This window comes from Aplidium turbinatum, chromosome 1 (assembly GCF_918807975.1).
Source record: "Aplidium turbinatum chromosome 1, kaAplTurb1.1, whole genome shotgun sequence".
NCBI classification, from domain to species: domain Eukaryota; kingdom Metazoa; phylum Chordata; class Ascidiacea; order Aplousobranchia; family Polyclinidae; genus Aplidium; species Aplidium turbinatum.
This window is the reverse complement of record NC_137472.1, coordinates 13179950-13236643: the sequence shown is the minus strand read 5'-3', so window position 1 is coordinate 13236643 and position 56694 is coordinate 13179950. Positions and strand designations below refer to the sequence as shown.

Below are 56694 nucleotides of genomic sequence, written 5' to 3'. Positions count from 1 at the left end.
CATCAATCTCGGTAACCGGCCCTGCGTCAAGAGCCTCTACAAGTATGCAAAACTACCAGGAATAACCTATCAAGGCTTTGTCAATCCGACGATGAAGATTCAAAACCAACTAACGTTTCATTACCCTCCAGCCTTCACGGTTATTGTCCCCGGCTTTCGCTGCTTCAATTTTAATTCACCGACAATGCTTCAGACATATTGCCTTATATCAACTTAGGCTCTTTGCTTTCTTGATAGTGATCAAGTATTGCTGCATTAAAAATACAGTTCACATCATACTTTGACGTGGCGTGACTGCAACAAGACAACTAACTCTGGTTACCTTATAAAACAAAACACTGCAGGTTGCAAACAATATTTAATTTTCGGCAATATACAGAATATTGCAAATGACAGATGCAACAGAATAGACATCTGTATGTATAGCGAAGGTGTAACGATCCATTGTTGCGTCAAATAAGTTTCCCATTTAACTATAGTGAACTACTTTAACCTTATATTATTTCCTAAAGATTCTGCGATTTTCCATGCAACCTACACCCCTTTTCCTATTTACTTCGTGAGCAATTTGCATGGAAAATTGCAGAATATTAGGTTAAACTAGCTCACTATATTTAAAGAAAGGAAAACTTATTTGACGCAATAATGGATCGCTACAAAGGGACATATAGTTGTCAAGCCAGCTGCTCCTATTTTTTTGGCATGTTATTAATTGTCTTGCCGAGACACAGCTGCGTGCTTAGGCGCGGTGTCGAACCGACGTCAAGCGTCGAGCAAACGTTCTTACCACGTGGTCACGCAGCCGATGAAGAATGGAAAAGCGGAAATCGTCAGAACGGAAATGCTGACTAAGATATTTCTGCTTGCTTGGCATTGTCTATTGCAGACTTCAACAGCGCACGATTTCCAGAGTCTCAACAAGCTCACGCTTTGTATAAACAGAAACTAGAATGCTGAAAAACACTACAAGCGCATTCAGTGAATTATGCTGCCATGATAAATTTAGGGCAGCCAAGTGGCTAAGAGTGGCGAATTTATCGATGTCAAGAGTGCTGTAGGCTGCTGTCAACAGCTGATGCTGTGTGATGATGGTCATAGGTTAGGTTTAGCCAAAATATTTTAGCTTACATTTTTATACCTAAAAGAGATGGAAGAATATTGCGGGAGATCCGTTGTAAAGGGGCAAAAAACATACAGTAGTCACCATCTTGTTTGTCTAGCATACTGTTCTCCAATCTACGTAAGGTCCACTATATTGTATTTTTTTGTTTTTTCCACTGACAGTATATCACTACCCAGTGGCGTACGCAAGATTTTCTCATGGAAAGCATTCAAAATGCTTTTCGAATCGAAAACAAATCGAAAAACGTCCATTTGCTAATAATTATAACCAGTAGGTTATATTGTATAAGATTAGCCTACCATACTCAGCTTGCATTGACAATATTTTTTTTTTAGTTAGCAGCAGCGAATTAAGTTACTCATTCAGATAGATTTTGCATTGAAAACAAACAAGATGATTTCACACTCTTGACATCGTGTACTGTATAATGTTTTTGTGTACTGCATAATGTTTTTGTGTACTGCATAATGTTTTCATGTAGACGACGTAAATGACGTTAGTTAGCTTTCCCCAATGAACCAGGCGTATTGAGCGTACGTTCAGTAGCGTACGCAGGGTTTTGTTATGGTGAGAAGGGAGGCATTGGATAATAAATTGACATTGTTTGCTCAAGAGTAGCCCGATGCTACTCTGTGGTCTGACCAAGGTTTTAGGTACCGGTACACTGTTTGTTGGCAAAATATAAACTGTCACGGTCTTTGCGTATGTCATTGTATTTACGAATTGAACTCGGCCTATAATATTGGTCACAGCGGTAAACCATAATTTCTTCGTGGGAAAATTGTAACTTAAAGTTCCCGGATCCGTTCGTCTGCATATAATGACCGAAGAAACACACACTTGAACTTCTTTTCAAAAAGTGTATTTCTGTAAAAATTAGCCCACGGCTACCGAAAACGAGGGGGTGCAACGCGTACACCACTGAAAACTGTCACTACAGAACAGATTACTTGGATAAAAGACGGAACCTTTGTCCAGCTAGCAAGCACTAAGCCAACAGTTAAATGTGCGGCCAACTTTCAAACAATCATTTTACGAATGACCAGAATAGATAGCAATATCTCAAATTCACGTATGCAGTACTGTGACGCAATAATGAAAGACAATTATGAAGTCATTCCAACAGGTGTTTAAAGCTGATGTAATATTTCCTGTTTAAACAGGCCCAAACAGGTTTGACACAATTCTTATGAACGCTGGTGCAATTTTGGCTCATGTTTTAGGAATTTCCATGACGTAATATTCAGTAGACTTGAACGGTTTTTATATGACGTTTGATTTGGTGAAAATTGTCGGGAACAAATATATGTGAATATGAAAAGCATGGTAGTTGGCCTAAACAAATATATGTAAAAGCTATAATAGTTCGATTATGACAGGCAATCCAATTAGCCTAAATAAAGCGTAAATCGAACTTCTCTGTGAAAGTTTGTATATCGAATGCAATTATAACTGGGAGTGGGTAGGTGGATTGGGTCATGATTTTATAGCATTTATATTAGCCTATAGTAACATTGGTAAATGCTTTGACAGTGCAATTGAAAACATAATAAATGCCGTAACCTACTGCGTTAAATTGCTGAAGCATTTGTGAAAGGGAGTGTGGGGCATGACCTAATGGCACCTGCGTATGCTATTGTCACTACTATGCATTCGTGAAGTATACATTTGTAAGTTTAGAGAAGCATTAAAAGATTACAGAAAGTCGCCTATTTAAGCCCCATTCGGATTTTAAGTAAGTGTTAAAATTGTGTAAGTAAAAGAACGAAGCATTTTTCTTCCTTGTAAAGTAGCCAATGTTTGTTGAACGGATTTTGTCACACCAACTCATAACAATATCGGCTAACTTTATTGCATTGTGGAAGGCAATTCGGCAAAAAAAAAATTAAGCTCTGTTTTCTCAAAAACTCTTTTTTGTGACCTACTTGGTTAAATTCGAGTTACGTTTTCCAACGATGTTTTTTAAACAAAAATGATTAAATCAAGAAAAAACAGGCAAAATCAGTAGCCTATACCCTATAACAATGGTAAGAATTGCATAATGATTAAAGAATTTTTCTAAATTTATCAAAACAGCCATATTTCAGCTATAAGTTATAAATTAGGCATTATAGGCAGTATTTGGGAACACTGACTAAGCACCATTGTTAGACATATTCTTTCCAAAACAGCTGATAAACCAGTTTGGTAGACAATGCTGCCCCTTTCTGATAAAAAGAAACAACCTCGAAAACACTGTTCTGAGAAAATTGATGAAACGCGTTTATTTTTACTCAATACAAAAGCATTAAACTGAAAGAACAAACTTTGCTGAAAGAGAGGCTTCATTTGTGAGAGCTCTTTGTTTTGTAAACAAAAAAATTCCATGTTTAAATGTTCCAATTTCCAGAAAAACTCATTTTCGCTAAAGTGTGGGTTATTTCTTTTTGTCAGAAAGGGGCAGAATGGTACCACGATTAAAAACATCCATTAGAACTAACCACAGTAATAAATAAACGTACAAAATCAAGTAGGCTAAAAAACTGTTGTGAAAGTTATGAAATTTTACAAGAAGAGGACTCCCTGTAACTTGAGCTTAACCTTTCTAGCTGGAGATTTTGAAAGCCATTGATGCGTGAAAACAAAACACAACTCGCTCTTGTATTTAGCGTTGGTCAAACATTTACCTGTGGTTCCTGTTTTTATTACGTTTAGTCGTGAAATAAGTCTTTTTTGATCAGCTACAGTGATCTAGTACAGTGCAATTCAGGCTAGCAAATCAATGAGTTATTTGATCTACTGTAAATTGTAGCTGAAAATAGAAATATCATTAATCGTGCTAAGGGTAGACTAATATGGAAACAATAAAAGACATAAAACTGTTTTCATACCTTATAGCAGAACGTCATTTGGATTTTTAATGTAAAATACATTCAACCTTCAATGAAAAAAAATGCGTTTGATCAAATCATAGAAAACTAGCCTGGTTAAGGCTTTTTAACAGCTTTAGAATAATAAAAGCACATAGGTTGACTAGTGACTATTAATAATAATTTGCAGTTAAGCAATTATGTTTTTACTGATATAGGTTTTCACCACTTTACAACTTGTAGGCTACTGATTATCAAACTTAATGTCTCACAATAATATTTACAATTGCTGCCTAGCCAATTCAAAGCCAAGTCAGTTGTTTTGCATTCTCGCAGAAATACAACCTCCAACAACCGTTCAACCTTAGGCCCATCGTTGGGTGTCAGCTTCAAGTGCTGGTTTATTGAACTATAACATGTGCCTGGACTTGAAACGGATGGCTCTTTCTTCTTTTGGGCCTCCCAGAAAAGGCTTGCGCAGTGAAATGTCATACTTAGCGCAGAAATTTAAACTACAATGTGATGGAAATGGAAAAGAGATTAACCCAGCTGAAACGGCTCCAATCTTGAATGAAATGGGATTGTACTTTCAAGAGAAATCACCTGACAAACTTAGCTTGATACGAAGCGCGGCATTATTCAACTCAGCAATTGCAAGACAACCTAAAGAGCTGGAATATAAAATGAACCTTCAAAATCTTTGCAAGCTCGTTTTAGAAACATCTCATGCAAAGCATAAAGATGAAGATTTGCTAGATATTTCTGAGGAAGTCTTAATCAAGGTAAAGTCAATGAGGAGTCAAACATCAGAGAAACTTCAAGAGCTAAATGATTTTAAAGAGGCGACAATTAACGAAACTACAAGGAAGACCAGAAAAAATAGAATTGCAATGAAAGTAAAGAACCTGAATATTTTAGTGTCAGACATGTACAGCAACATAATGAGCTTTATATCTCACAAATGTGAGTTTGTGATGGGTGCATCTCCGTGTAAATACGCTGTTGTCGGAATGGGGTCTCTTGCTAGAAAAGAAATCACACCCTATTCTGATTTCGAAAACGCCATAGTCTTAGAAGAAGGAGTGCAGCTGAGGAAGGAATATAAGGATACTTTGGAATATTTCCGTTGGTTTGCTGTAATATTTCAAATAATTTTAGTAAATTTGAAAGAAACAATACTAAAATTTTTAACAATTCCTCATTTGAATGATGAACGCTTTCCAGAAGGCAATTGGTTTTATGATGATTTTACAAAATGTGGAATTTCACCAGATGGATTTGCTCCACATGCAAGTAAGAATCCTCTTGGAAGAACAGAGAAAACAAAGGAGAAAAATTGGACCACAGAACTCATAAGGTCCGTAAATGAAATGGTTTTATATTTGGAAAGTGAGGAAGATTTGAAAAATGGCTATCACCTTGCTGACATTTTGACTAAAACATGTTTCGTATCAGGTGATCAAAAAACTTACCAAGCTTTTCTGAAAGAAGTTAAAGCAACATTGAAGAGAAACAAACAAGTGACAGCAGACAACGTGATATCACAACTTGTTGATGACATGGGCAACTTTAACGTCATCATCCATGCACAGAATTTTCAAGCTGTTAGCACGTGTGATGTTAAACGTGTCCTCTACCGCAGTGCAACTTTGTACATAGCAGCTTTGGGTAGACTTCATTCAATCGACAAATTTTCCTGCTTTGAAGTGATTGATTGTCTTTATCAGAAAGGATTTATGAGCAAAGAAACCAAAGAAAAACTTTCTTTTGCAGTGGCAGTTGCTTGCTGGGCAAGACTTAAGGTCTATACGTTAACAGGAGGACAAGATGACATCATTGGTCAACAAGGGAGTTACGATGTTGAGGACAACATCATTACGAACACAATTGCTGAGATTGTTGGATACGAAAATGTTATTGACTATTTTGTAACTGCGTTTCAGCTTCAAACGTTAGTATCACGTGGAGCTAAATCAAGCAATTTTGATGCATTCTTCCAACTCGGCGGCACACAACTACGTTTAAGCGTTATGGGATATTTCAACATGCACGATAACTTTTTCAAGTTATGGGAAAGCATCAAGCAAAATGAACTAACTAACGCAACTGCAGAAGACCATGTCAAAATGAAGCTGTGTGTCGCAAATGCTCATTTCAAGCTTCATGAGTATGACAAGTGCTTAAAAATGCTTCAAAGCTTACGCAAGCAACCCACTAGCGACCGGTTGCTGAAAGTGGCCGTTTTAGTTGACATATCCTGGTGTCTGTATGACATGGAGCGTTACGAGTCTGTAATCAAGCACATTGAAGAAGTACTGAAAAAGATTGAAAATCTTGAAGCTGTTCTGCCTAACATGAGCCACAATATCAGCGACTTGTGTTACATTTACGGTAAAAGCAAATATGAACTTCAACAATATCAAGATGCACTTGCGGCACATAAAAGAGAAATGACTTGCTTGCTCAAAAGCGGTGATCAACATACCACCAAAACACTTCACGGAAACTTTTTAGCCATGTGCCATAACAACCTTGGCTTTTGTCTCGTTGCACTTGACAAACCAAACAAAGCAATTCATCACGCAAAGCAAGCTTTAGAATTGGCAAGAAAAACCAAAGTTCCAAATTCTGTTATCTGTGCTTCATATAAACTCTTGGGAAGCTCCTACTACATGAGTGAAAAATTAAAGAAAGCTCTGGAAAATTTTGAACTTGAATTAAATCTTCGTTTAAAATACCTTCCTGTTGAAGAACATGAATCAGACGAAGATTTGTTTCAAGTAAAACATAATGTTGATGCTTTAAAAGAAGCTTGTGAGATAGTAGAAGCTGGAGGGACAGTCATCCCGGAATCAATGCCTCGTTAAAATACAAACCAGTATTATATCAAATATAATTACTATACTCTCTAAAACTTCTACAGCCTGTTTCACCCTAAAAGGGGGATCATCAGAAGGTCCTTATTCAAACATAACTACAATATAATTATAATTTTATTCAAATTAGCATTATATAGCCTATACGTATTCAAACGCTTTTTTTCATGAAAACAAACCATGAAATGGCGATGATGACCAGTAGCTATGCACAACAATGATTGTGTTCTATGATAAAAATGTAATTTGATGTAATTGGTAAAAGTTGCTAAAGCAGACTATAATAAAGGTGCAGTTAAATTTTCGACGTTTGATTTTAATTAAAATTTACTGCACTGCAAACACTGTAGCTTTAAATTTTTGTGTACCGTTCAAATACAACCAGTCATGTGATTACTATCACATTGACTCAACGTCTGCAGACCTTGAATCAATGTTAAAAGCGATTGATTTGCTGGTTAGGATGATGGAGTATTCAATCTGTGTACTCTGTTGTTTTTACTACTAGTAGCCTAGAACATTTTTTGTAGCCTGTTGTGTAGCTGGTAGTGTATGCAAACAAAGCAATCAAACGGCGCAAAAATGTTTTGTAAAACGTTGCAATAGAAAATTATATTACTCGTTTTGCTTTCAAGGATAATTTTTGCGTATGACAAAACTTTATGTCTTCTCGTGCACTTAAAGTAGGCTACATGATATTTGCAGCACCACACTTGTTTTAGACAATGAGACATGACGGTCTCTACTGCATCTCATTGTGATGCGGAGGAGTAGATTTCCAATCAGACAATTTTTGGTTGCTCCATCTATTCTGTCAACAGAATAACCAGTCTCTGTCTACTTGATGGATCGACATGAATGTGGCTCCAAGACATTGTACTATCCTGTTGGTCATAAATCTTTTCCATATGACAAAGACCACTACGCATTAGCTCGGATGGTACAACGTCTCTTGCAAAGTATGATCATCTCATTGACCTTTGAAATTCGGTTTGATTTTGAAAATTTGGTTCGCGTCTTCGCCTCTAATTTGATTTCATTTCGATAAATGCCAGAGATTTCTATGTTTTTTGTGTAAAAACAAAGAGGGTAGTGGGAGCATCAATGAGGCCATATTCTAAAGCTAAACGATACAAAACTAAAGAATGTGCTGTCTCTAAATATCCTTAGTCATTGTACGCAAGAATACATGCTGCTACAAGTTGTCAATCTTTTTTTTCTTTTGTTTATTCCTTGCAAAATGTTAAAAGATGAATTAGTTTTCAGCAAATTTTTCATGGTTGAGAAGGAGCGATCATGGCTCATGGGTCCAGCCTCATGGGCGCCTCGACTGCCGGGAAACAAAACTTTTTCATATCCAGTTTTGAATTTTATTATGATTTTTTTTGCCTTTACTGAATTTGACATTACACCTTTGACAGAGAAAATTTAGTCTGGTTAAAAACCCTTCATATAGATCATACCACTTTTATTATTTCTTTTCCTTGCCTTCGTCAAACTAACAGCATTTAATTTATTGTTAAATACATGATATCCTCACTCTAACTGTTTTCAACTCTTCTTGTTCGTTGTTTTCTTTTAGCTAATCAATAAAATTTTCAAAGTTGTTGGAGTAAAATTTTTGCTTTTTAAAATTTGTTGAAATTCATCAATGGAAAAATCTTTTCACCAAAATGTGTATTCGTAATTTAAATTCGTCAGCGATGCAAACATTTTTGTCACATGACACCTTCTGTTTTATTGTTTTGTGTTGTTTGTTTACATAGTTCGTTTATTTCATAATGTTTTTTGTTCTATTGTTCATATTCATATTTTTCTTTACGAATATGGCCTACTAATCGTAAATACAATTAGCTAAATCGCTTGCTCAGTTCAACAGACCACAGTCGAAAAAGGGCCTTAGGCTTTTCTTCCAAGAGCAGTTTACTGTTCATAAACAAGAAAGAAATCATAGCCAAGGAGACGCCAATCCTCAATCGACGGCATGCCTGTGTTTTGTCAAAGACACTTAAAGTTGTTGAGCGGTGTCAAACCGGCGGCCTTTTGAACGTCGTACCAGGGCTCTCACCACTCGGCATTACAGTTAACTACACTACACAGCTAACCATGCTAGCTAATTTTAGATAAAAGAACGTATTTTAAAGACAAACTAAGGATATAAGTGAATGAGCTGAACGGTTTCTTTTATTCAGCACATGAGCCACAGAGTAGCGGAAAGGTGATCAACCAAAATATCAAATACGGTACTTCAAAGTTTCGTGGCACAAGCTACTTCCTTGCGGAAACAGCATATCTAACTTTAAGTTTTGTGACATGAGCTTTCGCTGACTCCAACTCCCTCTCTACCATCTTGTCTTAGTCAAGAGGAGCTTGGCTACGCCTCAATCGTTTCCGTGCCAGTGGGGAGTAACATCTTCCCCATCCCGCTAGCGTGGAGCTGAGGAAAGGGTTGTAGACCACATCATTAACAAGTTCACCATTTTTTTGTTTTTGAAGCGTAGCAGTAGGTTTGCGCGTTTTGGATGACAAAAACAAAGCTCGACTATAATACTCTATTGTAGTTTTCCAGTGTAGGCAGGAAAGCATTGGTACAAGGATGGTAAAAGGATAAATCTTCGCCCTTGAAGCTCAAACGACACTTTCCAGATAAAAAAAAAGTCTATAAAAAGTTGAACTAGACTAAACGAGAACGAGACGTGCATAAGACTGAAACAGAAAATTAAAAATTAGAGGTGTAAACAAATTAAATAGGCCGAAAGTAGAAATGTTTTATCTCCTTTCGATCTTTTTCTACTGTACAAGTGTAGGCTACATGCTTAGGCCTTCTATAGACTTGACTTGTTTTTCTTACGAAACAAAATGCTTGAAAAATACTGTCTTGGAAAGTTGGGGAAAATAGCTAATTTTTGAATCACAAGCAATTTGAAGATAATAAACAGCATTGAATAAATACCGTTAGGTAGAGATAGAGAACAAAAGTTTCATTGAAATTACTGAATGGCATTTAATGAAAAAAAGAGCAGATGAGAAGTTTGCTCAGAAAACGCTGCCTTGGTGTAAAGGTACTGTATATTTTATTTTATTTATTTCTCGTTAGGGGAAATGATAATCAATGTTTCCAGGATTAGTGGTAAGCTAAATAATTCACTGCAATTTTTTTTTTTTTTTTTTATTCTTAATATCATAACTTAAAGTATACTTATAACTTAGAATAAAAACATGATAGAGATGAAGTATATTTTTAAAAAAAAAATTTCTAAAACCTTATATAAGTTTAAAGTGGATTAAAACCTTCGTTTATTAGACATATTAAACTTATAGAAAATAATTAATTTGAAATAACGCGGATTCATAAACAATGTTAATGAAAGAGGGATAATAGCTTTTTTGATGCATTGGATTAACTTGTAGTATAAGCTCATTTGGTTTATAAGTTAGGTGTTAGTTATACATTGTATAGCAACAAATTTTCAGTTTGGTTTAAAACATTTACTGAAGTTTGTAACACTCACTTCCTCAATGGAAAGTTTGAGCAAAGAGGTCTATTCACAATAGTAGGCCAACTACAATCTTAGGCTAAATGTTTTCTGCTTGCAACATGTTGAACTTCATTCTTTTTAGAAATGAAGCAAGTTATGACAGTTTTTGTGCAAAAAGCATTGTTCATATTAGTTGTGGGATGGAAATTTTCTGAAGCTGAAAAAGAAATTGTTATAGGTAAGTGCTGTGCAATTAACAATGCAAACCATTCCTCTTTGTGATAAATAAAGTTTTAAACTTTTTTACAGCTTTCTAACCAAATTGAGATTTTTACGTAACATTTTCATGATTTAATTTTTATGCTAAAAGCATTCTTACCGATGTAGATTACCTGTTTGTGCTGTTGAACAACGAAAACTAAACCTTATAAATCAGGTTTTCAAGGCCAAATCTTCCGCTATCTATAACACGATTTCTTCCAGTAAAGTTACCGTATATTTTTTTAATCTATGGCTGCATTCATTTGAAGACGTTTTGCTTTTAATCTTTTAAGATTATGTATTAAAACTACGAAGTAATCTACATTCTCATTTTTCTCAACATTTTGTCGTTACAGCCTACAAACCTAAATAGCAATCTTCTTATGATTTATTTAAACAGTTTCAGTAACGAACAAACATAATCGAAAATTTTCTACAAACGGATGCAACAAATTTTTGAATCATAGAAAATTATTCGCGTGTTGCTTTCAGTTTAGCCCTTTTTTGAGAATCCAAGGGACAGAGAATTCTAGCGAGACACGCACACAAATGAACTTTCTGTTGCACCAAAAGTGGCGTTTTGATGCTTTATAATCCAATCCTCGCTGCTGACGTCCGTGCAAAATTTTGATTGTTGAAAGCGATTAAATAAAATTCAACTTCCAAAAACTATACGTAACTACCAACTGTTTGTTGGACAACTTGAAAAAACACTATCAACAAAACGTTGAGAGAAACAAAACAAAATGTTGATTTGTGGCACAGAACTTAAATCTGACGAGAAGGTTTTTCGTTGCTGGAAGCTGTGGTACAAATCGTAATGCAGCTTTAACCAATGAAAAACCTTTGTCTCGTCACATTCAAGACAACGTTGATTGGTATTAATATCATTAACATTAATAGTTAACATTAATAATAACATTAATAGTTAATATAAGTCTTTTAATGGATAAAACTGATTGGAAAAGTGCAGTCCAACAAAATCATGATCGTAAATAATGGCGCACTGCCTCCAACTCTTCAATACGAGGAAAGAACATGATGATGATATTTAGTCTTTTGATTCAAAGGTGGAATCTTCCCCATGACTGGAGGTTGGGCTGGCGGCCAAGCATGCTACCCTGCAGCTAAGATGGCCATTGATGACGTCAATAATAGGTCTGACATACTGCCAGGGCATAAATTGAAACTCATCTTCAAAGATAGCAAGGTGGAAACTAAAATAAACTTATAAACTTGTTTTTAGTATGTACTGTAATATCGTTCTCATTATACTAAGCTTTCGGCACTAATGAGAGTAGGGTTGTTGGGTATAAGTGAGCAGTGTATGTTAACAACCAGCTTAAGGAAAGAGTCTAACCAGGATTGCATGATTGGAAAGCCAGAGTCTTATCTACTGCGTTATCCCACCGCCTTGTATAATGAGAACCTTATCTTCTCATCCCACAAAGCTTCGATTCAAGTATGGGACTCACCACCACTGTACCACTGTAGTACGAACAGTAAAAACTGACATGAAAAGTTAACATGTTTTCTTGTCAGAGTAGTGATAAGACACGAACCTATTTAATTTGAAGTATGTGGAGTGTTCTGTGTGTAATACAGTGCATAATCATTTATTTAAATTCCTTATAGAAAAGCGTAAGCTTATTGTCAAGACTTGAATTATTATCTCGTCATTGTAGCAACAAAGCATTATTTGAAATGGCAAAAAATCAATAGTTTGCAAAAGCACAGAAGCAGAAAGATTTTCATTTAGTTTAAAATATACTGAATGGATTTGCATGCTTTAAGATGCTAATCACCGCAGGCAAAAGCTTTGAAAGCAAATAGAACGCTGTATGCCCTTGACAATATTGATTGTCTGTGCGCTGCTGCAGAGCCATGAATTATGCATAAGAAGTCTATCCAAAATCAATTGAAGTGATGTCTATAGGCAGTAAATTAACGTTAATGCAACGTCTTAACTTTAAACTAGTGCGACACAGGACTGGGAATTAAAAAGTTCTATGAGCTATGGACGGACAAAAAGATTTTCACTCTGATGACTGGATGCAGTAGCGTCTCTACTCCCATTGCTGAATCAGCTTATTTGTGGAATATCAATGTCATTGCATTCGGAGCAAGTTCTCCTGCTTTGTCTAATAGGTATATTCATGGCCGTTGATAGAACAAGTTGGACTCGGTACAAATAAAAAGTCCCCCCCAAAAAAAAAACAAAAAAAACAAGTGACCTCTTGAAACAACAATAAAACTCCAATCAATACGAAGTGTTGTCTGCGATCATTCAATCCCTGCAAAAATTTCGAACCATTAAAAAGATCTTGGGCCCGAGTCAAGAAGTACCCTAAAGACACCCATGTCGACACTACTGGGTATATTCATACCAGTTGGGTACAAACATTGCAAAACATGTTGCCATAATTTCTTTCATAACTTTTCCGGCTTATTAGATCATGTTCGATTTTGTCAAGATGGTATGGAGTTATATGATGGCATCATTAATAAGTTTTTTTTTATAAATAATGAAACTTTTTTCACAATAATCTGTATTCTTTATACATCATGCGTTTTTGTTTTTTTTATTATTTCGGGCCCAGGATTTTATTGGTACCGAGCCAAAATTATCCTCTCAGCGGCCCTGGTTTTATGTGTTTATGGTATAACACGATGAACCCCTCAAAAACTCTATTGTTTTCCTTATGGTATCATGAAGTAACCTGTTACTACACGATAGATAGCCTACTTCAAAAGTGGGAAGAACTAACTGGAAAAGGTGATCTGGTACTATGACACTTCCTCAAACCTTCCTCCTCAATAGCCTACTTATAATGTCTTGAAAGTTTTTGCACTCTAGTGGCATATCAATGGCGCTGTTTAACCCAAAAATTGATTAGACTTGACTTTAATCTATACTTTGCTTTGTTCCTCATGTAGAAATCGCTTCAAGACATTCTTTCGGACACACCCTTCTGCCAGTCTTCATAACCCGACGAGGATTAAGTTGTTTAAGAAGTTTGGATGGTCAAGAATTGCCATCATTAATCAAGACACAGAAGTGTTTTCATCTGTAAGAAAAAAATGAAAAACATCCATCTAGAAATCATCTTTTTCTTCAGTCATTAGAAAAATATAACTTTTTGTGAAGGTGCTATATCGCAGAATTACACTGCTGTTCGATATTCCCATAGTCTTTATAATTGAGCAATACAACATGTAGGGTATCTTTTTGCCTACATGAATAAACCATTTTATTTTGTATGGAATGTCTTTTGAATTGTTTAGACTCAATAATCTAGTAAAGTATGTAGGCTACAATAAATATTGTAATATTAAAACTGTTTAATAGTGTTAGGCGAAGAATTTTGCAAAACAGGTTTCAATTTAAACTACATAAACATCTAGATAAGAGTCTGAATAAGTACAGTATTATCTAAATTATTCAGACAAATGTTTAGACGTTTATTTTGTTACATTGGTTTTATTTACATTTTTTTATTTAAACTTCTTCTTAAGACTGCAAACGACTTAATGGAAATGCTGAACCAAGAAAACATGACAGTCTCTATTCATCAAAGCTTCCATGCTGATCCTAAAGTGCCGGTTCAAAATCTAAAGGTGAGCTCTAGTGATACTTTGCATCAACAATATAAAGTGAAATATTCATAGTTAAGTATGCTCATTCAGTGTAACATAAATATATTATTGAGACTACAAAATCAGTGTTAAATGTCAAGACTAAATAAAGCAAGAGAATTAAAACAAACATATTGCTTTTCTCTTTAAAACCTTAAAAGTTTATTTTACTTTTTAAGATCTTAGAAGGGTTCTTATTCAAATAGAATATATTTTAATACTTTATTGAGATAAGAACTTTCTGAAGATCTCAATAAAGGTGAAACGCGTTGTTAAGGTTTTTACAAATACACATATTACATGCTATAATACTATATTTAACATAATAATTATCATTACACTGATGTTATACTATTATTACTTTTAATATTTATGCTTTACACCACTATGATGAAGAGATAAGCATGGTATTGTGGTCTGTTGGGGATTAACTGCAGAGCAACTTTGTTTAACCACTTACAACTTGCATAAATAATTAAATATATTTCATACTGTTTGTTCCACTTACAAGCAGTGTTTCCATTGCTATTTTACCTAAAATTGTTTTCAGAAAGCAGACGCCCGAATTATTGTCGGACTTTTCTATGAGGGTCTTGCAAGGAAAGTGATGTGTAATGTGAGTATGCTGCATCGATGCAAGCGATGTTTTAGACTCATAATAGCCTACCGGAATTCTATAACCGACAAGTGGTTAAGATTACACATTTATCAGAAAAGGCTATCAATTCTATTGTTGTTATCAAGATTTCTTTTAAACATCAATCATACCTTTTAAAACAATAAAAAGTAAATGCATACAGTTTTATGGAACTATGGCGTATCTCAAAGTGATGGCTGTTCCTCGCCTTCGCGGAGGGTGGTCTTCGCAATAAAAAGGCTAACGATGAGTTCTTAAATGGCTAACGAGTCCAATTCCGGCTTTAAAAGTTTTGTCACATTTGGGACATTTAAAGATCGTTTGGTAGAATCTGTAATGGATCAATGTAAAATCTTAAGGACGTTTAAAATCTCGACGTAGCACAACTTTTTTCTGAAGCAAGGTTTCCAAGTTTATAGTTAAGCGCCATGAAGCTTTAAAGTTGCTTACAGCTTTAGCCTACAAGGTATTTTCAATGGCCTGCTTTTATTGATGTGAAAATCTTAGATTCATTTCAGCTTTTTATTTCAGGCTTATAAAGAAAAACTGTATGGGAGCAAATACGTCTGGTTCTTAATCGGGTGGTACAAGAATGATTGGTACAAAAACTTGGAAAAAGGTAACATTTGAAACCGGCAAACAGACGAGAATAATTCCAAATAAGCGGCCAATAATCTGCTTCATGTCTTTAAATAATTTTTTGAATCATAAATGCAACATCGTACAATACTGAGTGTTAACACTACAAAAAGTGTAGGCTATTCAGTGCCAAGCCGAAAGCGAAGCAGAGTAAATTAAAACAAATATGGTTGATGCTCTCCTAAAAACCTTCGCAGATTGTTTTACCCTTGATGGGATTTTCAGAAAACTTTTATTTAAATGCAACATTATATTTATATTTGAATAAAACCTTTTGAATACCCCGCCGCCGCCGCCGTGTAAAACAGACTATTAAGGTTTGCAGAATTCAACCGATACATTATGTTTGTTTATGCCCTCTCACGCACGTATATAGTGTGTATCAGCAGTACACGCAACAACATAACATTTTTCCTTATTAAATTTTGTTTTGCTTCAGACATCAGCTGTACAGAAGCAGAGATGTTAGAAGTCGTGCAAGGTCATTTCACCACTGAAATACTGATGCTTGACACGACCAATCAAGTCACTGTGTCAAATATGGTAGGCTGGCAAACAATATTTCTAAATTTTATGTGTTTTATTTTTTAATCTGTCTTGTTTACGTTTCAGTTTTGTTCAGTTTGATTTGGAAAGTTTAACATATGTTCAGTAAATTATCACAAATATTTCACTTTTTATCGAGAGTTAATCTATAATAGGTTACGTTTTATTAAATGTAAAAAATATAGCAGATATGCATCTGCACAAGCAAATATATAGGCTCAACTAACAATCATATTGAAGTAGTGTTCACCAAAAGTAAGAATAGCCTATCGTTTTATTCAAGTGAAAAAAATAAAAACTGAACTAAATCAATATTTAAATCATAATAAATTGTTTAAAAAAAATATATTTTAATTCAAAAGAAAATTCCGAAGTATGCAAATACTTTTGGAGTAGCCTATTCTGAAGTATACAAAACAATACACCTCCACGTTCCGTGACTTCACACCGAACACCGCTCCTCGTCCACCGGGGATGTCCCTCGCAAGGCTTGCGTGGGTCCGGCTTAACCACTTGCGAACTGGCGTCGGCCGCTTTCGTTCGGGCCAGCACAAGTGGGGCCTGGTTTCTTCATCAGAATGCGAGTGTAGTGCCACTAAACAGATTGCAGACCATGTCATCCACCACTGCCTAATCCACCGCCCCCCCACACCGTGCACATGGTCTGAGGGTCCTGGACGACGAGAATGTTGAGTGGCTGATGACTTCCTGCCCTCCAATCTAGCCTAGAAAGATCTGCTCATACGCCGACAATGAAATAATATTGTGTAAGTCTACTCTTTTGCTTGTTTTTGTTCTTTCAGAGATCAAGTGAGTTTATTTTGAGGCTGAACAAATTGTTGCCAAACAAACCTGAAAAGACTGGAGGTTATGGAGAGGCAGGTGTTGCCTACGATGCAGTATGGGCTATTGCTTTGGCGCTCAATAGCACCATCTTAAGGATGGAAAAATCTGAGTTAACAAGAGACAACCAAGAAATTGGAAATGTGAGATTTAGTCAAACATGTTTTAAATTTTACTTTTGATGAATAGCGTTTTCCACACAGACTGTTGTTAGTTTCCCAATATAACACAAAATAATACACTAGAGATGGTGAATTTTGCATGTTTTTCAGAAAATGTATCATTCTTTGAACCGTTCAAAGTTTAAAGGGATTTCTGGACCTGTCGTATTTGATTCGGATGGATCCAGGATGGCTTGGACAAAAACGGAACAATTTGAGAATAATTCGTACAAAAAGATTATGGAATATGATTATCGAAACAACAAAACCGTTTGGAGCTATATCCCGTAAAAATTTTCTAAAATTTCAACTTCAAACCATTGCACACAAAAATTCACTGTTTTCATATTAGACTTACCGTACTAACAATTTCATTAGAAATGGGACAGGCTATTTTTAAACTCAATTGTACTGTAGGCTACTTCTTTTTTGACCAACTACTGCTTTGTAATGTAGGCTACAGCTTTACAAGCTCTATGCCTCAGTTGTGTCATTGCCACAAAAATGCTTTTTGAGAAAGTGAAGTTTTAAAATAACTTCAATTTTAGATGGAAAAACTACCCACCACCGAAAGATCGTACAATAACCAAAATTGAACCATACAAGTTGTCACGGGAGCTGTTCATTGCTTTTAGTATTCTCACTTCTTGCTGTATTGGTTTCTGCCTTGCATGCTTAATCTTCAACATCCGTAAAAGAGAAAGAAGGTTTTCTTTTGGTTGTATGAAATGCATTACATGAAAAAAATCGATTTTATAGGACTTAGGTTATCTGATTGAGCTTCAAAACAATTGCAAGCATTTTCATTACCGCTTGCAACAATGTAACATTTCTCATTTGTCATGACCAAATTTGCAAGTCTAGTCTCCATCAATGAGAGCAAAATGCCTAGTTTATTGTTTTGCAAGCTTTTGTATCAAGAAAACTCTGATATTTTAAATTTGCTGTTGATCAATTCAGTTACTTTCAAAGTCACTTTTTCAATTCAATTCAATAGAGCCTACAGGAATTTGTAGCTTCTAGCTATGTCTTTTAAAAATTGATGTATAAGTTTTAAAGCTATAAAAATATACAATTAAAACCTAATAACCAGACAGCATTTAGCATAATAACATGAAAATAAACTAAAAATTACAAACGTTTTCAGCCATATTCTTGAAAAGGATCAACATGAGCATGGCTGAAAAAGTTTATAAGTTTTAGTTTATTTTCATGTTATTATGCTAAATGCTGTCTGGTTATTAGGTTTTATTTGTATATGGTTAAAAAAATCACATCTCTACCAAAAGTGTAGTAGGCCTATAAATTTTAATGCATAGTTTTTTAAAAGTGGAAACGAGAACAATGTATATTTTTTGTTTTAGTTTTATTGTTGGAAAAGCATCCGATCTAAACAGTTTAAGTTTGGTCGGAAACATTATTCTTCTTGTTTCTATCTTGCTTTTTGGGCCGGATATCAATGTCCTTGTCTGTGAGGTAATTATGTTTCGAATGCTTTTTGTAAATAAAACTGCAAGAAAATGAAACATCTTTTAACAGGGGTCAAACCTGCAACAATGCGAACTATTCCGTTACATATTTGTAATACAACCAAATTTATTTTTACTCGAGTCAGTTCAATCATAAGCAGCTAAAAATCCATTTCGATCAGCTAGCAGCTAGATCATCTTCAGTTAGGCTAAGCTGAAAGCAAACAGCACAAATAATAATCAAATGATGAAGGTGCGAAAGAATGAAAAAACTTCACTCTTTGTACGTTAAAAAAATGATGTAAATGACTATGACTAAAAAAGACCAAAAGTGACCAAAAGACCAAAAGTAAAGTAAAGAGTCACACGAAAAATATGGTATAAAATTGTACCATCATAGGCCACACCAGGAAACATCCACAATACGTAAAAGCATTAGTTGAATTGCAATTATGTGAAACAAAAACAAACAAAATAATAAAGTCCACGTATTAACTCGTAAGGCACACGTGTTCTTGCAAATATAGCAACGAAAATAATAATCTACATCAAATGATATTCATCATTAACTTATTTCGAAACAAAGTCTATTTTTATGCTCAATAGCTCTGTACGCGATCTGTATGCAATGTTCTTGTATTAAAACGTTTTTTTTAAATCACTAAAATGTTTCACAGATAATAAATTTGCTGCTTTCTTTGTCATATAGGTCTACAATTATTGATTGTAAGATCGCTGATGTTTCTGCAGGCACGAGCTGGTGTTTTGATGATCGGTTTCTCTCTGGCCTATTCTCCATTGTTTGCCAAGCTATGGACAGTCAACGCTTTGCATAAGAAAGCTCTCATAGAAGAGAAAGAAAAACTAAAAAGTAGCGAAAACAACGCAGACCATATCAAACACAACTGCACAGTTAAGGTAATATTCATGTTTCTCCATGGCTGCTATCGCATATTTAAAAATGCATACTTTTTCTTTCAAAATTTACTTCCTCAAGCAGTTGCTACGTTTAAAAACATTAAATCAAGGTAGGTCTATATCACAGAGCTTCAAATCGCCTACGTTTCATTATTTTCCAGGTTGCGATTGACAGTGGCACTGTTGCTGTCATGGCAATCGCCTTGACAATAGATGTAATTCTTCTGATCTCGTGGTCTTTGATTGACAGGTTGAAGCCTGAAAAGTTGCTTCTTCAAGAGGTGAACGTTTGTCTGTGTATGTGTAAACCAACCTACAGTAGCTTAAATGCCCTGAACAGCAGCGCAGCTGCTCCTATAGGCACGCATGCTGTAGTTAAATGTGCAGTGCCAGACCGATTTTGTATAGTCGAAATCAAACAAAACTAAACGCTTTTGTTTCAAACAACATTATTGCCTTCCCGTCCACTTAATCTAAATCTTCAACCACCAGGTGTAAGCCTGGATACGACAAACAAACAAACATCCTATATGCACCAAGTTGCGACCATCTATCCTATTTGCAAAACTTCAAAAAATAAGGAAACGAAAGACAAAAAGAAGAATAAAATTGTTGCAAATATAGTACTACAAAAAGAAAAATAATTTTAGCCTACATTTAATAACCAGGTATAACCTATTAAAGGCTTTTTCAGTTCGAGGATAAAGATCTAAAACCAAGCTAATCAACCATTTGAGAACACCAAAGCGTTGAAAGTAGGTTAACACTGCATTAAATAAATTTACGTTACATTCAATAGCCTATACTTTGACACAGAACAAAAAAGAAGATGAAGATGGTTTTATTGTTCCAGAGCTTCACAAGTGTGTGTCCGAGCACTTCATGGTGTGGGTTGGAGTAAGCTTCGTTTGCAAGGTGAACATGTCCGGTTTAACCCTATCTGTAGCGACACGGGCTTTATGTGGTTTAAATATTTCACTCTAGTAGTGAAATATTTCACAGAAGGAAATATGCTAGAAATGCTAAATTTTTTGACTTTCAGTTTTTATTCTTTACAAACTTTCTACACCTAAACTGGTCATTTTTCCACCTTCATGCCCTTCACAATAAGCATTTCGTCTCAGGTGGATAGATATTTTCGTGCAATGCTAGTTATATATAATTATGTTAATGTTAGTACAATATCAATGTTAGCGCAATCACTTTATAATGTACAAACGCCTAAAAATGCCTTATATTTATGAGCAAAAGTAATTTTTTGTTTACTTTAGCATTACTTTATGTTATAATTCAAAAATTTCAATTTTGAAGCTATTTTCAGAAAATTAGAATAAAAACCCACTTTCTGACGTTTTTTCATCTCAAACAATTTATTTGAATGAATTCTTTGGTAAAAATTTATTTTCTATACGCACAATACACATGGCTATTATCTTGTAAAATATTTGGGCTCTGTGATTTTCATAGCTCTCGTCATTAGCGATTAATTAGCACGGGGCTATGATAGCCCGTGACGTGCTTTCCTAGTACGAAAACAGCTCGTATTAAGATAGGGTTAACCGTTAAGCCGACTTGCCCTAAAAATAATACAAAAACAATGCTTGTTATGTAGCCTAAAGAAAAAAATCTACCTAGGGTAGAGAAATGTCTTACAGTATTGTATATTTTATTACTGTATTGAGGCTGCACAAATATAAAATCCATTTTTATATTTGCCTATTCTCAATCATTGCAAAACCCGTTTCGACACCCAGCTTAAGCTGGTCTCACTGCTATCCCCGGTGTAATAAATTGGGTGTGCATAGTTGGTGAAGGAAAGGCGGCGGGAAAGAAACCGGTTACCCTACCATCGTTAGTGCGAAAGGCTTAGTGTGATGAAAACCTTATCTTCTAATTTCCGTTAATACCGGTCAATACCGGTCCATACTCAGTACCTGAGTATGGACCACTATTAACTTATTCTTAATCATAGCAAATAATATAGCAAAGTGGAAAAAAATTAGGCTGTGTTTACCACGTTTTCAGATGAGTTCTTAGAAGATGAAATCGCTTTAGCTCGTTAATTGATTGATTTTAATCTTCGGATTTGGAAAGCTTCTTTGAGAGTTTAATCCTGGCAGTTTTTTCACACGTGTATAGACTTTGAACCACTGACGCAGGTCCGGTTACCGAGCCTGACACTTGACAAAGTGGAGTTGCCGATGGTTAAAGTGCTTTAATTTCTAGCTTGCCTACTTTACTGCAAATCTAATCTGTTTGTAGGCTGGCTCTTTAAGACATTGAAAATGGAACTTAGCCTACAGTTTCTACTGTTCTCAGTATGGTTTTTACAGTATAATAAATGTAAGCCCTCTGCAGTAGCCTCAATCAGACCCATGCAGTTGAGGCTTATACTTTTACAACAGCTTCGCATGTATGCCGATAGGCTAGCCAACGTATACCTAATTTACACTTTAACTTTAGATTTAACTCACAAGTTATACTTCAGACAATCCAATTACTTTTGGGAGCATTCTTGGCGTATGAAAGTAGGAGCAAAATACACAGCAACACCGATCACAAAACTGTTGCAATAGCCGTCTACAATATCACGGTAAGTGCAGCTATCCAAACTAACAAATTTGCCGCAACCCAAAAGTAATAAACAGTTTTTTCCCACACTTTAAACAAAACAAAAAATCATTATCGAAATTGAGCAATACCATTTCAGCAAGTTTGAAAGCTCTGCCATCCGATAAGTCTATGTGTTCTCATTTCAATGGTAAATACGATGACTTGCAGTAGGCCTAGAGTTGTCGTCCAGAGCGGCCTTCCATCTAAACAACAAGGAAGCAAAACGTGAGATCAACATTACCACCGATGACGAACGCCTGCCATACTGCGCCGAACCAACCTACCTCGGCGTAACCCTGGACAGGTCACTCACGTACCGACGACACCTGGAGTCACTGCGCAAAAAATTATCTGCGCGCGTTGCACTTTTGAGGCGGCTGGCGGGTTCCGGCTGGGGAGCTGACGCGAAGACCCTTCGCACAGCTACCTTGGCCCTCGTCCATTCTACCGCTGAGTACTGCGCACCAGTGTGGTGCCGCAGCTCTCACACCCGCCACATTGACACCGCCATCAACGACGCACTACGCACTGTGACTGGATGCCTGCGTCTCACTCCAACGGAATGCCTTCCCATCCTTGCAGGCATCCAACCTGCTGAGCTTGGCCGTAAAGGAGCCATGATTTCCTTTGCTCGTCGCGCACTGGACCCCGACCACCTCCTCCACAGTACATTCCAGCGCCTACATGAAGAACAGCAGCGACTGAAATCAAGACGCCCATTTGCGCCCGCCGCACGACAGCTTCTGAACAACGTTGAAGATCTTGGAATATGTGCGGCACACTGGACGAACTACACATAGAACACGGAGTGGCAAAACAACATCTCCCGACTCCGTGATTTCCTACCCGACGTCGATCCCCACCCTCCGGGAATGTCCCTCGCAAGACTTGCGTGGGTCCGGCTTAACCGCCTACGAACCGACGTCGGTCGCTTTCGTTCAGACATGTGCAGATGGGGCCTGGCTCCCTCACCGGGATGCGAGTGTGGTGCCACAGACCAGACAGTAGACCATGTCGTCCATGACTGCCCAATCCACCAACCACCACATGGAACGCTTGGACTGAAGGCCCTGGATGATGAGACTGTCGAGTGGCTGATGACCTCATGCCCAAACATATAGTCCGGAAGAAGACAGCTCATACGACGAAGAATCACATCATCAAAGACATGCAGACGTCTATTCTTTTGGGTGGACACAAGGTGGTGCAATAGTTGATAGCATGACCTACAGTCTGTTCTTCAGCCCAACATTTGCATGAAGAAGAAAACGCCGCTCCCTTTATTTGGTGCACGGTTGAGCGACAAACTGAAGGATATTGAAACGTAATTGTGGCTGTGTTAGTAGCAAAGTCAGCTTCCACCGTCATACAATACAGAAGATAGGCTATGCGGATATAGACACATGCACAATTGAGATAAAGCTAATTTTTCATCTTTTTAGACAGTGGGATTGTTCTGTGCACCAATTCCCCTTCTCCTTCGCAACGATCCCAACTTGTTCTTCGTATTTCTTGCGATCCCAATCATTATCTCAACTATGGCCAGCACTGCAATTATCTTTGTTCCAAAGGTAGGCAAAGGCAAATATCTAAACAAGTCTGAAGTGTAAAATACAACTTCGTTCACCATTGTAAAATGTCGCAAGTGTGACTAACGGATGTCGGAGCAAGCGCAAGTTTTAAAGTCTTTCATAAAACTTAATAAAAGTCCACATAGACCTACTGTAGAGTCCGTAGCGGAAGCGTTAATAGGAGGTTCCAAGGAGTACGTTTGGATACGGGAGGGATCATTTTAAGGGTTCGTAAACTTTCCAAGGAACTTGAAGAAGCCACCGCATATTCTTAGAATATATTGCGCTTTTGGATGGTTGGTTTGAGCCTTTATACTCAAAGTGACAAACTTTTAACAGATTTTTCCTGGTAGTTTTGCATACTTGGAGAGACTTTCGACGCAGGTTGATTACAGAAATTGGCAAAGTGAAGTTTCCGATTGTTAAAATGTTGTTGCCGGGAATTATTCGATCCACTAGGTGCCTCTGAATATAGAGTAGTCCTGAAATGCATTGCTCAATCGCACACCTCGAGTGCCGAACAAGCGCAGCTTGATCTTGAGTGGGGCGCCTAACTACCACCGTGTTTCTTAACAGTTTTTTGATTTGTGACGAGGATCTCATTGGTACCGGCTCAAATTATCTTTTTAACATTCCTGGCCCGTAATAGGCATTGGCCTATGCATTTTGACTTTGTGATTGGTTGTTGGTTTTGTTAATTAAGATTTCGTTAAACTCTAGGTTATTGGTGTTAGGCTAAGTCTACATCTTTGTAAAAACCCAAAGTAATAATTCTCAGCCAATTAAGGCTCTCTATCATGCTTCATCGCGTTGGCTTTTATGACAATAGCCAGTCGTGGTTATACTTATTCGTTTGGTCCAGGTTACAATAAATGAGTTACAATAAATCCAAACTACTTTTCTTTAAGTGGCAACTGAATAACCAAAATGCAACACCGGCTGAGCTGTTTCACAATTTTTTGGACAAGCGTTCCCTAAGAAGAGCTGCTGGTGACGAAAAAGGCCTCGAATACCAAAATCAAGTACTACGCAACAAAATTGCAGAAGTGAGCAGTGTTGTACGTTGACGCCGTCAATTTGACGGCGTCATTTGACGGCGTCAACTTTTTGTTGACGCTGAGGCTAGCGCCGTCAATTTATTTTTCAGTTGACGGAAGTGATAGCGCCGTCAACTATTTTGCCGATTTTAAGCGTCAAGCGCTATGCGTCATTTTTTATTTTCATGGAAAAAAAATGAAAAATCTCGTTTCACAATTAGAGTTTCACATATGGTTTCACAATGTATTCTGGCCAGCGCGACTCATCCGAATTACCGGCTTTTGCGTTGGTTGGAATGGCTCCCTGGAATACACGCGGAAGAAGTTCGCAAAATGGTGATCAGTCTAGGGCCATTTTTATTTTGACCTAAAAAAAAATTTTTTTGACTTTATTTTTATCAAATTTTGACTTTATTTTCACCTAACGAATTTGCTTATTTGTAAAGGTCACATTTCTTCCTTGAATTGATACTAGTTATCCAAACATAATATTTTGTCGATTTCAGACCCAAACGTAATATTTTGTCGAAAAGTCAAGGTTTTTATGGATTATAAAAAGTGCGTCGTGTTTTTCGGCGATAGAAAAATCTCCACAAATCTGTCTAACTTTTGCTGGAGACGATTTAGCTTGGCTATTCCTAAAATCCAAACTGTTGATTTTCGAAAAGACTACGTTTGTGAAGATGGAGCTTTTTATAAAAAATATTTAAATACGTAACAATGAATAAACAATGGGCAATTTGCGATAAAAGGTACTGCTGATCCGTCAACATTGTGACATATTTCCTGCTTTTATGGGTTAATATGGTTTATTTGTGTCGCAGTTCCTGATTTACAATGCTTCCACGAGGATTTTGACAAAAATTACTTTCAAGAAACACAAAAAGTTTGTCAAAAGCCATAATTTGACAAATTTTGACTTTATTGAAAATTTTGACTTTATTGTCAGTTTTGACTTTATTTTGACCTATAAACTTCTTAGAAACAGTCCCCTAGGTGCTAAAAATAACTTTATGCTTGGATTCGTGGATAGACGAGGTCCTTAAAAATTTTTGACTTTATTGACTTTTGCGGGCCCTAGTGATCACCCATGTATTGAGAACGAGAGATCAGAGACAGAAAGCGAAAAATCCATGATCGGCTTCGCGGAACGTTGAAGATACGTTATTTCAAGAGCTTTATGCCTCTGAAAAGAGCGATGTTGGTGCAGTGAACCTGGTTAAAAGATTTATACATGGTAAACTATCACAGCACGTTAGGAACAGTGATACCTTTCCGAGTAAACGTTTTCAATTTATTTTTGAAATACAACACACCAATACCAACCAGCGCTGCTGTGGAACGCATGTTTTCACTTGGAAAGGACAATAGCCTAGGCTATGCGTCCCAAACGCAGCAAATTGTCAGACAAACGTTTTGAAATGCTTGCTTTTTCTGTAAGGAAATAACTAATAGGCTAAGCAGCTAATTACAATACAGTCTCAAAATATAATATCTGCTCTTTATTTTTAGCTATTGTTAGCCTAAACTTGGTTGAAATATTTCCGTTTTATGAGACGCTGGCAAAAAATAGCGCTAGAAATTAGCGCTGACGCTGACGCGTCAATTTCTTTAAGAGCTTACGCAGTACTTTACGCCGTAAAGTTTTTAGGCAATTCGCGCTGACGCCGTCAATTTATTTCAATGACGCGTACAACACTGGAGGTGAGCAAATACAATCTAGGTTGAAGCTGTCTTTTGTCGACAGTAACAAAATTTAACCAAGTAATCTTTTTCTTACATTGAAGTAGCTAGGCTAAAATCTAGATAGTTATCACGCAACCTCTTGCATAAAACGCCCAACGGTAACCGCAGTCTCCCAGCGGTTGTTGAAATCAATTACCGGTTAGTACGAAAGAACGTAGAATAATTACCTAAATTTAAGTCTCTTATATTTCAAACGTCATTATGACTAATTAGGCAAATAGGTTTTGTTTGCTAATGTCATGTAGACTGTAATGCCAAAGTGCATGGTTTTTATTGTAGATGTGGCGCTATACAGCCTAAATGCTATTAATCATCATTAATGTTGTATTGAGTGCATATTGGCCAGTGTTGTATTATTATTTTATTATTGAAAGATCAATCTAGGATTGCTCTACGCAGTTTTCTAATTTATTTTTCAAATAAATCTTTTTGATATTTGTGTATTCTTTAGTAAAATGTATGATAGACAGTCTATAGCCAACTGTAGTTGTTTAATTGCTTTAAATGTTTTTCTTTTTCCAACTACGATTCACTTCCATAAGCATGAAACAACCTGAATATTAATTAGCCTACCAAACGTCAAAAAGTGGACTGATTCAATTATCCATCCATGTAGGCTCAGTAAAGTGAGAAAGCAGGTGCAATAAATTAAGAAATAATTATGTTTAAATAAGAACCTTCTAATGATTCCAAAGAAGGGTGAAACAGTTTGTTAATGTTTTTAGTAAACATAATTGTATTTAATGCATTTTTTATAGATAGACAACAAGATCAATGAACTACGACGTAGACACAAAAATAATGTTCAAGTGGGATCAACATCTGATGTCACAGGAGAAACATCCTTGATGACTTTGGAGAAGTCATAATCGATTGTATGACACGAAATAACATATGGACTACTTACTTTTATATTGAAGTTGTACCATAGCCTACATATTTTCAATTGAAGAAAAAAAACTCACAAATTAGCCTATTATTAGGCCTTTTTATTTTGTAAGGCTCTTTACAGGCATTGAATACTGTTCCGAATGACATTGCAATCTTATGGATTTCTGTTTAAATGTGGTGTGGTAGCTCAACTTAGCTTCGCCTTTCTACTATAATCTAACTGTTGAAAAGCACGTACGGTTAGCCTACAACTTACAGGCTGACAAAGTTGGTAACAGTTCGGAAAGATTTTGTATAATATCATTTCTATATTAAAGTGTTTTTCAAACTCACAACCCATAAAACACCCATTTACTCTGTCGATACCTCGACACCATCGAAGGTTCAAGGCATTGATAGTTTGACATATGGTAGCGGTAGAGTGAGCTCAATAATTAAGCGCTCGACTCAAGATCACGTGGTGCTGTTTCGGCTCTCGAGGTGTGCGCTTGAGCAACGCATCTCAGGACTACTATCCAGCGGCACCTATTACGGTAACCAGCCCCACGTCAAAGCCTCTACAAGTAGGCTATGCGAAACTATCAGTAGTAATCTCTCAGACGCTTTGTCAGTTCAAGGATAAAGATTCAAAAATTCAAAACCAACCAACGACACTAGGCTACTTTTTTTTGGTGAAAACGATTTTTCGGTAAACAATTTTTCTTCTGCCTATTTTTCGGTAAACAATTTCATACGAAACGAAATTAAGACAAATAATTTTCCGCAAAATACTTTCTAATGTGACACACAAAGCCATGAACATGTGGAAACAACGCAAGTGATTGATGTGATAAGATGTTGCGTATAAAAAGCACTTCTGTCAATTGTTCGCTGCTTTAGTGCAGAGCATGTCAAATACCCTCGAAGACGTTAAAGTTTCACGATGTGATACGACAATACCTACCTTACAAAATATAAAGCAAATTTTTGATGGAGAACTTAAGAAAACGAAAATAGCCAGGTAAAACGTTTTCATCTCTAGGCTACTATTCACAAGGCTACGTCTTGCGTATGATGTGGTAGCACTCTAGCCTACGTTGGGCTATTCCACCCAAATACTTCAGCCATAAGGTTGGAGATACTGTACTGTATGTAGAGACCCGAACTTTCACTACCGTACATTATTAAGGATGTTTTGGGCCCGGTACCAATAAGATCATTGCTCTCCAAATCAAGACATAAAAAACGCATTGTATCCAAGAATACGCTGTGGTTTCTTCATATTTCCGGGCACTAAAATTCCCCGGGTCCAACAGTACCTCCACTTGTAGTCCACCCCGATAGCTCAGTTAGTTAGGGCGTGACTTCGTGAACGAAGAAGCTTCAAGATCAAGCGACGGCGCTGATTCGACTCTCGGGGTGTGTGCAACGCATTCTAAGGACTACTCTCCATTCAGCGGAGCCTAATGGATGGAGTAACTCCCCAGCAACAAGACTTCAACAATCGGAAATTTCACTCTGTCAATCTTGGTAACCGGCCCTGCGTCAAGAGCCTCTACAAGTATGCGAAACTACCAAGAATAACCAACCAAGGCTTTGTCAGTCCGAGGATAAAGATTTAAAACCAAATCAACCAAACCCCCTGGACCCCCCTGTCAACGCGACTATAAGGTAAGATTACGTGGCGAAACCCAACGCTCGCTATTGTATGATAAGCATGGTAGGCTACTCATTAGGCTGGCGCAAAATCTCGAAAAAATTTTTTTTTTCTTTTAAACTTTTCGTCAGTTTGGAATAATGTTCCTTTTGGTAAATGTATCTCCTACACCAAATTTCACAAAAAAATATTAACGTTTGACCCTGGTTCACCTGGTTTGAATTTTTTCAAAATATCGAATTTTCGCTTATCCCTGAAACTGCTCACCCGCTATCTTCTAACGTACTCTAGCATCTTAATGGACACAATAAGAGGCAGTAACACAAACTTGTAGCAAGCAAAGTGGTTTAATTAGCAACTCCATGAATGCTGACACGTGTATTAGGCCTACTCTCAAAATGTCGAATTCTACCACATTTCAGACATGATTTTCTTTGTGCACCCTTCACCGTAGTAAATATTTACTGCTTTCAGTTTCTTGAATCATTTGACGATGTTTATCGATTTTCACAGGCCAACAAAACTTTTTTTATATAAAGGCAGTCATTTTAATGTCATTTTAAGGTATTTCGAGGCCCCTTATTCTGAAAATGCACTAAGTTTTCTCGAATTGGCTCTAGTTTTTGAGTTACACCAAAAATATTTTTTTCGTAATTTTTGAGATCCTTTGGATTTAACGTCGTGTCGTTTACTACATAGACAAAACTGGAAGTAACCCCAGGCACATTTCTGAGTTGTATTAACGCTATTTGGAACCAATCACGTTGATTACAACCCAAACAAACAGCTATTTAACGTTTACTGGCCTAGTAACAATCAAAATATGATGTGAAGTAAGCCTGAGGATACAAGATGTAGAATATAGGTCTATAACTTGCGTTTTGCATTAAAATATATTTGTTGACTTCAATAGTATCAGACTTACTAAGTGAGCTACAAAGTACAAACAAAATGCATACATTGTTTTGCTTAACAAACTAGACAAATAAGCAAAGCAAAGCTGTCGATGAACAAACGCAACTCTTTGTTATGATTGGCCTACTGAGCTACACCCCATCAAGGCATGAAGGCCATTTATATAATTACAGAATACAAAGTTATGTTATTCAATAAAGTAGCTGCTTAGAACTTTATCCTTGCTGCGGAAGAACATAATCTTGGCCTTGGAGTCAAGAATGCCATGTTGATCGAGATGAGGAGCCAAGATTCCAGCTACCACTCTTGATAGCTAAATCTTTAACTACTACAGTAGGTGGTAGAAATGGTTTTGAGAAAAAAAACTTGACCTTGCTCCAAAACACTACTGAAGGTATTGAGGTTACTCTCAGTCATGCCCGTTTTCCTATTGTTTCAAGCAAATCACCACTTAAGCTGACGGCGTCAATATTTTTTTGTATACGCGTACATCACTGCTTATTTGTGATGTCATAAAAGACTCAGCAAGGTAAAAATTACAGAAAACTGGTTCAGTGTGACCGTGCGGATTCAGAAAAAAAGTAAATAAAAATAGAGATGTAGGCTTATTAATTAAATATAATAAAATACAGACATACCCTATTTCTGTTCAAATAAATTTGTAATGTGTAATACTGTAAGTTATATACAATGCTGTATTACATGACAGCCCTATGAATGACTTTTGCTCATTGTGACGTGGCTTACCGTAACAAGATAAAAGCAAAACAGTGCAGAGCAATTGCATTGGAATTTTCTAGCTGCAGCAGGATTGGTAGCATAACATAGCCTACGCTAATGACTAGGGTCATTTTTATTTTGATCTAAAAAAGTTTTTTTTTTACTTTATTTTTATCAAATTTTGACTTTATCTTGACTTACGAAATTGCTTGTTTGTAGAGACCACAGTTCTTCCTTGAATTGATACCATAGTTACTCAAACATAATATTTTGTCAATTTCAGACCCAAACGTAATATTTTGCCGAAAGTCAAGGATTTTTATGGACAAATATAATCTCGACACATCTGTCTAACTTTTGCTAAATTTAGCTTGCTTAGGCATTTTTGTATTACACAATGTCAGAAGACTATTCCATGATTCCAGGCTAAAATCCAAACTGTTGATCTTCGAAAAAACCACGTTTGTGAAGAGGGAGTGTTTTATAAAAAATATTTAAATACGTAACAATGAATAAACTAGGGACAATTTGCGATAAAAGTTACTGCTGATCTAAGTGGGCATTGTGACATATTTTCTGCTTTTATGGGTTAATATGGTTTAATCATAGTTTAATCATAGATATCTTATATATAGATATGCAACTCAGCAACCGTGGAATTATCGTCACGCTCGACTGACTTTATGGACACAATCAACAATCAAGGTTGCCAGCTTGGCTAGCGTATCTATGGTAGGCTATTATTGTACGGTTTGGGCTTGGCGAGTGGTGGCTTTTGAGCTCCTTTGGAATATTTTGTTTGGCGTATATTTCAAGTTTTCACAGAATAGCCTACTATGAAAAATCAAGACAATAATCTTTCTTCACGTAGGTTATGCAACTTCTGTTTCATGATCGTTGGAACTACCATTTAAGCTTATTTCCAGTGACTCATTAAAGCTTGTTGTAGGCAGTTTACAAACCTGAGATAGAGGGGCGCGGGAACGATTTTAGGGTGAAATATACGGTAGCGATAATGCTGGGCAACTCGTTCGTTTTCCCGTTATTAGCCATGAAAGTCGAAATGTGAAACAGATGAATAATTGCAATAGCTTGAACAAGAAACGAAAGGTAAATTTCCCATTCATAGCATCACAATCTGCTGCAAAGTATAAAATGTGTCCACGGGATAATTTGTGTGGGCCTGCTGTAGGCTATAGGCCCTATAATTTGGCTAAAAGCGAATAGCTGAAGTTGTTAGCCTATATTGCAAAATGTGCAGTAGCTTACATGACCTTAAAAGGGCACCATTGCCCCCCATCCAGAGAAAATTTGAGGGCAGGGGGCATCCTCCCCCCTGCTGAGACAGCTTCATTAGCATGACGGATCCAACCGCCAAACCAAGACAATTTTAATGTTTGGTACACACCATAACTGGCTACCAAATGCTATAGCACAGCTTTCGGTAGCCAGCAGTAACTTTCATTTTGGTAACACTCAGTAGATTAATTGAATAAAACTTCAGCTTGTCCTGGAACTACAGCTCCAAAAAAGGTCTTTACCGACTTATCAATGGTTGACAGGCTTGTTGTTAGGCATTGTCGGAAATTTTCAAGCATTTTCAGGGGTTGTCAGGCATTGTAGAGTAGCTACTTTCAGGCATTGTGTAGGATTTCCAGGCATTGTCGATCATTATCAGTGGTTGATGGGTTTGTTAGGCATTATAGAACATTTTCAGGCATTGCCAAACATTTTCAGGGGTTGTCGAGGATTTTCAGGGGTTGTCAGGCATTGTAGAGTAGCTACTTTCAGGCATTGTCGGGAATTTCCAGGCATTGTCAAGGATTTCCAGGCATTGTTGATCAATATCAGTGGTTGACAGGTTTGGTAGTCATTATGGAACATTTTCAGGCATTGTCGAACATTTTCAGGGATCGTCGAACATTTTCAGGGGTTGTTGAGCATTTTCAGGGGTTGTCAGGCTACTTTAGAGTAGCTACTTTTAGGCATTGTTGGTAATTTCAAGGCATTGTCTAGAATTTAGGGGGGGCAGAGGGTGCAGGTACCCCGGACCCCCGACTTTTAAAAGGCCCCCTGCGTGAAAAAAATGTGATTTCGTGTTAGTTTTTTTCTTTTAGCTTATGTGGTTTCTGCAAAATGCTGTGCAGTGCTGGATTGATGCTACTGTAGACGTCGAGGGGGTGTTTCGCGCCGTAGGCGAATTTTTTTGCACGGGGGCCCCTGATCTAAAAGTGCCCCCAGGCCCCCCATCAGTTAAATCCGGCCCTGTGTGAAAATGAAATGCGTTTTTATCAGATTATAATCAAAATAAAAAATCGTACGGTAGTCTGAAAGTGCCGCCCGGGGCGGTCCGCCCCTCCTTCCCCCCCTAGCTACGCCACTGATTGTCGGACATCTTCAGGCATTGTCTAGAATTTCCAGGCATTGTCGAACATATTCAGTGGTAGATAGGTTTGTTAGGCATTGTCGAACGTTTTCTTGGGTTGTCGATCATTACCAGGTTTTGACAGGTTTGTCAGGCATTGTCGATACTTATGATAGCCAGATCATTTAAACGCTGCTTTGTTTGTGTATACTGTAAATACGTTTACAACCTACGCAAAATAGAAAGGGATCATTCTGCTGCGCATGCAGAGCTGGGAATAAAAATGCATGAAAATGTTCGACAATGCCTGACAAACGTGTCAAAAACCAATAATGATCGACAATGCCTAGAAATCCTAGACAATGCTTGGAAATGCCCAACAATGCCTGAAAGTAGCTTAATCTAGAATGTCTGACTACCACTGAAAATGCTAGACAACCCCTAAAAATATTCGACAATGCCTGACAAACCCGTCAACCACTAATAATGATCAACAATGCCTGGAAATCCTAGACAATGCCTGGAAATTCTCAACAATGCCTGAAAGTAGCTACTCTACAATGCCTGACAACCCCTGAAAATGTTCGACAATCCCTGAAAATGTTCCATAATGACTACCAAACCTGTCAAACACTGATATTGATCGACAATGCCTGGAAATCCTAGACAATGCCTAGAAATTCCCAACAATGCCTGAAAGTAGCTACGGTACTCTACAATACCTGACAAGCCCTGAAAATGCTCGACAATCCCTGAAAATGTTCGACAAGGCCTGAAAATGTTACATAATGACTACCAAACCTGTCAAACACTGATATTGATCGACAATGCCTGGAAATCCTAGACAATGCCTGGAAATTCCCGACAATGCCTGAAAGTAGCTACTCTACAATGCCTGACAACCCCTGAAAATGCTCGACAACCCCTGAATATGTTCGATAATGCCTGAAAATGTTCGACAATGCCTCACAAGCCTGTCAACCACTGATAATGATCGACAATGCCTGGAAATCCTACACAATGCCTAGAAATTCCCAACAATGCCTGAAAGTAGTTAGCCTACTCTACAATACCTGAAACCCCTGAAAATGTTCGACAACCCCTGAAAATGCTCCACAACCCCCCAAAAATCCGACAATGCCTGACAATGCCCGACAATGCCTACAATGCCAGACAATGGGTATTTAGAGGTACCCTCTGTGACTGTGATTTGTTTTCAATCGCCAGAATCTCCATAAAGCAGTCCATGCGGAACGAGAATGTGACGTCATCACAAGCAATCCATACGTCAACTTGAAAACGAAGAAAGTTTTATTTAAACAAAAACCAAAAAAATATATTAAAAATAAAGTTGTTTTGCTGTGCCAAGTTTGAAGTCAATGCATACAGCCATAGCTACGCTGTTAGCCTTCAAACATCGTTACGCACCACTGAGTTGCATATCTATATATAAGTTCTCTATGGTTTAATTGTGTCGCAGTTCTTGATTTATAATGCTTCCACAAGGATTTTGACAAAACTACTCTCAAGAAACACAAAAAGTTTGTCAAAAGCCATAATTTGACAAAGTTTGACTTTATTGTCAATTTTGAATTTATTTTGACCAATAAACTTCTTAGAAACAGTCACCTGGGTGCGAAAACAACTTTATTCTTTGATTTGGGATAAATGAGGTCCTTAAAATTTTTTAACTTTATTAACTTTTGCGGGCCCTACTAATGACAGTGTTTCATAACAGCTATAGGCTACTTAGCAGTTTGCTGATGTTTCTTGCATATGATCTATTCACGTACAACTAACATTTCTAAACAAAATTACAAAAAAGGCACACTTATTTTGTTGTGGCCCATAAAACTTCAATGATTAATTCAAGGGAAATTTTTTAAATGTTTGCGAAACTCCGATCAGCGACTTCGGCTTTGTTCTATTTTTTCTCTCGATTTTTTCACCTGGCAAAATTAAAAATTCTAAATATCTTACTATGCAGTTTTTATGGCTCATTTACCTAAAAAGATTCCCGACCCCTCGTCTAAGCGATGCCTTGTTTCAAACACAACAACGATTTTGACACAGGGATTTGTTGTAACTTTTATGATGTTTTTATTAAAGCTGCTGCTGCCATCACATCTGGCAACCTTCGTAAGGGTACTTCTTGACCAGGGTTGCCAGATGGCCCTTTTTTAGGCCAAATTCCAGAAAACTGGCCTTTTTAAATTGCAGTTGGCCTACAAAAATTGATGCAAATAAGGCCAGAAAATCTGGCCTTATTTGGCCCTTTTTATGGCTGCAAATTTTGACCGGTTTAGAAAGTATTATTTTAAGGAAATTCAATTTCAATTGTAATATAAAAGTATCACTTATCATCACTTAGAGCCTGACCTACTGTATATTCGTTTTAATTTTAATTGGTGAGTAGAGACATAGGTAGAGAGTAGAGAATGTGTTAGCGGTAGACAGGGCGGTTCTATTTAGTTGAACCTGGTTTCGGGACTATTGCTAAGTAGCCTAATTAGTGAAGTCTTTTAGCTTAGTCAGTACCGTACATAGTGTACCAGCAGTATAGTAAGGCGTAAGCATCTGATTCTGTGAACCATCCAAAAACTTCATAGACCTGCTGATTATAGGCTAATAATAAAAAGAACCAATTTCATCAGAAATAGTTATATTTAAATCATTTTTTTTTAACTTAAGGTACAGCCTATGCAAGTATTAAAAATGAGTAGTAAATGGAAAGCGAGGTATGACGATAGAAGAAAATATAACCAAGCATGGGAGCATACTCGTGATTGGATCAGAAAAGCAAGTGATGGCAGTGAAAATGCTTTTTGCAAATTATGCAAGGTACAAATTGCCCCTAAGGTTTGCCGTCTACAAGCCCATTTTTGATTTTTTAGATTCGTGGTTTTAAACTTCTATACATCAAATAAGTTTTGATGTGAGTGAAGGCTATATTTTATATTGTTATTGCGAAATTGAATTTTATACATTCTTTAGTTGATACAAACAGTGTTTTATTTTAATAATTCTTCTGTAGTCATGTATAGCACTGAAAAGAGTTTCCAATCCTGTAGTTGTAGACATCCCTGGTAAATATACTCAATAAGACAAATTCATGCTTATTGCTTAGCTAGATGTTTCGAATAGCACTGTTCATGAATTGAAGTAATAGTCTGGGAGCCTACGACAGAAGATTTCACCCCATAAGGTACAAAAGGTTTGACCCCTTGAAGTTACTGGGGTCAACCATGTCACTCACAAAAAGTATGGAAGATTGACCGCACCGGGTGGATCTGGACCCTAGAGCCCCCTAAAAAGCCCAAAAAGGGGGTTAATTTCACCCCATAAGGTACATGGACCAAACTTGGTGAAAACGAAGTTCTATGTCAGGACATCACAAAAATATCAAATCTAACAATATTTTCGAGTGGAAAGGTGATGTAAGACTCCCCCCAAAGTGACCCCCCAGGGGGTTAATTTCACCCCATAAGGTACATGGACCAAAGTTGGTCAAAACGAAGTCTTATGTCAGGACATCACAAAAATATCAAATCTAACAATATTTTCGGGTGGAAAGGTGATGTAAGATGCCTTCAAAGTGACTTCCCTTAATGTGACCCCCTCGGAAGGTTTATTCCACCCCATAAGGTACATGGACCAAACTTGGTCAAAATGAAGTCTTATGTCAGGACATCACAAAAATATCAAATCTAACAATATTTTCGGGTGGAAAGGTGGTGTAAGATGACTTCAAAGTGACTTTCCTTAATGTGACCCCCTCGGAAGGTGTATTTCACCCCATAAAGTACATGGACCAAACTTGGTCAAAACGAAGTCTTATGTCAGGACATCACAAAAATATCAAATCTAACAATATTTTCGGGTGGAAAGGTGATGTAAGATGTCATCAAAGTGACCCCCAGAGGGTTTATTTCACCATAGAGTACATGGACCAAACGTGGTCAAAACGAAGTCTTCTAGGGCACCACAAAATATCAAATCTAACAATACTCTCAGTTGGAAAGGTGATAAAAGACCTACCCAAAAGTGAATCTCCTCCTATAGTTTAATTTACTTCATCCCTTTCTCGAACCAACCTTGGTGTAACGAAAGTGCTATGCCAGGACAGTACGAATGGATTAAATTTAAAAATATTTTTATATAGGTTTTGATGAAATACATTCACAAGCTGTCCCATGATGCATGAAATGGAACTATAGCCTACTTTACAAAAAGTTTTTGTATAAATCATATTAAGTCAATCGAAAAAAGGCAACAGGACATGACAATACATGGCTTTGTAACACGAAAAACAGAAAGTACACAAGAAGCATATAGGCTACAGTAGCCAGAAAATTGATCCAAGATCTTGATACCACCACTAAATGTGGACTTAATCGAACAACTGACTATCCAAATCAAAACGTTTCGAAATGAATCATTTGGAACGTTAATTTAGGCAGTAATGAACATTTTCCAGCTACTACAATAAATAACCTAATAAACCCAATGCAGTAAATTTTTATTTAATGCCATTTGCTTCATGTCTCCAATCAGTTATCGTAACTGTTCATTCATAAACAGAGATTGTTCGTGTAAATGTAAACGGTCGTTTCTTTATTCTTCATTGTCACTGCTGTCGCTTTCACTTTCTTCATCTTATTCTTCAGATTCATACAATTCTCCTGTTATATACAGAGATAAAGCAAGCTGTCTGCGATGTACCAGCCCCAAGCAATGTGGTTATCCGCACGTCTGACACTGACTGTCTTGTAATTGGCTTAGGTTGCTATGGAACTTTTGATCCTTCATTAAAGATATGGATAGAAGCTGGCTTGCAAAGCAATAACACGCAGCGGTACATCAACATCAACCAGCTGCATAGGCCTACCGCACTTGGAGTGACGATTTGCAAGTGTTTACCTGCATATCATGCCTTTACAGATTCTGATTACACCTCGTCATTTAGCAGGAAAGGGAAAGTGCGGCCGCTGAAATTACTCCAAGGAAACCACGAAGCGCAGGCAGCTTTTAGCCAACTCGGACACGACAAAGAAATTAGTGAAGACACTATCATCGCCATAGAGAACTTTGTGTGTAACATGTACAAAAACAAGAAAATTAATTATGTCAACGAAGTCCGTTTACAAATGTTTTTAGACGGCTACAAACCCAAAAAAGAAAATGAAAGGATATCATGCATACCAGAAGCTACTGTAGATAGTAGTACTCTACCACTTTGTTTACGAGTACTTCTCCAGAAGACAAGGCGCACACATCTCATCACAAGATGGTGGTTATCTTCAACTAGAAGTGAACAAGCAGCAACGTTGCTGCTAGAGTATGGCTGGAAAGAAGAAGGAGGTTCTTATAAAGTGGTGTGGTTTGAAGGTAAAGGTATAAAGCATCTTTAGATGTCTCTGCGTGGAATCTGATCTCATCCAGGAAAGTCAAGAAGAAGGTAAACAGCATTGGATGTCGCTTGGGTTACCCTTTATAAATATAAAACTTTCTCCTGGTCTATCAGTCGTTTACTTTCTTACTGTAAACATTAGCCAATAACTGGCTGTAAAGTTTCGTTTTAGGAACCTATAACCAATAGTTTCTGCAATCTTGAGAAAAATGCCTGGGTGCACTAAATAACAAATAAATGTTGAACTTTTTCCAGTTAATAGTAAGTTGCAATGTTGCATTATTCGAAGAAAAATAGACGTCTGTAAAAGATAATAAAATTACTATTGTATGTTACGCATATCTGTAGTGCATAATAGCAATTGTTTCGTACAGTCTTTATTTCTCTGTATATAACAGGAGAATTGTATGAATCTGAAGAATAAGACGAAGAAAGTAAAAGCGACACCAGTGATTGATTGATTGATTGAATCTTTATCCTCGGACTGGGAAAGCTTCTTGCAGAGCTTAATCCTGGCAGTTTCGCATACTTGTAGAGGCTTTGAATCACTGGCGCAGGCCCGGTCACCGAGATTGACAGAGTGAAGTTTCCGATTGTTGAAGGCTTGTTGTCGGGGAATTATTCCATCCATTAGATGCCGCTGAATGGAGAGCAGCCCTTAATGTGCGTTGCTCAAGCGCACACCCCGAGAGTCGAACCAGCGCCGCTATTGATCTTGAAGCTTCTTCGTTCCAGAAGTGACGCGCTAACCAATTGAGTTACCGTTTACATTTACACAAACAATCTCTGTTTATGAATGAACAGTTACAATAACTGATTGGAGACATGAAGCAAATGGCATTAAACAAAAATTTACTACATTGGGTTTATTGGGTTATTTATTGTAGCAGCTGGAAAATGTTCATTACTGCCTAAATTAACGTTCCAAATGATTCATTTCGAAACGTTTTGATTTGGATAGTCAGTTGTTCGATTAAGTCCACATTTAGTGGTGGTATCAAGATCTTGGATCAATTTTCTGGCTACTGTAGCCTATATGCTTCTTACGTACTTTCTGTTTTTGGTGTTACAAAGCCATGTATTGTCATGTCCTGTTGCCTTTTTTCGATTGACTTAATATGATTTATACAAAAACTTTTTGTAAAGTAGGCTATAGTTCCATTTCATGCATCATGGGACAGCTTGTGAATGTATTTCATCAAAACCTATATAAAAATATTTTTAAATTTAATCCATTCGTACTGTCCTGGCATAGCACTTTCGTTACACCAAGGTTGGTTCGAGAAAGGGATGAAGTAAATTAAACTATAGGAGGAGATTCACTTTTGGGTAGGTCTTTTATCACCTTTCCAACTGAGAGTATTGTTAGATTTGATATTTTGTGGTGCCCTAGAAGACTTCGTTTTGACCACGTTTGGTCCATGTACTCTATGGTGAAATAAACCCTCTGGGGGTCACTTTGATGACATCTTACATCACCTTTCCACCCGAAAATATTGTTAGATTTGATATTTTTGTGATGTCCTGACATAAGACTTCGTTTTGACCAAGTTTGGTCCATGTACTTTACGGGGTGAAATACACCTTCCGAGGGGGTCACATTAAGGAAAGTCACTTTGAAGTCATCTTACACCACCTTTCCACCCGAAAATATTGTTAGATTTGATATTTTTGTGATGTCCTGACATAAGACTTCATTTTGACCAAGTTTGGTCCATGTACCTTATGGGGTGGAATAAACCTTCCGAGGGGGTCACATTAAGGGAAGTCACTTTGAAGGCATCTTACATCACCTTTCCACCCGAAAATATTGTTAGATTTGATATTTTTGTGATGTCCTGACATAAGACTTCATTTTGACCAAGTTTGGTCCATGTACCTTATGGGGTGGAATAAACCTTCCGAGGGGGTCACATTAAGGGAAGTCACTTTGAAGGCATCTTACATCACCTTTCCACCCGAAAATATTGTTAGATTTGATATTTTTGTGATGTCCTGACATAAGACTTCGTTTTGACCAACTTTGGTCCATGTACCTTATGGGGTGAAATTAACCCCCTGGGGGGTCACTTTGGGGGGAGTCTTACATCACCTTTCCACTCGAAAATATTGTTAGATTTGATATTTTTGTGATGTCCTGACATAGAACTTCGTTTTCACCAAGTTTGGTCCATGTACCTTATGGGGTGAAATTAACCCCCTTTTTGGGCTTTTTAGGGGGCTCTAGGGTCCAGATCCACCCGGTGCGGTCAATCTTCCATACTTTTTGTGAGTGACATGGTTGACCCCAGTAACTTCAAGGGCTCAAACCTTTTGTACCTTATGGGGTGAAATCTTCTGTCGTAGGCTCTCGGTCTATAATAATGGTTTCTAGTTTATCTGCTACTACAGTAATTTTTCATTAATCAAATTATGCACACGAACCGGTCATTATGCTCTGACAGTGCTAAATTATTATCTGTCATATTTGATCGTAAAATGGCATTTTCAAAAAATTACCGTATTTTAATTAAGTTGTTTATTATAATTAAGTAAATAGAAAATTTGGCCTTTTTTTGGCCTTATTTTATAATGGATTTGGCCTTACTATAGCTTGAGTATCTGGCAACCCTGTTCTTGACTTGTTTTGTTTTGCAGTAAGTAACCTCTGGATTGCGTTTCCGCGGTCTAAAAAAGTAATGGTAATAAAGTAAAGTACTGGGCCACAGTAATTGATCCAGCTTTTCTTTGTAGCTCTGGTGATGACTGTAGCACTTTAGATCATTCAAAGAGATATTCTAAATATTAGTGGAAAATATCTTACCTGAAAATAATATTTTGTTTCTCTAATTTTTTCAGCTTTCACATTGAAATGTTAACTTCTAAAAGTTTAAACGTTTTAACTGGCTTTGGTGTGATGATTTTGGGTTGTTCAACAAGTTTCTATGCCTTTTATCCCAAAATACAAGAAAGAAAACTTCTGATAACTTTGAAAAGACTTGACCAAGAAGGTCGTTATAATGAAATGAAAGAATTAGTAAAATCACCGTATTTAAAAAGTCACACTTTTGTGTTTCGTGATGACATTGATTTTTCAAAAAATAAAAATGATATATCTTTAAATGAAGATAGCACTGGATCATAAGTGTGCCTTAAAATTACATCTCATCATTTGCTTCTGAAAAAACCAGTTGAGCTGAACAGTTCTGTTCTTTACTTTACCACATTGTATTTTGACCTTTAACCATAATTAAAGATTATATTGTTAACTGTAGAACTAATGTATTTGTGCACATAACACTAAATCATATCCAATTTGAACATTTTTTATGTTATAAACTTCTCAATGACTTTTGAAATCTTGTTAATATGGATCAACAACAACTGAACTCCACAATATTGCTAAAAATCCACGACTTACTGCACTTTATTGGTTTTAGGTGAGGTTTCATTACATGGTTTATGTTTTGAGCATTCGGTTACTTGTGATGGTTATAATACGATATGCATTGCAGTTTAGGTTGTTACCGGTACTAATACTAAAGGCAGTGGCTATTTGACCGGCTCCGGTCTTTGAATCTGAAACACTATTTGACCGGTCATGACGTCACTACAAAAGCACTTTTTTCTTTCAAAGCAAAAGACGATAAGCGCCTTAAGTTTTAAATTCAACACGGTTTCTACAACAGAGTCCGTGGCGCATACGTAACGTCTCGGGCTACCATTCTAAAGGGAATAAGTTCGATACTATCCGGAAGCGTTCTTTTTTTTTTAATTTTTTTAACTACAAAAGGATACAAACTGATATGAATGAATCAACAAGTGAATAAAAAAGTTTCAAAACGAATTAAAAAAGTTTTTTCTAGTCTTTATTTTTAACAAATTCCTTTCATTTCTTAGCACAAATTCTCTGAAAAAATCACACCTTCTAATAGGCTGTAAGATTACGTTTCGCTGAAGTCCGAAGTTAAAAATTAAATCTAGTCTCATTGTCGCACAACAATCAGTCAAGTTTCAAATCATCATCTCAACCAACCCTTCAAGACAACTTTCCACTTTCACTTTACTACGCTACGCTGAAGAGGTCGGGAGATCGAAACACTGGCCTTTGTCCGTAGTTGCTTTTCATAATGTCTTTTTAGATATTACTTTTAAAGAAATAAAAAGGAGTCAAAAGGCATGTAAATTTCACTCTGTGTGGAGCTACATGTACTTGAGAGGTTAACTGTTATTAAAAAAATGGGCTGTAGGTTACTCAAATTAAAAATTGACCACAAAAATGCACTTTGGGTCAAAATTTAGTTAAAAAAAAAAAAAAAAAAGAACTCTTCCAGATAGTATCGAACTCATTCCCTTTAGAATGGCAGTCCGAGACGTTACGTATGCGCCACGGACTCAGTTGAAGAAAACGTGTTGAATTTAAAACTTAAGTCGCTTATCGTCTTTTGCTTTGAAAGAGAAAAAGAAAAAAAGTGCTTATGTAGTGACGTCATGACCGGTCAAATAGTGTTTCAGATTCAAAGACCGGAGCCGGTCAAATAGCCACTGCCAATACTAAATAAGCTAACCATTGTAAACATGCAATATGAAATGTTTGAATGGAAAAGTGAAAATTTATTTTGTATAGCCTACTGGAATTCTAAAAAAGTTTTGCAGACTTTGCCATTTTCATCATGTTTATTCTATAATTTTATGAAGTGCATAAGCTTCAGTTTATTTTGTTAACAACATTTTTTATCAAATATTTTAAGTTGCAAAAGACTACGAAATGATTTAAATTATTTTTCCTGAGATTAATAGTTATAACTACAATTTCATACAAAATTTTCATTACAACATTTGCTCAGTTTTTTTTTTTTCTGATGCATACAATTATAGTTCATGTGTGGTATTTGAAATTTTCATGATATACCGGTATTATATGTAATTATTTTTATTTTTTGATAATTGCAACAAAACAGACAGCTCCTCCCAATGACTGCTACGCCACATTAAGACTATGCATGTCAATGCTATACAACCTGACATGAAGTTTGTCTTGAAAATATCTTGTGGTGTTGAATGATTGTTGTTTTGAGAATTGCATTTCAAATACCGCACTTAGGATTTACATTTATAAAAAGCTTCTCAGAATTTCAAACACAACGTTTCATCTCTTAATCTTTTGCGCTGTGTGTTGTTTCTATAGGTGAAATATTATATATTGTGGCAAATTAGGGAACATGACATCGAGATATGTGTGTAATTTAAGTTCTGAGCTTTTGGAAAAGGCTGTCAGTGAGCTTCAAGAACCAAGGGATAATGATGAAAGACTAAAAGCAATTGACCAATTAAGGAACAGCTACAATGCTGAGAAGTATGGACCCTTGGTATGTGAAGATGATAGTTTTATTTTGAGATTTCTGCGAGCAAAAAAGTTTGATCAGAAGAAGGCTTTAACAGTTTTACATAACTATCATTCAGTGAAAAGGGAATACAAAGAAGTCTTTGATAAGGTGCACAACCCAACAAATTTATTGCCTGTTGTCGAAAAAGGCATCATGCTCATGTTATCTGGTCATTCAAAAGATGGTTCAGCTATTATGCTTTCTCGCAATGGTCTCATGGACAAAACAGTTGATCTTTATGACGTTATGGCATATGGAGTGTTGTCAATTGAGAAATTGCTAGAAGATGAACAGTTTCAAATTTGTGGAATATCAAATATAGATGACATGACAAATTTCAGTATAACAATCTTTACCAAAGTTTCGCCAGTTGCCATGGGAAAAATGATGAATATTTGGCAAGAAGCGATGCCGATGCGATTCAAAAGTTTGCATATGTATAATGAAGGCACTGTATATGACATCATTATGGCAATTGCTCGGCCATTTTTGAAAAAGAAGCTGTTAAGCAGAATTCGTCTGCATGGTCGTGATCCAAGTGGACTTCATGAGTACATTGACCCAAGCTTGCTGCCACCTTACCTGGGTGGTACCGGACCTGATCCAGATGAATTGGCGAAAATATGGAGTGAAAAATTAATGGAAGACTGGCCACAAGACACCCAGTTGTAGCTGGATTCAAACTTATGCAAATGTAGTTAACTGACATTATACAGAAATTAGTAGGATCATAGCTGAAAATGAAATATTATATATATAATAAACAGTTTCTTGCATTGAGTTAAGTTGTTACTTGATATACCATAATTATACATATGCTGTACAAAGTATAACCATCTTGTGCATATACTTTAATTAAGACAAGGTGTTTAAAGAGCTTGTTCACCATGTGTTGTCTATTCATATAAATATGTTGAATTAAACCTTTCCACTTACGATCAATTTTCTTCCTTTTCTGGCACTGTTTAATCCTTCAGTAGTGCAAGTGAATTTTACTTTTTTTGCATCGTTCTAATTTAATATATATGATATACATTGTGTATATGGTTGGCAATGAATTTTTGATCAAAGAGCTGACAATTACTTTTAATGCTATCCGCATGTTAAGTTAACATTTTAACATTTAGTTCTATGCAAAATGGACACTGGACAGATAGCAATTGCCTCTTCTTTAAGTATATATTTTCACTTCAAATGACAGAAATGGTTTTCTCTAAACAGATCTAATAAACAACAATAGTTTGGTCATTTTGTTTGGTTGATATTTTATTAAAAGTTGCATTTTTGTCGCGGCTTTGTGACTGAGCATGGTGAATTATTATGCACTTTTTAGCAAGAAGCAAAAACATATATGTATATGCATTATTATTGGTTATTAATTTCTAACTTTGCTTAGTTGTGCTGTGTTGTTAAAACAACCAAATGAAATTATATATATAAGTTTCGTATTTCACAAGCCAAGATTGCATAGTAGTAGTCCATTTTTAATCCGGTGATGTCTCCATTACCGAGGGTGGCCGGATTCACCTCCAAGTGCCGCAATCGCCTTCACACCCTGCCTCCACATCGATCTATCTAACGCGTCCTCTCTTGTCAAGCTCACCTTGCTGAGCTTTCCTCCTCAACTTGCCTTTTCCACGTTTTCTTTGTTTTTCCTTGTTTTCTACGACCCTCCACTTGCAACTCCAGCACTCTTCTTAAAATATCATCAAAAAATTGCATAATCGCTTATTTTACTGAATAATTTATCGACTACTTTCCCATTATTGGGTAATCATTAGTGTTGAAATATGGAACACTGTGAACAGTTCATGTGGAGTGATGTAGTGGTTGAGGCAGTACAAGAAATTCTGTGTCATTCTACCCAATTTGTGTCTAAACAGTCAAGTAAATTTTAGTTCAGTTCTGCCCAATTTATAAACGCATTGATAATTATCGGAATGGCCCGATTTGGTGAGTCCGATTCGGTTAGTCCGATTCGGTGAGTCCGATCCTTTAACCGGGGATTTTTTCAATTTTTTTTTTAAATTATCGGGTACCATAGCCTAATTATCATTGCCGTTTTAGGGTTAGGGGTTAGGAGTTAAGGTTAGGGGTTAGAAGTTAGGAACTCACCGAATCAGACTCACCGAATCGGACTCACCGAATAGTAGCAGACCCGCCAATTATTTATGCAATTGTCAGCTTTTATTTCTGGCCACCGCGTTATCGTTAATGCACTTTTCTATTGATTTGCAAAGTCAATTTTGCTGAGTGTGTATTGGTTATATTTTATCCACTTTTTCAGTTCATTTGTTTTTATTTCTGACCATCACAGCGATATTCCTTAGACTATGCTGCGCACATATTCCGGCTGTTCTGACAACCTCCCATTCCAAGGGCACCATGTGTTTGAACACTTCCTCATATATGTACTGTCTACATTCAACCATAACTGTTCACTGTTCAGCATATATTGTGATTTAAATTTTTCTTTTTTGCACTACAATTTCATACAACTAAGCAACACTACAGGACTTAACATTATTCGAATTCAACGTTTTTGGCTTCCGTGGATCCTTCACCAAAAATATAGATCCGTATGAAAATGATAAATTGTCTTTTTTACGACTACGCACTATACTTTAAAACCGAGGATTACAATTTCACACCTGACAATTTTAAAAACATGTTTTGTTGTCGCTTAGTTGTATCTTATATTATCATCATATCAGTCACTAGTTTCACTTAATTTTTGAAGCTTGTCGTTTCAACTGTGTTCCTGACAATGTCATATTTTATACGTTATGCACTGGTGGTTAATTAACAAGAAATTTAGTTGACAACTGTCTCATTTGTAATCAGACTACACTTTTTAGGGCAAATAATCATCTTAATTTAGCAGAAAATCGGTTGAACATTATATGGACTGCGGTAGGATGGCGCAGCTGGATAAGACGTTCGCTTTCCATTCATGCAATCCTGGTTTGATACCCGGCTTCAGCTGGTTGTTGAAAAACACCGCTCACCTCTACCCAGGTTTAATAAATTGGGTGGGCATGATTAGGCTACTGCAGGAAAGGCGGTCGAGAGAAAGGAACTGGTCACCCTACTCTCGATAGTGCCGAAAGCTTTAGTATAATGAGAACCTTATCTTCTCATCTCCAGATGCTTGGATCAAGCATGGGACTCACCTATAGACTATGAAGTTACATGTGCCTCATTTAGTATAGAGAAAGGTGAGGCACGCCAGACAAAATTTCACTAAAAGATTATGCAGTTGAGTTGGTCATCGTTTAATTCAAGGGTGTGCAACGTGCGGCCCGCGGGCCAAATGCGGCCCGCAAAGAAAAATTGTGCGGCCCGCAAAGATGTGCCAATTTTGAATTATGTGCGGCCCGCGAAACGTGTTTATAATTTAGTTTAGTCTGGTACGAGTGAACAATTCATTGTGGAGTGGATCGTTATAGATTTCGCACCTTCTGTTAACCATTTTAGAAATCTCCCAGCGGCCACTGCTAATCCATTGTGTTTAATTATCTGGAACGAAAAAATGGATGGTCATATAAAAGGCTTTATGAACAAATCACGACTTTGGAAAGCCAACATACAGATAGGAAATCTTTCCAACTTTGAGAGACTATGGAATGCATCCTGAGAAGAAAACTAAATTTGAAAAATTGTTGTATGAATTTTTGGCTCTTCAAGGACTTCAAATCTCATGAACATTTGTTTGATATATTCTCTTCGACACAGACATTGAAAAAGCACCTGTTGATATCCAACTTGAACTGATTGATCTTCAAGAGAAAATGGATTTGAAAGCAAAGCAGGCTATTTAGAAATGAATCTTGGCGATTTTTATCGAAAACATCTCAACCAAGATCACTTTCCACGTTTGAAAAAATCTATTGCTTCAAAAATGGCTCTTTTTGGGTCAACGTATTTGTGCGAACAATTTTTTTTTTCTAAAATGGGCGTCATGAAATCTCCCTATCGATCGGTTCTGACAGACGAACACATGGAAAATGGACTTCGAATTGCCAGCACTTCCATTAAAGCAAATTTGGAAAAAGCGTCGGGAAAAGAAGCCAGCTGCAAACTTCTCACTGAACTCGTTAAAAGACGGTGTGATAATAAATTGGAATAACAGTTTTCTTTCTTCAGAAATTTATGCCTCTTAACTTATTATTTCTGCAAAGAGATAACCCTTAATAATGCCATAAGAATAACATAAATAACAAAAAAACTATTTTTTTGTGCCTGCAACTACTAGAAATCATATGTTAAATAAACGTTTTCACTCAGTTATTTATATCTGGCCCTCCTGTAATAAAGGTTGCACACCTCTGGTTTAATTCATCAGTTCGCCATTCGTCACATTTTTGTCGGTTCTTGCACAATTTCTTTACTTTTAAACTGTGTGCGTAGTTCGCCTAATTTGTCACTATTTTGTAATCCCGTTGAAGTGACGAATTCTACTGTACAAAACTTCCTCAATAAATAAATTGTATTGTAACTTCAATAGAAATTTAATCTCTGGGTACAAAATGTGCTTTTCAACAACAAAAACAGTACGCCACAAACTATATCTAAAGCGATTAAAATAAGGTAAAATTTGTTAACATTTTGTTTCCCTGCATTTTGTGAGCATGTTTCCTAGATCTCTTAACAAGATATTCGGCAGCAATAGCCGAGTGGTTAGCGCGTTGGGCTCGCAGTCGAGAGCCTGCATGTTCGACTCCAGTCACCCGCACTTGCTGTTGTTTCTCTGGGCAAGAAACTTCACGATAATTGCCTCTACCCAGTGATCGATTTCGAGTAATGGGTAGTACCAAATTTAAGTCATAAATAGAGTAGACAACCGGAAAAAGACATTGCCGTCGGCTGCAACGTGAGTCAGGTGTACGTCGGAAGGCGTACACCGATGCATATAGCGCTCAAGTCCGCTTTCCCGCAATGCAGGATAAAGATAAACAAACAAACAAAAATATTTGCTATTTAAGGCCTCAACTTTATTATCGTACATTTATTTTCTTGAGAGGTTTTGTTAAAGCAATATACAGGATCATCAATAAGTAACGTTACTACTTCAAACAGCTGTATTTAACATCAGTATTTAGCGTTAGGCTACAATGTTAATAAATTGAATATTTCTCGATTATAGGCCATATATTTTTTGGCACAAATTGTATCGGTCATGATTGAAAATTTGAATAAAAGAATATCTATTGTAGAGCTCTTCAAATCGGGCAATTCAAGGAGTGATATTTGCAAGGACTTACTAATTAACAGAATGTTGGTATAGAGAACTCTTAAAAGGCACAAAAAAACTGAAAATGTCAAAAATCGACCCGGCCAGCAAGATCGCCCTTGAAGAACTTCAAAATTAATAATAATAGCAGTAAGAGAAAAGGTGCGAAGATCCGATTCAAAAATTGGCAAAGGAGGCGAACGTGACCTATGGAACCATGTTCACAGTTCTCAAGAAGGATTTGAAGATGAGCTCATTCAAACACATGAAGAAACAATCGCTAAATGCCAATACCATTGAGAAACGTCTCTCCAGAGCCAGAAATCTGCTCTCACGCATTGAAGGAGGGGGCACGCTGCCGCCCCGTTAGCTCAGTGGTTACGCGTCCGGCTCAAGATCACGCCGCGCTGGTTCGACTCTCAGGATGTGCACTTGAGCAACGCATTTCAGGACTGCTCTCCATTCAGTGGCACCTAGTGAATGGAATAATTCCCCGGCAACAAGACTTCAACAATCGAAAACTTCACTCTGCCAATCTCGGTAACCGGCCCTGTGTCAAGAGCCTCTACAACAGTGTTTCTTAAACTTTTTTAGTCCATCGCCCCCTTTTCGTTATTGAAATAAAATTTCGCCCCCCTAATTCTGTCAAGTAAAATAAACATTGATAATAGAGTGATGGACAAATTTAGTTTTGGAAATTTAATCAACGAAATTGACAGTAACATGATAATGTTCAATGGGATGGATGAGCTTGGCGACTTTTACGAAGTTTTGAAATGTTTGGCGACATCTTCGTAATATAGAGTCAAAGATCATTCCGTTTATGAATTAGCAAGCGATTTATTTGCTTTGAAAGCATCAATAACACAGCCGAAAACCCCTTTTCAACCATATATGAAGTATGAAACGACAAAATCCACATTCTAGTTTCTTTCCAGAGAAGCTCATATTTGCCAGCAACCTGGCACCAAAACAAATCGTATCGATCCTTTTTGAATTTCGTTCTTGACTCATCATCTGTTTGCATATGAATGAACTGCTCTTGAGGTTCCACTGCTGCAGTATGTCTGTAGGTTCGATAGAAAATGGTTGTAGCCTAGCCTACTTGTACCCAATGGCTCCGAGAGGGGGGGGAAGTCGGGCCAGTTTCCCCCCTAGCAAAACATTGTAAAGGAAAAACGAGTAGTTTTTTGTTTTTGCACTTTTGAGGGGGGCCCATTTTTAGTACTAAAGTAAAAATGTACCAACTAAATAATCAACAAATTCTTAAATGAAGTGCGTAGTTCCAAGTATTTCTCAATCATTGTAAATGTCACTCCCGATGCTTCTCATCAAGAACAAATCATTTTCGTGTTAAGGTAGGCGATGTTGAACAGCTTCAAGACGTAAAATCTGAAACTGAAATGATTTCTGCATCACTGAACGGTTTCGAGTGTACTGATAGTTTCAACTTGAAAACTGGTGCTGTTTTAGCTAAGCGAGAACTATTTTTGCTTGACAACTGAACCTTAACTTCAAAATCTGCTTTGACCAGGCATAGGATGTTGTATCCAACATAAGTTATCAGGGAAAGTTAAAGGTATCAGTCCAAGCACGATTAAAGAAAGTAAATCCCGTATTTTTTTGTTTATGGATCATCATCAGTCATCATCTCCGCCTGCAGCAGATTGCGCATCAACATGAGTTATTTGCTTCCAAGAGTGGCAATTTTGAGCCGGCTCGCCCAGTGTCGCCAAGTTGAGTCCGGTCCATGATTGGATGTTGTCTTGCCATCGTTTTGGTTGTCTGCCACGTTTTTCTTTTTCCTTCTACTTTGCCTTCTGTGCAAACTTTACTGATTCCGAATTATGATCTTTTAGTGTGGCTGAGCAGTTTTAAAACTTTTGTTAGTCATGCTTCTCATGATGTGATTTTGGAAGGTAGTGAGTTTTTTCTTTATTTGAGTTTTTTTGTATATGGATGTTGTTGCTTAGGCTATATCTAGTTGGAATGCATAATGTTGCCTACAGACAGCGTTGTTCCAATGTCTTATCATTTTTGGAGTAATTGATTATCTGTAAGCTTGTGACATCTTTAAAGTTATAGCCCAGTCAGAGGAAAAATTCTGAAAAATCTAAAGTAAGCTGTCCTATCATCTTGCAAAGAAAATTGACTTCGAGAGGGTAATCAAGGCGTGGTGCAGTCATACCCAATGCTTTACATTACCCTTTTGCAATTGAAGCTCTAAAGACGTTTCTTAAATGCATCAAGTTGGAACCAACAAGAGCTTGATCGGAAGCTGAGTCAATGCTAAAGTAGCCTACAACTAGCAGTTTTAAATTTGTGACTGCTTTGCATTATGTGGATTACGGTCCTAAACAAGATTCACTGATGAGTTTAATGAAATTAAAGGAAGATGCAATCTAAGTAAGAGAAAGCTGAGAAGAGTAGGCTACTACTCGCAAGCTAAAGTTGCAGTGGCAATTATAAATTTAAAATAAAATGATTTTCTTTTCCTGAGGACAGAACGCTTTTATAACTCCACTTAACTAGCTGAATCATTCGAAGGAAATGTATTCTACCGTCCTACATTGCAAAGGATTCGATAGTTGTTGGAATTGACAAATGTATCAACAAACTCAAACATATCTTCGATGAGTTTGAAGTTCCATGAAAATTTCATCGTATGTCTGTTGTGCAGTTGCGAGCATGTGGGACAAATTTAAACCATTTGTAGGCTACAACAATGATATTTTTCAAGACATTTTGGATGAGTTGGTACTTTTGACAGAAAGCCACACAGCAAACTTCAGCTGCAAACCAGAACGAACCACCCCATAATCTCTACACAAGGAATCATTGATTGCAACTTTCGAAAGGTTTTTCCAAATAGTTTTGTTATGATTTTTTTGTGTTCCGATAGCTACCTCCAACGGTTGCGCTTTGAGAGCGTGGTTTTAGCAATTACTGAAATCTGTAAAGAATCGTTTACGCCCCAGTAGGCCTATGACTCAAAACCGATTGAAAAGCCTAACTAGACATGTTGTGCATCAATTCAGACGTCGCAAAATTTTATCATTTGATGCTGTGATCCGTAACTTTGCATTGCAAAAAATCCAGAAAGAGTTGAATTAAATCAGGGATGTCCAAAGTCCGGCCCGCGGGCCAACTCCGGCCCACGAGACGTTTTTGTATGGCCCGCGCCTGTTGTTGTACAATGTGTTATTTTTGGCCTGCAGACACTCAAAAATCATATAAATTCAACTTGCAGTTTTCAGAAAAATTATTGTAGCCTAGCTGTTGGCCCGCGAACTCTTATTATTAAATCTGGCTCGCGTGGGAAAAGTTTGGACAGTCCTGAATTAAATGCTTGGTTGAACTATTTTTGTTGCCTGTAGGCCTATTGTGTGTTTACAAAGCTTTCTAGACAAAATAGTTTGCCTAAATGGCATTTTTGCTGCAAGTGTAATCCAGTTTGACGATTTTTACATTGAACTAAGTTCTTTTCATGCTGAGGAAAGTAGGCTAATTTCAGCTTAACACGAACATGCAACGCAAGATACAAATTAGTTGTACATTTGCTAAAAAATATTATGGGGCCCATTTTTCGTATTGTTTCCCGACCAGTGCTGATTTCTCTCGGAGGCCCTGCTTGTACCACCCAGTTTGGAACATGGAGATCCACGAGATCTGCATAGCGAAGTTTCATGTCTTTATGAAGCATTTCTAAATGTGAGCACTGAGCAGTATTTTTGCGGTTGTTCTTCTATAATAACATTCTCGCGCAAATGGGGAAACTGAGTTAAGACATTTTGACCTGCGCTATTATCTTGTTGACGCATTTTATCACAATATTCAGTGATTCATGCAGTTCAGGACTGAGATTACGGGCAACCAAATGCTGACGGTGAATTACGCAATGTATTGCAAAATTTGCAATAAGTCCAGGAATTGCTCTTTTCATCAGTGCAATGAACCCTCGATGCTTTCCAACCATTGCCGCAGCACCATCGGTTGCGCATTGCAGAATATTCTTCAGTGAAATACCCTTCTCTTCGTAGTTTTTCGATGAAGTTTTCACTGCATTAAAGATGCTTGATGCCCGAATATCTGCAGGAAGACTGAGCGTAAAAATCATTTCTTGTTGTTTTCATATTATAAACAAAACGCACATATCCAAGCAGCGGCAGCGATACATTGTCGGTCGAGTTGGATTCATCTATTTGCAGTAAATGGTTTGCGCGTTGGACTGTTACTAGCGCGTTGGACTGTTATTGGTGGTTTGCGAAATTCGCCCCCTTCAAGTGTTTTCGCCCCCCAATCGCCCCCTTTGATTTTTTCGCCCCCCTGGCGCTCGATATCGCCCCCAGGGGGGCGATTTCGCCCACTTTGAGAAACGCTGCTCTACAAGAAGCCTATGCGAAACTACCAGGAATAACCTATCAAGGCTTTGTCAGTCCGCGGATAAACATTCAAAACCAACCAAACCTTGTGCTCAGCGATAAAAAGAAATTTGATGTCCAGCGTCATTTAACAGAATGATCGTGGTCAAGAGATTGTGACGTAGAACTCCGGGTGGTCACTCGGAGACAAGGGGCGGCATCACTATCAGTGATGATGTGGGCCGCAGTCATCGAATCAGAAAGGAGTCCATTGATTTTTTTGGACCAAGGAGTGAAATTGAACCAGGTAAACTACCGAAATGATATTCTTGAAAGTTCATTGTTGCCCCGGGCAAAAAAAAACACTTCAAAAATCGTAATTGGTCATTCCAACAAGATTCTGCCCCTTCACATTGTTTGTTTATCTTTATCCTGCATTGCGGAAAAGCGGACTTGAGCGCTATGCATGGGTGTACGCCTTCCGACGTACACCTGACCCACGCTGCAGCCGACTGCAATGTCTGTTTCCGGTTGTCTACTCTATTTATGACTTAAATTTGGTACTACTCATTACTCGAAATCGATCACTGGGTAGAGACAATTATCGTAAAGTTTCTTGCCCAGAGAAACAACAGCAAGTGCGGGTGGCTGGAGTCGAACATGCAGGCTCTCGACTGCGAGCCCAATGTGCCGTTCTTCAATTCCAAGAAAGAATTGTCTCCTTCATCCCCAAACCTGAACTTTCTAGACTTTGGCATCTGGTCTTACCTGGAGAGCAAGGTTTCCACTGAACGCCACCAAAGTTTGGAAGCGCTGAAAGCAGGGATATGTAAGCCTATAGGCTAACTACGGGATTGGAAACTCTTTTCAGTGCTATACATCAGTAGGGTCAACATATTACTATGACTACAGAAGAATTATTAAAATAAAACACTGTTTGTATCAACTAGAGTATGTAGGCTATAATATTCAATTTCGCAATAACAATATAAAATGTACACTCACAGCAAAACTTATTTGATGTAGGCCTATAAAAGTTTAAAACCACGAATCCAAAATGTCAAAAAATAATTGAATGCAAAGAATCCAAAAATTCCCTATTGTTCTTTAGCGTTTTGCGTATTGCAAGCCGGATGAGAAGTAAACGGGGTGTGTTCAACAATCAGTGAAATGTGTTGTCGTAGGCTTTTATGATAAACTTATTCACAGACCAACCTAAGAAATCAATACGTTTAAGATGTCATAAGAAGTTAAGAACTAAAACTAATAGCCCACTCGGTTTTGAAATTATTTAGCAGCAAACGAAATACGACAGGATTTCACAAATGGAACGCAAACACATTAAACAAACAAGGCAAGTGTATACTTTACAGGTTACGGCAGGTGCATTGATTGTTACACATTGTTTCCTTGTCTGTTTACTACTTGCTATTTTTTAAGGTCAACTTATGTAAACATTTATCACAGCGACGCAAAGAACAGTGTATAAAAGTGTTTCCAGTTCCACAGAGTTTCCAATCCCGTATAGTGATAGATATCCCTGGATGAAGGCAAATCTGAAAAAATAATGGACCAAAATACCTCAGAGTTATTCATGACTCTTGCAAGTGCATTTCGAAGCGTCTCCGACTTGTGATCGACGCAAATGGAGGACACATTGAGTAAAACTTGGTTTTCTAAATATTTATTTATTTGACAATAATATTAGGGCCTATATGTTTATTACTCAACTATTGTCTACCATTTGTTAAATACAGTTGTTTGAAGTTGTAACGTTAATTATATTGATGACCCTTTAATGCCCCTGAAACTTACTTAGATTCGCAACTGGTAAAAACACGATATTTTTAACCAAATTTTAGCAAGTGGGCCAGCGATGTTTTTTCTTGGTAACGTATCTTCTACTCCCGTCACTGCTTTTGTTTAATTAAGTTAGCACTTTTCTTTGAACCCCTTTCATTCTGTAAGTTATATTGCATAATGTTATATCAACTAAACTACAATACTTTGTTTCGAGCAGACCTCTTGATGCTCTGAGCGCAGGGGTCGGGAACCTATGGCTCGCGAGCCATATAACCTATGGCTCTTTTGACGACGGCATCTGGCTCACAAAAAAATCCAATCTTCTAAAGTGAAAACCGCGAAAGTTTATCTTAACTTTTCATTACAATTTAGAGCTGAAAATACGCTCAGAATGCACCAAATTAATTGTAATTTTTCATTTTTTTTTGGTGAGTGATATCCCCAACCCCCGCTGTTTTTCTCCTTTTGCTAAGACGCGTTCTACTTTCAAAACTTCACCAGTGCCACCACGTGTTAATTGTATTAAGTGTTAAAGCATTACAGTATAACTAGGGACAGTGAAATATTGGGATGACTCGCTTTACTGATTTTTCTTGCAATATGGACAATTGGAGGGTCACTGCGAAATTTAAAAATTGGCAAAACTGCAAAAACTTTTCTTTGCTTTTACATAAATTCATTTTTATCAAATGAAATGCTATATTTTGCGTGAGATTTTGGGTGCTAGTACATCGGCAGAACCTTGCCACAGCAGTGCAAGGCTAACTATTGTTACAGTAGGGCTACCAATGTAGCGTGAAATATATCCAGGGCCGGATTTACCAATAGGCTAGGCAGGCTAAAGCCTAGGGCCTCAACGTCCAGGGGCCTCAAAATTCGGTTTCGAAGTTTGTAATTCTTTTAAAAACTTGACAAGTTTAAACCCTACCTAAAGCTTTTCAAAATAGAAAATTCTATACACAACTGGTTTGACAGACTTTTTAAGCAAAATTAGAGCTGAGTTTGATCAGCAAGCAAAAGCAACCTTGCCGAATATTAACTACAGAGCTGTCACCAGGAGACAAAAAGAAATGCACCTGACTCTTTAAGTGAACTCTCTTCAAAGGAAAGGTTTAAAATAAATTCCTTTATCTCTATGCTCGATGCACTTGAAGCCAATTCAAGAAGAAGAGCTAATGTGTACAGATACATTGCAGAAATGTTCCTCTTTCTTGGTAATCTGAAAGCAACTAAGGTAGAAATTGTACGAGGCGTAGAACATTTAAAGGAAGCGTATCCGGAAGATGTTGACCCTAAACTTACTGATGAACTTCTGCATTTTCATTTGTACGTGAGACAAACAAAAAACCAAGGGCTTACCGGTACAGAAGAGCAATCTATTTCCTTGTCTCATGGAGACTTTTATGAAATTATGTGCAAGGAAAAAATTAACACTGCCTTTCCTAATGTGGAAGCAAAATTAAGACTGTTTCTAAGCTTAATCGTCACTAACTGCTCAGGGGAGAGATCTTTCTCAAGGCTCAAAAGCATTGAAAAAATAAACTGAGGTCGACAATGTCTCAAGAAAAGTTGTCCACACTGAGCATTCTG

At 37.1% G+C, this 56694-nt stretch overlaps 3 protein-coding genes across 3 annotated transcripts; all 3 read left to right on the top strand.

The window, feature by feature from the left end:
* Positions 1–4251: 4251 nt before the first annotated feature.
* On the top strand, positions 4252–8710 carry LOC145772710 (uncharacterized). The gene has a single exon (XM_082584585.1). It carries the CDS (start codon positions 4389–4391, stop codon positions 6837–6839), a length of 2451 nt encoding a protein of 816 aa, XP_082440711.1. The 5' UTR covers positions 4252–4388; the 3' UTR covers positions 6840–8710.
* Positions 8711–11663: 2953 nt separating this feature from the next.
* On the top strand, positions 11664–27289 carry LOC145778785 (gamma-aminobutyric acid type B receptor subunit 1-like). Its single transcript, XM_082590399.1, has 18 exons — positions 11664–11798; positions 12567–12736; positions 13526–13658; positions 14105–14206; positions 14775–14840; positions 15393–15480; positions 15940–16043; positions 16850–17032; positions 17162–17337; positions 17599–17757; positions 18415–18526; positions 19270–19437; positions 19599–19718; positions 20254–20352; positions 21926–22030; positions 23493–23621; positions 24530–24667; positions 27163–27289. The coding sequence occupies exons 1-18, from the start codon at positions 11673–11675 to the stop codon at positions 27271–27273; spliced, it is 2289 nt and encodes a 762-aa protein (XP_082446525.1). The 5' UTR covers positions 11664–11672; the 3' UTR covers positions 27274–27289.
* A 16223-nt stretch (positions 27290–43512) lies between these two features.
* On the top strand, positions 43513–46526 carry LOC145769950 (alpha-tocopherol transfer protein-like). Its single transcript, XM_082581513.1, has one exon. The coding sequence runs from the start codon at positions 43543–43545 to the stop codon at positions 44377–44379; it is 837 nt and encodes a 278-aa protein (XP_082437639.1). The 5' UTR covers positions 43513–43542; the 3' UTR covers positions 44380–46526.
* The last annotated feature ends 10168 nt before the right edge of the window (positions 46527–56694 follow it).

Bases quoted from the DNA above. Each gene is read 5' to 3' on its own strand.
- LOC145772710 (XM_082584585.1), top strand. From the start codon at position 4,389: ATGTGCCTGGACTTGAAACGGATGGCTCTTTCTTCTTTTGGGCCTCCC.
- LOC145769950 (XM_082581513.1), top strand. From the start codon at position 43,543: ATGACATCGAGATATGTGTGTAATTTAAGTTCTGAGCTTTTGGAAAAG.
- LOC145778785 (XM_082590399.1), top strand. From the start codon at position 11,673: ATGACTGGAGGTTGGGCTGGCGGCCAAGCATGCTACCCTGCAGCTAAG. The intron at 12,737-13,525 runs GTATATTCATGG...TTCCTCATGTAG, and splicing joins TCTCCTGCTTTGTCTAATAG to AAATCGCTTCAAGACATTCT. The intron at 18,527-19,269 runs GTAATTATGTTT...ATGTTTCTGCAG, and splicing joins TCAATGTCCTTGTCTGTGAG to GCACGAGCTGGTGTTTTGAT.